General features: G+C 49.2%; 2 protein-coding genes and 1 pseudogene across 7 annotated transcripts in view; all 3 read right to left on the reverse strand.

The window, feature by feature from the left end:
- Nucleotides 1-5,870: 5,870 nt before the first annotated feature.
- LOC311578451 (galectin-9-like) lies at nt 5,871-33,296 on the reverse strand. Of its 5 annotated transcripts, none has more exons than XM_084748291.1 (12): nt 33,133-33,294; nt 24,089-24,177; nt 18,811-19,012; nt 17,059-17,169; nt 14,831-14,926; nt 12,961-12,996; nt 12,353-12,403; nt 11,721-11,762; nt 9,259-9,347; nt 8,944-9,106; nt 6,304-6,450; nt 5,871-5,994 (listed from the first exon to the last, which is right to left on the reverse strand). In XM_084748291.1, the coding sequence occupies exons 1-11, from the start codon at nt 33,169-33,171 to the stop codon at nt 6,304-6,306; spliced, it is 1,065 nt and encodes a 354-aa protein (XP_084604417.1). In that variant the 5' UTR covers nt 33,172-33,294; the 3' UTR covers nt 5,871-5,994. The 5 variants fall into 5 exon arrangements, with proteins under 5 accessions (XP_084604417.1, XP_084604416.1, XP_084604418.1 ...); XM_084748290.1 differs by having other exon boundaries at nt 6,299-6,450; nt 33,133-33,290; XM_084748292.1 differs by lacking the exon at nt 11,721-11,762 and having other exon boundaries at nt 6,299-6,450; nt 33,133-33,296.
- A 13,407-nt stretch (nt 33,297-46,703) lies between these two features.
- LOC311578381 (phosphatidylethanolamine-binding protein 1-like) lies at nt 46,704-49,809 on the reverse strand (annotated as a pseudogene). Its single transcript has 5 exons — nt 49,763-49,809; nt 47,612-47,689; nt 47,290-47,456; nt 46,836-47,114; nt 46,704-46,728 (listed from the first exon to the last, which is right to left on the reverse strand). The product of its transcript is annotated as a phosphatidylethanolamine-binding protein 1-like (transcript).
- Nucleotides 49,810-58,540: 8,731 nt separating this feature from the next.
- The window catches only part of KSR1 (kinase suppressor of ras 1), a 141,477-nt gene continuing 129,862 nt past the window's right edge, over nt 58,541-70,155 (reverse strand). The window contains exons 16-22 of the mRNA XM_084748212.1: nt 69,955-70,051; nt 66,615-66,748; nt 65,853-65,984; nt 65,530-65,665; nt 64,857-64,990; nt 63,443-63,523; nt 58,541-61,476 (exon numbers count right to left, since the gene is read on the reverse strand). Of these exons, the coding sequence (XP_084604338.1) occupies nt 61,398-61,476; nt 63,443-63,523; nt 64,857-64,990; nt 65,530-65,665; nt 65,853-65,984; nt 66,615-66,748; nt 69,955-70,051 (793 nt within the window). The 3' untranslated portion in view covers nt 58,541-61,397. The remainder of the gene's footprint in view (nt 61,477-63,442; nt 63,524-64,856; nt 64,991-65,529; nt 65,666-65,852; nt 65,985-66,614; nt 66,749-69,954; nt 70,052-70,155) is intronic.

A 70,155-nucleotide genomic window follows, 5' to 3' on the forward strand; every position in this document is an offset into this window, starting at 1 on the left:
CCACCCTGCTCTGTGGGCCAGGGCTTTTATTAAGCCTGGAATTTCTCAACATTTGGAGGCTGGACCACAAATGCTATCTCTAGCTTGTTTAACCATTTTACCAATTTTATTTGGGCCCCTACATAGGGGAAGGGGATGGAGAGAAACGGGAAGCCAGAGACACTGTAAAAAAAAAAAATTACAGGAACAGGAGAGCAGGAAAACAAAAGGGTCTCTGGAGAAAAATGTTCCTGTAGAGGAACACCCTAGAGTCCCACAATCACCATCGGCTTTTCCAGTTACTGTGAGATATGTGCCAGCTCAGAATGGAGCTGAGAGTTATGATGAAATGGCATGGAGTCCAATAGATATGTTAGATTTTAAACATTTAAAGAATCTATTATTAGGTATGAACTACATTCCACTTTCGTCAAAGAAATATTGAGCAACTGGGGCCACGCAGCATAGACTTGTTCCCCAAGATGGGAAAAGTTTGGTTTCAGCGGTATTAGAAACAGCACAAAAGCTGCAGTGGTTTTCATAGTGGTGATGGGAGGCAGGGAGAATAGAACAAGAAAATAGGAGAAGGGAGATAAATATCAGTAAGGAGCAATTACTTGGGGAAGGGCGGTATGCTGACTTAAGACAACAAGTCAAATACGATGAGACGGTGATCGAACAATGCCGTGCTGAAGCCTTAAGAGCTTGGGGCATGGTGGAGGATCCTGGTAAGATAACTGTTCCCTTTACTAAGATATTTCAAGGGCCTGGGGAAGCCATCACAGAATTTTTACAGAGATTGGGATCAGTGCTAGACAGCAATACCAGATGCTGACATCAAACAGGCATTGAAACTCATTATGGCATATGAGAACACTAACACAGACTGTAAGAGGGCAATTAGACCCTTAAAGGAAAGAGGAGCTCCATTAGATGAATAAGAGAAACAGTTAATATTAGCTTTCCAGAACATCAAAACAATACAGTAGGCCAAGCTATGGCCAGAGGTCCCAGATATCACAACACCGGGTGCTTTAAGTGTGGAAGACTTGGTCATGTACAAAGAAACTGTAAGGTTAAAGGTTTCAGACCTCAAAATAACAGGTGCACTCAATCTGGAGTAAATGATACTCCTAGGGCAGAACAAGGAGCATCTGGCCATGATGATTATGAAGTGCCAAGACTTCCAGGGTATTGTAGCCGATGTGGGAAAGGGTAACACTGGGCTTGTGATTGGCAGTCAAAGAGAGACGTGCAAGGTAATATCTTACTGGCAGGAAACATCAGGAGGGGCCCATCGGCTCAGGGCCGCACCAACAACAGTACAAGCATTTGTCCTGAGTCCAGCATTGTCACACAGACTCCACTGGAGGGGTCATGGCACTCCTGATTCCAATTGGTCTAGCATTTCGGACTATCTCACACAGGGCTTTTATTAAGCCTGGAATTTCTCAACATTTGGAGGCTGGACCACAAATGCTATCTCTAGCTTGTTTAACCATTTTACCAATTTTATTTGGGCCCCTACATAGGTGTTATTTGTCCCAAATCAGCTGGAAGAAGCCTTAAAAAGAGAATAACGCCCCATTTCCCATAAGGGGGGTTGGGTGGGGTTTTGGTTCTTTTCTTGGGCTGTGGATGTTTATTTTCATTGGGAGTTGGTTATGTTATTATTGGTCTTATTCAGAGAGAAAAACAAGATTGGACGCAGGGATTTTTCTCTTGCCCTTTTTCTTTCTTACGTATGGAGGTAGGGGTTTAAAAGAAAGAAGGGGAAATACAGAAATATACAGAGATGATAGGACAAAAATTAGGTTATTGAATCTACTCTTCATCTTAAGGCCTTAAATGTTACTCACAAGGTTAATTTTAATATTGATACATTGGTATAGAATTCAAACTTAAGATTATTCTTTACACAATATATATATACCCTAATATGAGGTATTATACCCATACAACTCAATTATGATACAGGGTGTATTTCCAATATTTTGAAAATGCTGTTGTAGGCTGTTTAGGAAAATTAGTAACACAAGTTAAATTTTAGTTGATCAACTCATGCTCATGTCAATTACTACTCTAATTTTATCACAAGAATATACATCCTGGGTTTTATAGATAGATATGATTCAATAGATAGATAAGGTAAAATATTTAGATAAGGTCTTCAAAACCCTCAGAAACCTACAGAATGACATTTAAAGATATTTTTATTGTTTTGAGGATTCTTTGAAAAATAAGTGGCTCTCCATCAGGAAATCGAACCCCAGTCTCCCACATAACAGGCAAGGGTCCCCACTACTCCTGGAAATACCCAGCCTGCCTCAAAGAAGATGATGAGCATCGAAGAACCTCCTTATGGAGATAGCTTCAGATGTGGCAAACCAGCCACTGAGCAAAATGTCCTTGTTTTCTGCCACAGATAGAATTCTGCCTGAAATGGGCAAGCTTGGATGCAGGTCGAGTTGACAGTCGAACTCTTCCAAGACAGGGTAGGCAAGTCCTCAATAGTCCCTGCTTCACAAATATGTCTGTCAAATATACTGGACCAGAAGGCTGAAGATGATGATCCAATATGTTAGAAGGTTTTAAGTGACTGTTCAGGCAACAAAGTGTCTCTGTCATTTTTTCTCATTATGGAAGCTGATAACCTGCACTTCCTGTTTACTCAGGTAATTAATTTTACTCCTTCTCAAGTCTCTGATGGGGTTGAAGACAACAAGACACTATGAGTGTAATATCAATATAGTTTCTGATTTGTTTGTGGTTCTTGCTGTATATAGTTTATTGTATTTATACATGCGAGTGCATGTTGATGTTGTTATGCCCATATTTTGAGAGGCTCCCTGAACAGACCACACAAGAGCCGAGTACAAATACAATTGTAAGGAAGTCTTTATTGAAGGTTCGAACCCAGGCCACACCTCCAATGCACTGACACAGAAGATGCAAGAAAGTGGCCCCAAGTCTCAATTGAGAGAGGTTTTTTTTTTTAATAGGTTTTAGACCAAAAAACAACAGGTGTAGGGGCAAGTTGACCTATAGAAAAGATTGGTTAAAGCAGTCATGGGGGCATTAGGAACTTTGGCCTGGCTTCTCCTAATTGGCTGTTACTATGTGCCAGACCACCTGCTGCTCAGCTTGACCAGCAGAGAGTATATTTGGACTTTCCCAAGGTGAGCTGATTGTGTTGCTAGGGAATATTTTACTGTTTAGACTAGTTTGTGGATTTCCTGGAATCGGGGTTCAGCTCTTGGCTAGGTTTAACACAAAATGGAATTTCTTTTTCAAAGTGGAGTTTGTCTGTTCCTGACAGTGTAATATAAACGTATAGGCGAAGGAGGGGGGGGGCTCTTTATTAGACTAAAAGGGGGAATTGTGGAGGAATGCCTTAAGCGGATATAGCGGCTGTCAGTAAGGCACAGGGTAGCCGATCAGCTGGGCAGCAGGAAGTGGAAGGCGGGGCCTCCACAGGGGGTTGGAAGAGCCAGGAGCAAGGCAGTTGAGAGATTGTGGAGAGGAGCCGCCTGAGGAGGATCAGATTGGCAAGTGATTGGGATATGTGTAGGTCATGAGGACGTAGGATTGGAATAGTTTATTTCAGTTTACGAGTAGATTAGTTTAGATTCTGCCCAGCATGGTGCTTGCAGATTTAAAGTACACTGCAGTCTCATTGTATCAGTTATTGGCTTGCTAGGCCATTCAGATAACTGCACCAACGGTGATGGTGGGATCCAGAGAGCATACAGCAAGGCTGGATCCTTCACCAAAGAACTCGAGTGTGGGGAGACGGCGTGCCCAGGCAGGGAGGACAAAGCTGTGCCCAGGGCTTGGGAATCAGTGTCCCCCTCCATCCATGACAGTGCCACCCTAACAGGGGCCCAGCTCCCCACGTGCTTCTGCTCGGGGCGTCTGGAGACCGGGGTCTTTCTCCTTTTGTCTGCTGCAGTGTTGATGGCTTCCAGCTCCCTGAGGACCCATCCCGGCCTTGCATCCTTGTTGGGCCAGGCACAGGCATTGCTCCCTTCCGAAGGTTCTGGCAGCAGAGGCTCCATGACTCCCAGCACAGAGGTACAGCTCTCAATAGGAAGGAGGTATGCCAGGCACCATGATCTGACCATGGTTGTGCCCCCTGACACATTTAATGAGTTTAGCCAGCCATGACCTGGTACCCAGGCAACACAGGTTTAGTTCTCTCCACATGACACCTTGGTGTGAAGGGCACCACCATCCTCACCTGCAGGGAGGCCATGAGCTCCTGCCTGCACCAATCAGCACAGCTCCTTACCCCCACAGCATCATTTCTGTTCCCTGCCCTACACCAGCTGGAGCTAAGATGGAGTTCCTATCAGCTTCCCTGGTCCCCTTCCACAGGAGCATCAGATGGAGCAGAAGAGGCAGGAGGGAGGGGCCCCCCAGTCTCTTGTTGCCCAGGGAAAGCCCTGCCTCTGGCAGCTATGCACAGCATGGCCTGGACTCTAATCGCTCTGATGATGGTTTCCCATGTTTTCACGTGCCCTGAGTCACCTGGGGAATCTTTTTGTTGTTGTTGTTGTTGTTTGAGACAAGGTCTCTCTGTGTTAGCCTTGGCTGTCCTGGAGTCACTTTGTAGACCAGGCTGGCCTCGAACTCTTGATAAAATGTGGAGTGGAGACTGGGGGCTTGGACACTCTCAGTTGGTAAAGTGTTTGTTATGTGTTTGCACCCCCAGCACTCATAAACTAAGCTAGCTGTGGTGGTGTGTACCCATCATCTCCACATGCTGGGAAGGTACAGGCAAGCAGACCCCTGGAGCTCAGTGGCCATGGGCCTAGTCTATAGTGAGCTTAGGGGGTCAATGAGAGACCTTGTTTCAAAAGATAACGTGGGCGGATATTAAGGAAGACACCTAGGCTGGGTGGTGGTGACACATCCCTTTCATCTTAGCATTCAGAAGGCAGAGGCAGGCAGATCTCTGAGTTCAAGGCCAGCCTGGTCTACAACTGAGTCCCTGTCTCAAACAAACAAATGAAAAAGACACTCTTAATTGCCTCTGGCTTCCCCACACTCTCACACACATTATCACGCACTTGCATGAATAGAAACATGTACATACATACCACACACACACACATATATCACACACATATACATCACACACATACCACAGATATACATACATACACCACAAATACCACACACACACCACACACAAACCACACCACAGACACACACATATATATATATACCCCCACATACACACACACACACACACACACACACACACACACACACACACACACGACTCTAGCTTAGTAACTAGGAAGCACGCAATGCTGTTTTTTCTTTCACTTGTCTTTTTGTGAGACAAGGTCACACTATGTACCCAAGTTGGTCTTGAACTTGCCATCCTCCTGCCTCAGCATCCCAGGTGAGCTGCTATTATGACCAGCTCCAGGTGTTGCTGGTGCTGGTGATCTGAGGTCTCTGCCTTATGCCCCACCCAACCTGGTCCTGAGGGATGGGAGCCTGGATGAATTAGAGGGTTTGGGGTCCATGTATGGCCGGTCCCCACCCCAGCCCTCTCAGCTGGAGAGCCCACAGTGGATCAGCACTTCCTGACACCATGGCTTCCCCTCTCACACAGCACAAGCTGCCAAGGCTCCCACAGCCTCTGCCCAGCACCTCCCCACCTCGGGAGCATAAGGTTGTTCCCTGGTTTACACAGAGGCCAGCTTTCCTGTCAGAGACCCTGGGCCCCAGCTCCTGCCCACTTACTCCAGCACCTTTTGGGGGTCTGCGAGGCAGGACCCCTGTAAGCAGGTGTGGGCCCAGACTTGTCTCCTCCTACTCCCTTTGGTTGTAGAGTGTGCCCAGACCCATTCAATAACCCAGCCATCTCCCAAGTGTGTGCAGAGAAGCATTATTTATTTCTTTATTTTATGGCCACTAGGCAAGGATGGGGAAGAATGAAAGAGGACATTCTGGTCAGTTTCAGTTGGAGGCCAGCAGGATGACATCAGGGTGGGCTTCCTAGAGGGGCAAAGAAAAGGGACAAAGAAAGGTTAAGGATCAGAGAGAGGGGCAAACCCAAGCAGCCCACTTCCCCAGGGTACAGCTAGCTCAGAGCAATGGCTGGGACTGTGGGCTGACAGCCATGTGGCACATAGCCCAGGGCATGCACTGGGTGGAGGGGAGTAAATTGGGAACTTCATCTTCCTAGAACTTCTGTCAGTGAGGATCTCCTCTGATGGTGGGATTTGGGGGGACAGGACTGAGATAAGAAAGAAGTAACTAGACAGGCAGGGTGCCCCAGCGTCTTCCCCAGCCCAGAGACCTTGCCTATGGCTGCACGTGGGTGAGCTGGATATCACCGGCCACTTCTAAATTGTTGATAGCAGGCAAGTTCTTCAGACGGTGAGCATAGTCACACAGGTGCTGACCATCCACGGCCACCTTGAAGCAGTGACTTTCACATAAGATCCACATCTGGAGAGAGACACCACAGCAGGGCACCTGAGAACCCAGCTTGTGTCTCCACCCACAGCTCTCTCCTTCCTCAGCAGAAACATCTGGCCTCTGGCCAACCGGAATGGCCTGCCTTTTACTACAGTGTTCTCTTTGCCTAGTACATTAGCATGAGCTGGTCCCAGGCCTAGAATGCTGCTCCCCTCTTGCACACTTCCACACATGGAAAAGTGCTGGTCCATCCCCTACAGTGACCTCCCATGCCCCTCCCACCTCCTGACCCCCACCCATTTCCCCCAACTCTCTAGTCAGACACTGTCCCTCACCCCAACTCTCACTCTCCAGCTGAACCCTGGTGACAGGAGTTAGCACAGGCTACTGTGTCTCTAGTGTTCCATGCCTGGCCTGCACTAAGTCATTTTCAATAAGACAATTGACACACATGTTGAGTCATGGTGACCCATGGACTCACCAATACCCACATCACATTGTACAAGGACCAGGCTAACACTCAGGTCCCGCTGTGTGTGGGCACTATCCAAAGTATGCTGCAGACCTCACCATGTCACATCCTTTCTGTTCTGTGGGATTCAGTTTTATCAGGTCTGAGTTCTCACTAAATTAAAATACAAGCTCAGGGAAGCTGGAGAGATGGCTCAGCAGCTAAGAGCACTGGCTGCTCTTGCAGAGGACCTTGGTTCACTTCCCAGCACCCACTTGGCAGCTCACAACTGTCTGTAATGCCGGTGCCAAGGCATCTGATGCCTTCTTCTGACTTCTGAGGGCCTCAGACATGCATGCATATGGTGCACATCCATGCAGAAAACCACTCAGACATTTGGAAAAAAAAAATTCTCAGCGGGGCGTGGCAGCTCATGCCTATAATCCTAGTCAAGAAGCTGCATTTTCCTGGTCAGGTTAGGCTTTTTTAAAAGCCGAGCATGTTTCACGTCTGTAATTACTTCCAGCACTTGAGAGGCAGGAGGATCAGGAGTTCAAGGCCAGCCTTGAATATATAGCAAGTGCTGGCCAACCTGGGCTACAACTCTCAACAGCAATAACAAAATGCAAGCTCCTCTTAGGACCCACGTTTTCTGACACTCTCAGCCTTCTGCCTGGAATGCTGCCTTTACACTTTCAATAATGGCTGCGCATTACCGCAGGGGTGGAGCCCAGCCACTGATTTTTCTGTTTAAGCTTGTTGGCTAATCTGATGTCATAATGAGGTGGAAAAGGCCTGTTCAGGGTATCAGGCTTCCAGCTGCTGCTCTAGTTCAGCTGTCAGCCACATCCTCCTCCTCCTCCCCTTCCTCCCCCTCATCATGCTCTCATAAGCAAAGGAATGAATAACAATTCACTCTTGGCTTTGACTGGCACAAACTGGCTGTATGACCTCATGCATGTGACTGATCCTTGTGGGTTTATCTGCCCTTTTATAGGAAGCCGGAAGAGCCAGGCCCTGTAGTGCAGCACTGTTCTCTAACCTGCTCAGGAGGCTAAGGCAAGAGAGTGGGTTCAAAACCAACCTTTCAAGGTCCTGTCTCAGAAGGAAAGAGAGGGAAGGAATGAAAAAAGAAAAGAAAGAAAAAAAGCTTGGCGTGGTGGTGCATACATTTATTCCCAGTATTCACGAGGCAGGAAGAGCTGAAGTTGATTCATCACCTGAGCTCTAGGCAATAAACCTGGGCTAAAGAGAGTCCCTGCCAGCCTGGCATGGTGACCCATGCCTTTAATCCCAGCATTGAGGTAGGCAGAGGCAGGTGGATCGCTGTGAGTTTGAGTCCATCCTGGTCTACAAAGCGAGTCCAGGACAGCCAAGGCTACACAGAGAAACCTTGTTTTGTTTTTTGTTTTGTTTTGTTGGTTTTTAGAGACAGGGTTTCTCTGTGTAGCCTTGGCTGTCCTGGACTCACTTTGTAGACCAGGCTGGCTTCAAACTCACAGTGATCCTCCTGCCTCTGCCTCCAAAAGTGCTGGGATTAAAGGTGTGCGCCACCATGCCCGGTGAAACCCTGTATTGGGAAGACAAACAACAGGCTGGTCTACTGTTAGCCTGTGTGAGAGCATGTGTTAACAAGGATGAGGAGGAGGAGGAAGGGGGAGGAGGAAGAGGATGTCTGACAGCTGTACTAGAGCAGCAGCTGGAAGCCTGGTACCCTGAAGTGAGTCCAGGACAGCCAAGGATACACAGAGAGACCCTGTTTTGAAAAACCAAAAAAGAAAAAAAGTATAAAAAAAAAAAAAAAGGAAAGCCAAACAAACAGAAAAGGCGATCTGGAGAGCTGAGTGCTACTGTGGTGGCCTAGCATGCAGAAGGCTGCACACCAGTCCCCAGAACAGGGGAAGTGGGTATAAGCAGATACCAACGCTTACTTCAGCACGGACAGTACTCACAAAATCAGACCAGTGTGCACACCATTCTCTCTTCCTTAGGGTGCAGCCCTCACATCCCAGGCATCTGCTCCTATCCCATCACAGACCCGTGCACCCTCTTCTTGAACCCCAGCATCTTACTGTGAAGCTCTGGCCACGACTGAAGGGCATTCTCCTGGGGAGACTCCGCTCCTCAGGCCCCCAGGTGTTGTTGATCTGAGTGTTTCGAACCACAACGTTCTCGTTGAAACGGGGGTTAAAGTGGAAAGCAATGTCATTCCCGCAGCGAAGGTTGACATGGAACCTGCAATGGGCAGTTCACAGTTCACACAGACCCTGTTTGACCACTGAGCTCTGGGCTCATCCCCTACTCATGCCCCAGGTGGCTCTGAGCCAGTGGCTGGCCAGAATGACACTGGAGCCTCTGTCCTCCTAAGAGCCCGGGGTCTGTCTTACCTCGTAGCATTTGGCAGGACCATGCCTGATATGATGAGGGACTTGGATGGGTAAAGCCCACTTGGGATGAGTGTGATGAAAGGAGCAAGCTGTTGGGAGGAGGAAGACAGGTCAGCAGCAGCCCAGCAGGGGACGCAGCACAAGTGGCTATGGACTCTAATGTCACCTCCGTGAGTCCTGCACCTTCTGGAAGGAACCCAGGTTCCATGACTTGGTTCATTAAATGTCAAAAGAAAACAAATGGCTGGCTGGAGAGATGGCTCAGAGGTTAAGAGCACTGGCTGCTCTTCCAAAGGTCCTGAGTTCAACTCCCAGCAACCACATGGTGGCTCATATCCATCTATAATGAGATCTGGTGCCCTCTTCTGGCCTGTGGATGTACATGCAGGCAGAACACTGTATACATAATAAATAAATACATTTTAAAAAAGAAGGAAAACAAATGGGAGCCAGGCATGGTAGCTCACGCTATGATTCCTGCTGTACTATCATCTAAGCATATGCGGGCCCTGCCTGTTGGCTGCTGGAGTCAGAAAGGGTCCTAGTTTCTAACAGTCACTAGGGGTGTCTAATACCACACAACTGCAGGGTCCAGGGCCTCTTAGCAGCCATATGTAAGAGGAGGCAGAGGCAGGTGGATCTCTGTGAGTTCAATGCCAGCCTGGTCTACAAGCGAGTCCAGGACAGCCACTACTACACAGGACACCCTGTCTCAGAAGATAAAATTAAAAAGAAAGAAAGAAAAGAGAGAGAGAGAGAGAGAGAGAGAGAGAGAGAGAGAGAGAGAGAGAGAGAGAAAAGAAAACAAATGAGGGCTGGAGAGATGGCTCAGGGATTAAGAGCACTGTCTGCTCTTCCAAATATACTAAGTTCAATTCCCAGCCGCCACATGGTGGCTCACAACCATCTATAATAAGGTCTGGTTCCCAATTCTGGCCTGCAGGCAGCACACTGTAAATAAAATAAATTTTAAAAAGGAAAGAAAACAAATGCATATTTGGTCCCCTGAGCCTGATATGGAGGCACATGCCTTTAATCCCAGCACTCTGGAGGCAGAGGCAGGAGGATCGCTGTGAGTTCCAGGACAGCCTGGTCAACAAAATGAGTCCAGGACAGCGAGGGCTGCACAGAGAAAGCCTGTTTTAAAAAAAAAAAAAAAAAAAAAAAAAAAAAAAAAAAAAAAAAGGTCTCCTCTTGAAGGAGCTATTTGGGAAGGATTGGGAGGTGTGGTCTTGTTGGAGAAAATGTGTCACTGGGGATAAGCTTTGAAGTTTCAGATGATCTAAACCACTCACAGTCTCTCCCTCTCTCCCTCTTTAGCCTCCTTATAAAATGTGTTCCTCACCTACTGCTCCAGGGCTGTGCCTGCCTGTCTGCTGCCATGCTCCCTGCCATGATGGTCATGGAGTCTTCAGCCCAATTTAACCTCTTCCTTCCATAAGTTGCCCTGGTCATGGTGTTTATCACATCAATAGAGAAGTAATTAATGCAGGTGTACAATCTGCTCATGCTGAATGGGACCATTTTAATGCTGAAAGTTCTTTTCTTTCTTTCTTTCTTTCTTTCTTTCTTTCTTTCTTGTTGTTCTTGTTCTTGTTGGTGCTGATGCTGGTGCTGGTGGTAGGTTTTTGAGGTGGGGTTTCTCTCTGTAGCCTTGGCTGACCTGGACTCTCTTTTGTAGAACAGGCTGGCCTCAAATTCACAACATCTACTGACCTCTCCCTCTCAAGTGTTGTTTTAAATTTATCAATATGGCCTAATAACATTTATTATCAGCCTACAATTATTATTACTACAACAGTATGACCCGCTAGCAATCAATCCAGACACAGACACTTGTTATATTTTAAAATATCCTTAGTTAACCTGGGGCAGGGCAGACATTAATCCTCTAAACTACTGCCCATAGTGGGGTAGGTATCCCATACCTGCCCCAATCCCATGCCATCTGCTTTTAATAATTTTTATCACGCTACCTCCCATCCATAATCCCTAATACTTGTTAATGTTCTTCATCTGGGCTGAATCTTCCATCCATGCCGGCCACATGTTTTTCTTCCACCTACACCATGATGGCCTCTTTCTCTTCCTCTCTCTCCTCAGGTCTCCTTTCTTCTTCCCAGAATCCTCTCTGTCTTTCAAGCCTGGGAACCTTAGCCATGCCTATCTCTTTTGCCCTGCCCAGCTATGTGGTCTTTATTGGTCAAAAGGTGGGTCACAGGGACAGCAAGCAGTAATTAGCATCAGAATACATTAGTCCACCCTCCAACACGAAGGGCTGGGTTTACAGGCATGTCCCACCAGGCCCTGCAGGTGAAAGGTCTTTTCAACTGTTTACTAATTTGCATGGCTATTTTAACTGTTCACCTGGATGCAGGAGCCTTCATTGATCATGCACATTAGAGAATTATCCCCAAAGCTGCCCTTCACCTCTCACCCTGCCTCCAGAGGAATTCACTCACTTGGGATAAGGCAGGGTATCTTACAGGCTGGATACCAGGAGTCTGTGGAAGAGAATAGGATTCCATATAGGAGCATGGAGTATCCAAGTGACACATACCTCAGGGGACCTCCAGTATCTAGCCCTGGAGGCCTCCCAGGCCCCTTCTCTGTCACATCGGCATTCCTGGAATTTTTTGCTGTTTTCCTGGAGCCCATTATGGTCCCCTGATTTTTAGCCTCTTCCCATGCAGCCCCACCAACTTGGGGTCCCCGACCTGCACTGTGCTGGGGGACAGAGAGTTAGACTGGCTGTCTGTAGTCACTTGGGTTTGACCTTAGTAAGCAAACGAGGGCCTGGGGCTGCCACACTCCAGCCTGGGAAACTGGAGAACCAGTGTGTCTGCCAGTCCTACTCCTTTGAAGACTGTTTCTAAGTCTCTGCTGCCCCAAGGAGAGCTAGAACCACCCCCCCACCCCCTCCCACCCCTTCCCCTCCCCCTTCCCCCCCCCAACCCCTACCCCCTTCCTAGCAGAGGCCCCATCCCCACCTTTTTCCATCATCTTTGATTCCAACTTTGTGACTCTAGGGAATTCTGGGTTTGACTAAAGGAAAGTAGTAAGGCCGTGAGATAAACAAAAATTTTAGACTTACAGAAAACACCTGTCCAGGGGCACTGTGAACTGTATTGATGACAGTTTGAACCTGATGAAAAGAAATGCTTTCTCAACATTGTAAAGACTGAGACCTGCCAGCCAGCCTTAAGCCTGAACCTTGAACTGTAACCAGGAGGGCCATTCCCCACAGCCCAGCCCAGTCACACTAGGAGTCGGGAGAGGCCCTTCTCTGCTGGAGAGGAAGAAGGATTAGGACTAGATTCCCATCCCACCAGGCTCGCTTTGCCAGAGGAAGGGCTGACTGTGGCGCCCTGTGGGGCAACAAGCCCATTCAGATGGTCAGACCTGCTGCTTTCAGTTCCCCAGTGCTGTACAGCTGTGCACTAGAGGGTTCTGGGGTCCTTGTGTACACTACGCAAGCACTCCCCCAATAGTAATCATCCCCAGCCCTGTTCTCTATCTGATCAGAGCCAACCAAGACCTCTGCAGCCCATCACAAACTGCATCCCTGAGGCCCGGTGAGTGGGGAATGGGTCTAGCCTTGTCTGCCCTTATGGGGAGGCTGAGCCTGCCTCCTCCCTCAAACCCACAGCTAGAGACATTGAGAAGAGGCTCCAAGCAATAAGAAGAGAACAAGGGACTTACCATAGGTGCCTGGTGGGCAGACCACATGCCTTGAGACTGAAAAGAAAGAAGGGGGAGGGGCAGTGTGAGCTCTGGGGTCCCCTGGGATGAGAGGTGACTTCAACCTCCAGCTGATGGATCTTGTGGTCATCTGTACCTTCCCATACACTCACCCCCTTCCTCAGCCTGCTGCACCCCAAAATTGCCACCCTCACGTGCACAGGGACTGTGAGGATTAAGGGAGGGAGGCCATCTCCTGGCTTTCCAAGAGAGGAATGAGCCTGAATGACCCCATTGCTTCTCTGGGCACCACGATGTGAGAGCTCCACTCCCAGCTCCCTGTGTCACCAGCATTTAGCTTTGTTATGTGCTCAGCCCAGATCACCACGGATTTCCAAGGAGCGGAGCATCCTTGCCTCCCATCCCTCAGGTGAGGCCCGAGGCTCAGAAAGCACAAGCAACTTGCCCAGGCTGGCCCAGGTACCGAGTGAGAAGATCCCAAATGGAACACAGCTTGCTCGTATTGTACCTGCTACATCCTACATCCTCTCCAGGCCAGTGCCAACCCTGCAAAGGGCTCCCATGTACTCTATGAGTCTTAAAGTTAGGATGGCAGTGGGCAGGTCCCTGCCTGGGCCATTGTGAACCACAACTGCCTGAGGGACCATATGGCTGCTGGCCTTTCCTCCCTACCCACCCACTCCCTCCCCAGCAGAGCCCTCCTTCGCTTGCTTCCTATTCCTGACTGTTTGAAATATCCATTTCCAAAAAAAAGAAAAAGAAAAAGAAAAAAAGAAAAAGAAAAAGGCCAGGAGAGGTGGCACACACCTTAATCCCAGCCCTTGGGAGGCAGAGGCAGAGGCAGGTGGATCACTGTGAATTCCAGGCCAGCCTGCTCTACAGAGCTAGTCCACAACAGCCAAGATAACACCAAGAAACCCTGTCTCAAAAAAAAAAAAACTAAAAGAAAAGAAGAAGAAGAAGAAGAAGAAGAAGGAACATCCATATACTGAGTAAATTTACTATTGCATGCAGGCACCATGTGAGAGACTGGAAGCACACAAGTGAACATACAAGCCATGATGCCTGTGGGCATGCAGAAGGCGGGTCTTATGACAGAGGAACACATACAAAGGGTGTTGTGACCCAGGCAGCACAGGCAAGTACACAGTTCACCATGATGTGAGGGGAGTCACAGGAAACCCTTGAGTTCCATTTAAACAAAGAATTATAGTGTCATTGTTAGTATGCCAGGGGCAGGTTGGACGGAAGGGACAGCCTGTGCAAAAGAGAGGTAGCCTGAGAGGGCTTTGGTTGATCTGTGGAGGCAGCATGGCTGAGCAGAGGGAGGAAGTGCATTGAGCCCAGACTAGGGAGAGTTACGTCTTGTGAGGGGATTGGAGCTTGTATTGATTTATGATTTTTGGTTTTGGTTTTTTGACACAGGCTGAGGGTGTTCTTGAACTTCTGACCCCTACAGACTCTGCCCCCAAATTACTAGGATTCTGGGTATCCACCAGTCCTTAAGCTCTGTTTAGAAAGACTTTGGGCTCTAGCTCCCAAGATTTTTAATGAAAGAGAGTGAGATGGAATGTGCTGGGTGAGGTCACTGTGCAGTGGTGGGTGGCAGTGGGTGAAAGGAACCAAGCCCCAGTTGACACATGTGAGGAGTGACCATAGGCTAGACCCAAGGAGTGGCTTTGTGGAGGGAGAGGGGATGGTGCGTGGGAGAACCACATAGGGGGGACGGACACACTTGTGGGCAGCTGAATGCAGAGGACCCTGTGTCGATGTGATGGGGTCCGAAGGTCCCTGGAGAGCTTGTTGGTTGGACCTGCTCCGAGGTCTATCCTTTGCTAACGAGAGACCTCGGGGGCCACACTTAACTCACTTGTGGTTTGTGCCCCTTGGGCTTCCGGTGACACTGGAAGGGCTGGGAGTATTGCACTGTGGAGAAGACAGACTGGACAAGGGCTGCTGGGGAGTTCTGTTAAAAACAAAAGCATGTCATGGTGACAGGAAGCCGGAAGCATGGCCAAAGCAAGGACAGGCGCAGAGCAAGGGCTGGCTCCAACCAGCAGGAATGAGGCCAGAGATGGGGTAAGTGGCTCTTTACAGCCTCCCTCCTGCTCCTGCTCCTGCTCCTGCTCCTGCAGGGAATCAGGACACAGCAGCTGTGAGCAGAAGGCCAGAGGGAAAGGGGCCAGCACACTCCAGACTCCCAGGTTTTCACACAGCATTTCCAGATACTTGTTCATTTACCGTATTTGGTATCTTGTGACTGAATCTCCTGAAGCCCAGGCTAGTCTTATACTCACTATGTAGGAGGAGGATGACCTTGAACTCCTAACCATCCTACTGTTGGAATTACAGGCCTCAGACACTGTACCCAGCTCCACTTTCAGATGTCAGCAACACATTAAAAATCTCAAAACAAAGCTGAGCCGTGGTGCCACCGCCTTTAGTCCCCGCACTCAGGAGGCAGAGGCAGATTGATGTCTGTGAGTTCAAGGCCAACCTGGTCTACAGAGTGAGTACCAGGACAGCCATGGCTACACAGAGAAACTCTGTCTCAAAAACAAACAAACAAATAAAAACAAAATAATAAACAAAGTATTTTTTAAACAAGCGAGGTAGTAGTGACACTCAGAAAGCAGAAGCAGGCAGATCCCTGTGAATTCAAGGCCAGCCAAGTCTGCAGAGCAAGCCCCTAAACAGCCCAGACTACAAAGAGAGACCCTGTCTCAATTGATTTTCTGAAACACTGCCCTATGTTGTCTGGCATGCCTGTAATCCCAAGCACTGAAGAGGCTGGGGCAGGAAGATCACAAGATAGAGCCCTTCTGGGTTACATAGAATTTAAGGCCAGCCTGTACAGTTTTTTCAAAAATCTGTATTTAAAAAATATTGATTTATCAGGAGGCAGAGGCAGGTGGATCGCTGTGAGTTCGAGGCCAACTTGGTCTACAAAGCTACACAGAGAAACCCTATCTCAAAAAAAAAAAGAAAGAAAGAAAGAAAGAAAAATAATGATTTAGAGGGCTAGTGAGATGGCTCATCTCTAATGTGATCTGATGCCCTCTTCTGGCCTGCAGCTGGATATGCAGATATAGTATTCAAACACACAAACTAAATAAATCTTTTAAAAATGTTTAATAAAAGAAATAGATTTAGTCATGGGGTAGTGGCACAGATCGTAATTCTAGAACTCAGGAGGCAGAGGCAGGCAGAGCTCTGAGTTTCAGGCCAGCCTGTTCTAGAGAGTGAGTTCCAGGACAGCCACAGCTGTAATCACAGCACTGGGGAGACTGAGGCAAGAGGACTGACATACGTTCATGAGACACTATCTCAAACTAAGTAAAATAATTGGCTTTCAGAGCTGAGCCTGGGACCATTTATCTGTAATCTCAGCATCAAGAGGCTGAAACAGAGGATCATAAGATAGGGGCCAGCCTGGGCTACAAACTGACACCCTGCCACAAAACAACAAGAAAACCATATACATGCATGAAAGGTTTTTTTGGTGTTTGTTTTGTTTTTGTTCGTTTGGTTGGCTTGTTTGGTTGGTTTTTTGCTTGTTTGTTTGTTTTTGCTTTGTCTTGTTTTTTGGTTTTTTCAAGACAGGGTTTCTCTGTGTAGCCTTGGCAGTCCTGCACTAGGTTTATAGACCAGGCTGGCCTCGAACTAACAGAATTCCACTTGCCTCTGCCTCCCAAGTGCTAGGCCTAAAGGTGTGCACCACCACACCTGGCTTGTTTGTTTTTAATACAAGGGACAAACAAGCCCATGCTGGGCTGCAGGAGCCACCCTGTGTCCTGTGCTTTGAATTTCATTTGGTTCCCTAAGCACAGTCCTTTCAGAACTCCCTGGTCTTGCAGTGAATGGCTGCAGAGAAGGAGTAGCTTTGGCATTGTGGGGAGCAAGGCACATTGCTCATCACAGAGAAAGCAACCCTAAGAGAGACCAAGGGACAGGCAATGGCAGACAGACACCGGATCAGGGGAACCAGTGAAGCCCCAGAGCTACCATGGGAAGATACTTGCGGGTACCCTGTTGAGTGGGCAAGAGCCCAACTGGTCACTGTCCTCCCACCCTGGGACAATGCCAGCCTTTCCTGACCTGGAAGGTGATGGAGGACAGCTGCAAGGAGCCAGAGACAGCAATGGTGTCCACGAGGTGGTAGGGTACGCGGTGTGAGTACTGCACAAAGAAGCTCTTGTTCACCATCACCTGATGGAAGAGAGTCACTGTGGGAGGAGTGCCAGGCCAGGTGACACCTGAGCATCAGCTGACCTTTACTTTCAGAAATAAGGATTTCTTAAAAAAAAAAAAAAAAGATTTATTTATTCATAAAAGTGCTCTATCTGCATGTACATCTGCAAGCCAGAAAAGGGCATCAGATCATCAGATCATATTAAAGATGGTTGTGAGCCACCATGTAGTTGCCAGAAATTGAACTCAGGACCTCCGGAAAAGCAGTCGATGCTCTTCACTGCTGAGCCATCTCTCCAGCCCAAGGATCTGCTTCTTACATCGAGGCAGGGGCAATCATCTTCAGTGCAGAGGCAAGGACAGGTATGAGTCCCTACGCTCAGACCCATTCACTTATTACTCCACATTTGTCATTGATTTTTAGAAGACCCTTTAGAGTTATTTTATTTTTATGTGTATACGTATTTTTCTGAGTGTATGTGTGTGTGCCACATGCATGCCAAGAGAGGGTGTCGAATCCCCTAGAACTAGGGTTACAGATGCTCATGAGCTGCCATGTAGGTGCAGGGAACTGAATTCTGGACATCTGCAAGAGCAGCAAGTGCTCTTAACTCCTGAGCCATCTCTCCAGCCTGTAGGTGTATCTTTCCAAACTTGGTTCATGTCAGGTAACTTTTTTGGTGATATGGTTGAAACAGGGTCTCATGTAGCCTAGGCTTGGCCTCAAACTTGCTGTGTCACTAAGGAGGACATTGACCTCCTTGGTCCTCCATCACCCAAAGGCTGGTTTCCAGAGGAAAGGCAACCTCATGTTGTGTTTGGAGTCCAGGAGAACCCTAGTATCACACAGACATGCTCACCCCACCCCAGCCCAGGGACAGCGCTAGGCCTGTAAGGACCCTTTGCCTTTAGCAGAACCCAAAGGAAGGGTAGAGCAATGCGTATCAGCAGATACACGTTAAGGCTCGGGGTGTAGCTCAATGGCAGAGCAGGATGCAGGAGGCTGATCCCCCACGCCATAAAACTTATCTGTCACTAGGGAGCAGCCGTGGATGGATGGAGTTGACTTGGACTTTGAGACAAGTGAGGCTCTATGCACATGAGGCCCCAACAGGAGCCTTTGACAGTTGATAGCTGGGGGAGGGGGTGTCATATCTTTCAGCCTGTAGCTACAGCTAATCCTGGAAACAACCCCACCCCATGCATACAAAAGCAACTCTAGTAAAACTCAGGGAGTTATTGAAGAAGGGAAATAAAAAGACATAAAAGTAGGAGGGTGGTTGGGAAGACAGGGGATGCAGAGGGAGTGGCAGTAGGAGGGGGTGGGAGGAAGTATGTGTGCTCAAAATACATTCCATGGGTATATCAAGTTATCAAAGAATAAATACAGAAGTATGGGGGGGGGGTTGGGGTTTTTTGGGTTGGTTTTTTAAGACACTCGGAGCCTAAAAGGAATAAGGTGACAGATTGAAGTCTTATTTTCTAAGGAATAAAATCAAGAGGTGCATTTGTTGATACAGGCTGGAGTGTGTAAGGCAAAGGGCAAAGGGCAAAGTTCACATCTGTGTCGTGGCTTAGCTGAGACCTGATCTCAATGACTGCGGCCTTTTCAATGTGGTTCCCTCAAGGAGTGGGTTGGGGGAGGGATGCCCCACTCACCTTGAAGTCTGACCTCTCTACCAGGAAGCCCAGCTCAAAGGGCATCCCCTTCTGGAAGGGCATCTGCATCTTCCTCTCTTCAGGACCCCAGTGTCCTTGCTGCTTTGTGTTGCAAACCACATATCCACCTTCTTCAAACCGGGGATTGAAATGGAAGGCGATGTCATTTCCAGAAAAGCCCTTCTGGAAGTTCACAGCAAGCCTAAAGCAGAGAAATGGGGCTCTTGGAGCATGGGTACCAGCAGGGTCAGACAGAAGCACCTCTAACTGCCTGGTGTGTCAGCGTGTTTTGGGCCCATCTAACTTAGACCTAATGTATTTTGTGCAGTTATCACATTTTGTCTTTCCTGTGTTCTTAAAAAGTAAACAAGTAGTAATGAAAAATGAGCTGGGTGTGGTGGCACATGTCTTTAAGCCCAGCACTAGGGAGGCAGAGGTAGGCAGATTGCTGTGAGTTCGAGGCCAGCCTGGTCTACAAAGTGAGTTCTGGTCAGCCAAGGCTACACAGAGAAACCCTATCTTGAAAAAAAAAAAAAAAGGAAAGAAAGAAAAATGATGACAACCAAAACCACACAAGTTTTCTGTCACAGGCCCCAGTCAGAGGATACAGAGAAATCAGGCTGGAACTGGGCTACACCTTGGGACATGGCACACGGTGAGTGGGCACATGGTGAGTGGAAGGTGCTCAGCAGGATTGTGACACAGAATTGTCACCAAGCATCCTACTCAGCCATGCAACACTATTGTCATCATTGGTTTTAGTTGTCACACATCTGGGAAGTGGGAAGCTCAGCTGGTGAACGGCCTCCAAGGGTTGACCCAGGAGCTTGTCTGTGGGGTGGTTTCTTGGTTGCTGGCTGATGAAGGAGGGCCCAGCCCACTGTGCAGGGTGCAAGCTAGGGTAAGCAAGGCAGCAAGCAGCATCCCCCTGTGGTCTCTGCTTCACTTCCTGCCTGAGCTCCTTTCAGGGATAGACTGAACTCAACACAAGAAATCAACCTTTCTCTGCCCAAGTTGCTTTTATTCAGAGTGCTTTATCACAGCAAGAGAGAGGCAAACGAATACAACTACACCATCAGGCCAGATGTAAACAGTGACAAGTCTGTTATGGTGGTACTGAGTACTTTCTGATGAGATCTGAGGCCCATCCCATCAGATGGGAATTCACATGTTACATTGTAAACCTGCACAAACGCCTGTAGCTGGAAGGTCTTGGCTCTAGCGGGCAAGCTATGTGCACATAAAAATTGTTCTATATGCCCATGTTTATGTCTATTTATACTTTTATTAACTATTTATTTATTTTTATGAATACAATTGCTTTATCTGCATGTACACCAGCATGCCAGAAGAGGACATTAGGTCACAATACAGACGGCTGTGAGCCACCATGTGGTTGTTGGGAATTCAACTCAGGACCTCTGGAAGAGCAGACAATCTTCTTGGTGCATCATTGCCTGGACATTTTGTTTTGTTTTTCGAGACAAGGTTTCTCTCTGTAACCTTGGCTGTCCTGAATTCATTTTGTAGACCAGGCTGGCCTCAAACTGACCTTGATCCCCCTGCCTCTGCCTCCCAAGTGCTGAGATTAAAGGTGTGCACACCACACCAAGATAATTAAATATATTTAGTGTATTAGTAATGCTGCTGTTAGCTTTGGTCAACGTGCCTTTTTGCAATGAGCACTGTTAACTATAGAAAAAGTGACAGCTTTAAATGGGCATAAATGGTAACAGAAAATAATGAAAACCATAAACTTGAATGGGTCATCTGTATCATCCCCTCCAAGGTTCAGAGACCACTTTGTAAGAGAGAACAGAAAGACTGAAGGAGTGATGTCCCATGAAGGGAGGAGCTCTGTGGACCACCATCTTGCAGGCATTATGCTGCCATTGCACTTGTGACCTCAGGGCAGCTGTGACTACAGACAAGCCCTGCTCAAGACTGGGTCAGACACATTTCCATCTGCAGAGAGGAAGGGCTCTTGACACCTTCCCTTCCCTGGGGATTTTCAGGTAGTACATGTTGGAAGAGGGTAGGGGAGAGACAAGAAGTATTTCCCTTCAGTGGAGCAACCACATTAGCTCAAGCAGGGCTGGTGGTGCACACCTGTAATCCCAAGCACATAGGGAGGCAGAGGCAGGGAGATCGCTGTGAGTCCAAGGCCAGCCTGGTCTACAAAGTGAGTCCAGGACAGTCTAGGATACCCAGAGAAGCCCTGTCTCAAAAAAACAAAATGGAAAGGAAGGAAGGAAGGAAGGAAGAAAAGAAGGAAGGAAGAACACTTTAGCTCATGCTCATGGAAGCAACCTTTACAAAACCCTGTGGGTCACACGCGCACGCGCGCACACACACACACACACACACACACACACACACACTCACTCACATGGGATGGGGGAAGGGCTAGTTGGGAAGGGGTTAGGCAGGAGTAGGAGGGAACAAGAGAAGGTAATGGTGATGATTATGATCAAAACACAGTATACACATGCAGGAAAATGTCACAAGTAATATGCTAATAAAGACATTTCAACAATTAAAACAGAGAGAAAAATGATGTTTAGAAATTAATTACAGCTGATATCAAAGATGAACATTAAGAATTTGCCCAGGGCTGGAGAGATGGAGCAGTGGTTAAGAGCACTGGTTGTTCTTCCAGAGGACCTGGGTTTGATTTCCAGCAACCTCATGGGGGCTCACAACCACCTGTAGTGGAATCTGATTCCCTCTTCTGGTGTGTGTGAAAACAGAGCACTCATATACATAAAAGAAAGAAAGAAATCTTCAAAAAGAAGAAGGAGGGGAGGTAAGGCAGAGGAGGAGGAAGAAGGAGGAGGAGGGAGAAAAGAAGAAGAGGAAGAAAAAGGAGGAGGAGGAGGAAGAGGAGGAGGAGAATTTTGCCCATTGGGGGCTGGCGAGGCTCAGAGGCTAAGAGCATTTGTTGCTCTTGCTGAAGACCTTGGTTTGCTTCCCGGAACCCACGTGATGGCTCACAGCACCTGTTACTCCAGTCCCAGGGGTCTAATGGCTTCTTTGGACCTTCACGGGCAGCACACATACACGTAACCTACAGACATACATGAAGGCAAAGCACTCATAGGCATAAAATAAAAATTTTTAAGTATTATTAAAGAAAAATGTTTCCCGGGAAAGTCCTTTGTCCAGGTGGACAGTGTTTGGGAGCAGGCACTGCTGGAAGCTAGCCCATAGCCTGCTCAGTCGGGAAAGGAAGAACAAATTCAGAACAGGGGAGATGGCTCAGTGCTGATTTAATGTTAATCCCAGAACAGTAAGACTCCAGGAGCCAGGTGCTGTGGTGAAAAACCTGCTAGCTCAGAGAGGCAGAGAAAGCACCCAGCTGACCTTCCTATTCAGCTTACATCCCAGTGGTAAAGGCCCAAAAGTCTCACTAGCTCAGCTGATAGCCCAGGAGGAATAGGCCAAAAAACCCAAGGCCAAAGGCTTGCTAGCTCAAGGCCCAAAAAGCCAAAAAGGCCAAGAAGCTGAGGAGCTCAGGAGCTAGAGAGCTAAAAGCCAAAGAGCTAAAAGCTAAAGCAAAAGCCCAAGAGCTAAAAGCACCAAAGGCCTCCTTCTGTTTCTACATGGTGTCTTAAATACCCCTCAACTCAAAGTCCCTCCTACTCTTTAATTTCTGTCAGCTGGTTCCTTGCTCCACCTCTTGACGTAGGGTTAACTTTATTAAATCCTGTGTACAGAGAGCTCTTGGATTAAAGGTGTATAGAATCACCTCTTTACAATAAACAGTGTTCTCTTTTTTTGTCAAGACAGGGTTTCTGTGTGTAACAGCCCTGGCTGTCCTGGACTTGCTTTGTAGGCCGGGTTGGTCTTGAACTCATAGAGATTCATCTGCCTCTGCCTCACTGAGGGCTTGGATTACAGGCATGCACGACTGTGCCTAGCTCCTGGCTCTCTTTTTATTTTTTATTTTGAAATAGAGTTTTAATAGCCTAGGTTGTCCTCGAACTCATATCATGTCCTCAGTATCATAGGAAGGGCCTTAAACTTGAGATCCTCCTGCCTCAACTATCCCAGGAGCTGAGTTAATAGACCCACCAAGGGCTTACTTTTTTTTATTTTAAATATAGTATATTATAGATATCAAACTCGCTTCAAACTCTTCATATAGATGAGGTTGACTTTGAACTTTTTTTTTTTTTTTTTTGTCTTCAAGATAGGGTCTCCCACTGGTCAGTGATGGTGCACGCCTTTAACCCCAGCATTCGGGAGGTAGAGGAAGGTGGACCTCTGGGAGTTCGAGGCCAGCCTGGTCTACAAAGAGAGTTTCAGTACAGCCAATGTTACACAGAAAAACCCTATCTCAGGGGGGAGAAAAAGATAGTGTCTCTCCATGTAGTTCTGGCTTCCCTGGAACTTACTAGGTAGACCAACCTGGACTTGAATTCAGAGATTCACCTACCTCTGTGACTTTGAACCTCTGATCCTCCCGTACCAACCACTCTCATGCTTGGATTATAGGCATGCACCACCATACTGAGCTTATGTAGTTTTGGGGAGGGGGGGGTCTAACCCAAGGCTTTGTGTGTGCTGGGCAAGCACTCCAAACTTGAGCTACATCTCCATCCTGGGGTTACTCTTCTTTGTGGTTAAGATTTGTTTCTCTATTGTATATGCAATGCTCTGTCTGCATGTACACTTGAACACCAGAAGGGGGCATCAGATCGCATTATAGATGTTTGAGAGCCACCACTGCGAATTGGACTCTGGACCTCTGGAGGAGCGGTCGGTGCTCTTAACCTCTGAGCCATGGGGTTACTCCTGACAAGTTTCCTAGAACTCAAAAATTGATGCCAAGAACTAAATAGATAGAGCTCAGGGGCTCAGAACACTTCCTGCTCTTCCAGAGGACCCTAGCTCAGTTTTCTGCAACCAGGCAGCTCATAACTGCCTGGAACTCCAGCTCCACAGGGATCTGACACTTTCTTCCTACCTCCTCTGGTACCAACACACACACACACACAAAATCTAAAAAGAAGAAGCTGCTGTGGGAACTAAAGGAACTTCTCTTCCTGTAACACCACAGCAGTGTCAAAGAGCACATCCTGTGACCAGCTGCTCTGGCCATGTCACACCCTCCTCACAGGTTGAGCTCCCAGGGGACAGGGTGTTCAGGGCCCAAGGATCTGTGAGGTCTGTCAATGGTGCCTGGAGGGCAGGAGGTGTGGGCAGGGCCATCCCTCCATCCCCTGCAGCTCCATGGTTCTGAAGCTGGAGACTGGCATCAATGGCATCCACATACTTATCTGCAGAGGAGTAGATGATCCCTTGGAGTGTGATCTGAAGTCCCTCCTTCAGCCCTCCTTCGATAAGACCAGTAAAGGGGATGGCCTGCAAAGGGGAAGTGAGAAATCAGTTGGCTGGCACTTGCCTGGTGTGACAGAACCCAATAAATGCTGGGGGGAGGGTGGCATGGCCATCAAGGAGCTGGAATTCCAGCCACAGAGATGTTAGGGCCCCTCAGAGAAGCAGGCCCAATCCAGTTAGTTACACAGCCATACTGAGGCCTGCTCTGCTGTGGGTGTGTGGAGGCAGCCTTGCCCCTGAAACTCTCAGCCTCTGTCTCTTTCCTAGAGCTACCCCAGGAGCTTGTGAGCCCCAGTGTTCCCTCCATCTCAGGCCCCACCAGCCGTCCCTCCATCAGGGTTCTCCCTACTCTGCCAAGTGTCCTGACTAAGCACTGGGTCCCAGTGAGGGTTACACTGTTTTAGAGTCAGGATTCCAGGTTTGAACCCTAGTCACTGATCAATATCTGCACGGCCTTTGAAAACTTAGTCTCTTTGCTTGGGCTTCTTCATTTGTAAGTGGGGATAAACTACCTCCTCAGCTTCTTCACAAGGAGACCAGCCTTGCCTTGTCCTCTCAGAACCAAATTCCCAAACTGATGACTTACCCTTCCTTTTGTACCAAGTGTGGCTCTGCCATCTGCAGGGTCTGTCCCCTGTGTGGTTCACGTATCACTCCAGGGTGTTTTGGGTGTTTGTTGTTGTTGTCATTGTTTTTGTTTTTGGGTTTTGGTTTTTCGAGACAGGGTTTCTCTGTGTAGCCGTGGCTGTCCTGGACTCACTTTGTAGACCAGGCTGGCCTCGAACTCACAGCGATCTGCCTGCCTCTGCCTCCCGAGTGCTGGGATTAAAGGGGTGAGCCACCACGCCCGGCTGCCACTCCAAGGTGTTTAATGGCTTTTCTAACACCTCCTTTTCATAAAGATCCTCTGTAAATTAAATGCTCTAGGAGCCAGGAAGGTGATGGGGTTGAGTGAAGTGCACAGGTGGGCATTGGGACGGAGCCTGCCTCACACTGTTTCTCTAGCAGGACACTGTCCAATCAAGTCTAATGAGTGGTCATCACCCAGGCCCAGTGCTGGGCAGATGAGGCTGGCTAACAGAAGAGACAGCTTAGAACCCTGGCAAAGTATTTGGTTTATGACTATGCCACCAAATCTGTTTAAGTAATTCACTTGGCAGCCTCACTCCTTCAAACAGACTATGTGCACACACCGCTCTCCAAACAATGCAGCTAGAACCCTGGAACTCACTCTCGCACCGGGCTATGCCACGCCCACCGGGCTATGCCATGCCCACAGCTGAACAGTCACCGGCTACGCCACGCTCACAGCTGAACAAGTTTTCCTGCCCCCAGGTGACAACCAAATCTAGACAGCTCCTAGGCAAATGGATCTCTAACGTGTTCAGGTGGGAAGGAGAGAAGGGTTTATCCAGTCTGGACTGGTTTGGGATGGGTGTGTTAGTAAGGCAAAGTAGTGAAAGGAAGAACCTCCCATTTACCGTCCTGCGCCTCTGCATGGGGGAAGGATGTCCACAGTAGGACAAATGAATGTAGGAACCAAACCATCAAGATGGAGAACAGCTTATACCACAAGCCCTAGTAGCCAGATCCTTCTCTTGAACCCCAAAAAGGAAGCCCTGAGCCTCAGCTGGACCCTCCAAGTACTTGGTGGCACCTGCCCCTCCTGTCAATTTTCAGAGTCTCCCACTCCAACGTGAAGCTTTTCTTCAGAGACAGCTGTGTGGCTTGCATTGTAAACTGCTGTGAGCCCTGGAATTAAGCTCTTTGGATAAGATTTCAAGACCTGGAAACACCTACCAAGGGTAGGGGAGCTGCCCCAGGTTCATAGGATCAAGGATATCTGGGCAATGAGGAGGATTTTATGTTCTGATTCTGGGGTGCTGGGGACTCCTTAAAGTTTATAAGAATTCCTGTGAAGAGCCAGGCATGGTGGCGCATACCTATAATCCCAGCACTCGGGAGGCAGAGGCAGGTGGATCTCTGTGAGTTCGAGGCCAGCCTGGTCTACAAAGTGACTCCAGGACAGCCAAGGCTACACAGAGAAACCCTGTCTCGAAAAAAAAAAAATCCTGTGAAGTCTGGTTCCGCACACCTGTGACTTCTGCATTTGGAAAGCAGATGTAGGAAGATTTGGGTCCAAATTTATTTAGTTAATTAACAGTACACTCTCTATTGTCAGGATAGAATGTGAGCGGATATTTTCAGTGAGATGTGGCAGGCATTGCTTTGAAGTAGCCTAAGATTGGCAAGGAAGGTGAAGGCACAAGAGAGCAAGCAAGATAGGTCCTCAGAGGGCTGGCCACTTAGGACATTTCTCTGCATCCTCAAATTGTCACCCTGAATCTCTACAGGGAACGCCCGCCCACCAAATTCAACACACTGGCTGCTAGATCACCAGTAGGAGGGATCTGCCACACCTTACATCCTTCCTAGATCTTCCCTAAGATGCAAAATTGAGGCCAGGCATGGTGGCACATGCCTTTAATCTCAGCACTCGGAACACAGAGGCAGGTGGGTCTCTGTGAGTTCGAGGCCAGTGAGGTCTACAAAGTGAGTCCAGAACAGCCAAGGCTCCACAGAGAGACCCTGTCTCAAAAAAAAAAAAAAAAAAAAAAAAAAAAAGGAAAGAAAAGAAAAGAAAAAAGAAAAAAGTAGCTTGTGTCAGTTCTCAAGGCAGATGGATGGGACTCAGGGCACAGCGGCTACAGCACACGCTCCCTAGTCTCTGCTTTATGGCTGTCACCTCCTTCCCGAATCCTCCCTCCTAAGCAAAGAGACCCCTCAGCAATAAGCTCAAGGACCTCTTCCATCTAAACTTAGACCCCTCCCTCTAAGCCCTAAGCTCCCCCTCCCCTCTAGAGGCCATAGATTCCAAGACCCTCCTCTGTCCAGCCACTTGCTGGTCTTCGTGCTGTGCTGCTGTTGGGTCTCCACCCTGTTCCTTCAGCTCCTCCTGCTGCTAATGGCTGCCGGCATTAAGGCATCTGATTGCCAGACACTTCTCAGCTCCTGGTGCTCACTAACCAACACCCATGCAGCTCTCTCTCCTTATCTGACTGTGATGCCTTCTGGCCTGGAGTTGTGTGGCCACACAGAACCTACGGAAGCCTGGAATGGTCCCCTGGATGCTCCAATCCCATTTGTACCATCCCACTGTCATCATGTCAGGGAAGTGGCTTCCCATATCTCATGTTGGCCCTGTCTCTGAGTGTTTCAGTAACCTCAAACATATCACAGCTTGCCCGTGTGTGAGTTCCTCTGTTCACACCCTCATCCCCACGGGCAAACACACCTGTGGTATGTGGAGAACAGCCAGCCTGAGGGAACTGTGGATGGGCATGGCAGGAAATGTGTTGTTGTTGTTGTTGTTGTTTTGTTTGTGTGATGCTAGGGATTGAACCAAGGGTCTCAAACTTGCTAGACAAGTACACTTCCTGTGTCTCTAGGATTTTGGAAACTCCTCTTGGGGTCTGGAGGAGTAAGAGCATAGCCTGGTGATCCAGAGGACCCAAGATCCCAGAACCCCCACCAGACAGCTCTCTACAGGTAACTCCAGCAGGAGGATCTGACGCCCTCTACTGGCCTGGCTGAAACAGAGTATTTTAACGTGAGTGAACCTTATAAGCACAACACAAGAACAGCAAGAGATGGGAAAGGACCTAAAAGTGCACTAACAGGAAAAGCCGATCTATACTATTGAAGGAAATGGTCTTGCTGCTGTTGTTTTGTTTCTGTGCTGCTAGGGATGATCCCAGGGTCTCAAAGTTGCTAGGCAAGCACACTGCCTTGTATCCCTACAGACCCACCCTGTGGGCTCCAGGGGTCAAACTCAGGCCACCAGGCTCAGTGGCAGGAGCCCTCACCTACTGGGCACACTAGAATAAAGTAATTTGTGTAGAAAGTGGGAAGGGCTATTTGTACTGGGTTACTAATTTGTAGATAGATTATCTCTGGAGAAATTCTCCAGGACTGCGTGGCAGGAGAGACTACTGAGGAGGTCTGAGTGGCTCGCCTCCCCACCCACCATACCCTCAGAACAACCTGGGACTATATTGACTTAAGTGACAGAAAGGGACTCTGCAGACGTGCTAAAGTCTCTTGACTTGGGGAGGCTGCTGAATTACACTCTAGCCAGCCTTACATAATCACCGGTGTCCTTATAAGAGAGAGGTGAGGGTGGGGGACAGGCTCTGAAATAGAATAAAGAGAATTGATCTAGTGAGATGGATCGATGATAAAGGCACTAGGCACCAAGCCTGAGGACCCGTTAGACTCTCTCTCTCTCTCTCTTTTTTTTTCTTTCTTTCTTTCTTTCTTTCTTTCTTTCTTTTTCCTTTTTTTCTCTTTTTGGTTTTGAGACAGGGTTTCTCTGTGTAGCCTTGCCTGTCCTTGACTCACTTTGTAGATGGGCTAGCTTCGAACTCACAGTGATCCACCTGCCTCCAAGTTGGACTCGCAGGACCCAGTCTCATTTGTTACATGAAAAACACAGACCCTCAAAGTTGTTCTCTCACCTCTATCACATACACACACAACAATTATTTTGTGGGTTGGTTTTTTTTTCCAAGACATGTTTTTTTTTGTTTTTTGTTTTTTGTTTTTATGTAGCCCTGGCTCTCCTGGACTCCTTTTGTAGACTGGGCTGGCCTCCAACTCACAGAGATCTTCGTGCCTCTGCCTCCGGGGTACTGGGATTAAAGGCATGCACTACCATGCATGGCTACAAATATTTTTCAAAGGAAGCGTGAGCTGCTGCTGTTGATGCTGCTGCAGCCAAGGGAAGGTGGCAGGGGTCAGAGGGCATCTGTTGCTGCAGCCAGGGGAAGGTGGCAGGGGTCAGGGGGCATCTGTTGCTGCAGCCAGGGGAAGGTGGCAGGGGTCAGAGGACATCTGTTGCTGCAGCCAGGGGAAGGTGGCAGGGGTCAGGGGGCATCTGTTGCTGCAGCCAGGGGAGGGTGGTAGGGGTCAGGGGGCATTTGTTGCTGGGCATGAAACGAAGGGCCTCGCACATGCTGATTTGGAAACACTAAATCACAACTTTCGGTTTTGAGACTCCTGCCCCTCCTGAAGAGTGACAGACCAAGGTGTTGAGTTCAACCTGGAGACCCCATGGAACTCAGATCTCTAGTGAGTCAGTAAAGGATCTCAGCAAAAAATAATGGGACCTGCATTTGATCCATGGCACTCCTTGGAATGGCTGGGTGTTGGTGTTGTCTTTTCCTCAGGAATTATGATCCCATAGGTCTTGTTCCCATCTCCTTTTGGGAGTCCTGACCCTGGACGAGTCACTCACACATCTATGTATGCCCTGGTACCTGCAGGGACTTAGTGGGGCAGCAGTGGCAGCCACAAGCATTCCTGGGAAGATGTGACAAGCTGAGACAGGATGCCAGTGGGTCGTCCCTCGTACAGAGGGGCCCTGATTGTGCAACTGTTCATGCTAAGAAGAATGCACCCTCCTCCCCAGCTAGACTTATCTTCTACTCGGAGGTTAGGGCCTTTTCCTCCACTTTGCTCTTGGGATGTGCACAAGGCAGAGCTTAGGTGGCTCTCCCTCATTCCTGGGGTGTTGGCCACCGTTCCTCAGGAACAAGGGAACAGGAGTGACAAACTGGGGATCAGAAGGCCAGCAAGTAAGACAGAATCACTTCCGGGAACCACTTCAGTGAGATAGCTCAACTTTATTTGGGGTCCTTGGGGGAGTGGGGATGGGAACTCCCAGGATAGGAGTGCATGATCGGTTAAGGCTAGGGACTCCAGGGATGGTTTTGTTTGCATTTGCAGCACTGTCCTATCACATGAACGCGAACACAGTACCTAATTATCCTATAGGCGCAGGGAGGGGAGAGCAAGCAGGGAACTGTGCCAAAGGTCATATACCACATATGGTTAGAGGCATCTAAGTCTAAAGACACTCTCCAGATAAGGTCAGGCAGAGAGTAGGAGGCCCTGCTGGGGAGAGGGAGTCCTCTATCTACTGCCTAGCTCAGAAAGGCTATCCGGACTGGGAGGACTGCAACCTCAAGCAGCAGGGTCCCTCCAACAAGCTACAGCCAGGGTGTGGTCAGCCAGATGGCCCACAGGAGCCACAGGCCAGGCATTGGCAGTTAGGATACCTATCTGGCATGCTTTCAAGCTTAAACACTCAGCTGTTCCAGAAGTCCAAAGGCTCTGCCAGTACCTCACCGGCCACTATTACTTCCCTAAGCAAGCTAACAGCTTTGGTTTTAGTGTCTTTGTGAATGAGGAAATGGAAGTGCAAAACTAAAGTCACTTGCCCAGAGCTACATGGCTCCTTAAGGACAAGCCCAGGATTTGAACACTAGAATTCATGCTCGCAGCCACAGGTGACACAGACTTCCTTTCATTAGGAAGCAATACATGTCCTTGGTCCCTGGCTCACCAGGGTCACACAACTGGGTCATCCTGACCAGCCCCACCTTCCTCTGAGACCTTGCAGAGTCTCCTTATTCATGACAGTCAGCAGTGCATCCTGGCCCGGAGGCCATGACAGTGCTGTCCCTCAGTGGGACAGAAGCCACGTGACTTTCATACACAGGCAGCATTTCAGTGGATGAGAGGCCCCAGTTGCAGAAGACAGTGGGTCACTGAGTGAGGAGGAAGGAAGTGTGGTCCCCGTGCTGTGGGGCTGCCCATGGCCTTCACGGCCCCCACCAGGACCCCCTTGATCTCTTCTTCCCTGTGGGAAGATTCCCCTTCATATTGAAAATGCTGCTTCCTTCTTCCTCTTCCCTGTTTGTTTGACTGTGGTTTTTTTTGTTTGGTTGGTTGGTTTTTTTTGTTTTTTCTTCAAGACAGGATTTCTCTGTGTCGCCTTGGGTATCCTGGGCTCACTTTGTAGACCAGGCTGGCTTCGAACTCACAGTGACCCGCCTGCTTCTACACCCCCTGAGTCTTGGCTTTGTTTGATTGTTTAAATGTAGAGTTTAATCCTATAGCCCAACCTAACCTTGGACTCATTATGCAATCCAGCCAGGCCTAAAGTGCATGGAGACCATCTTGCCAGCCTCCCGAGTGCTGAGGAATCTGCCTTCTAAATCCTAATTAAGCACAGATGCCTGATTTGAAAGTGTCGGCCCTGTCTTTTGGGAAACCAGAATGGTATCAGCCCTGTGTGACGGGAACCACAGTGGGAATATCACGCTCCTTACAGCACAGTCAGCCCCTGGCGGCCCCCAGAGACTCTGGACAGCCCCTTCCAGCCTTTTCCCATCAGTTTACAAGCAGGTCTCAAGTCAGAATATAGCTTGTGACAATGACAACTTCCAGGAGCACCAGGCAGAATCTAGAACCTATACTGAGCCCTGGCAGGAAAGTCACCCCCAGCACACTGCTGTCTCCCACCCTGCACACAGTAGGCACGCTACAGAAGGCTCCTGGGAAGCACTCACTTCTGCCTTCTTCACTGCCATCTCCCTATGGGCACTGCGCCCCCTCCACCCCCCCCCTTTCCCCCCACCCCCACTCCCGCCCCGCCTTTCTGAGAATAAATCAAAGCACTCTCCTTCACTGTCACTTACGATCTGAGAACATGTGGCCAGACTTCAACCCTTTTGTTGTTGTTAATTTTTTTTGTTTTTGTTTTGTTTTGGTTTTCTTTCTTTCTTTCTTTCTTTCTTTCTTTCTTTCTTTTTTGTTGTTTTGTTTTCGTTTTTCGAAACAGGGTTTCTCTGTGTAGTCCTGACTGTCCTAGACTCACTTTGTAGACCAGGCTGGCCTCGAACTCACATCGATCCACCTGGCTGTGCCTCGCAAGGGCTGGGATTAAAGGCGTGCACCACCACGCCCGACTTGTTTTGTTTTTCGAGACAGGGTTTCTCTGTATAGTCTTGGCTGTCCTGTACTTAATTTTGTAGACCAGGCTGGCCTCCAACTCACAGTGATCCACCTACCTCTGCCTATTGAGTGCTGGGATCAAAAGTGTGTACCACCATCACCACCACCATGTCTGGCCAGACCTCAGCCTGTTAAAGCCTCAGTTTCCACCCCCCCCACACACACAGTGTAGCTAAATTTCCTAGTGTGTAAACAAGGCCACCTGCAGACACAAAAGAAGCAGCAGAAGGCAGGCAGTGGTGGTGCATGCCTGTAATCCCAGCACTCGGGAGGCAGAGGTAGGTAGATTGGTGTGAGTTCGAGGCCAGCCTGGTCTACAAAGTGAGTCCAGGACAGCCAAGGCTACACAGAGAAACCCTGTCTCAAAAAACCAAAGGAGGGAAAAAAAAGAGAAGAAGCAGCAGAAGGCAGCACCTTTCACAACGCACTAAAGGACTGTCCCTGCCTCTTTGCCCTTCTGCACACATTCTGAAGATGTTTTTTAAGTGAATTCTGACCTGGCCCTTGTGGGACACACACGTCTTTGGGTTATTATCCCTGCTGCCCCCAGGCTACTCCAGAAATATCTCCAGGTTCCAGGTGCTGTTTAAACACCCATGTGTTCTATCTGCTTTCTCCTTACCCCAGCCTTAGAAGACAGACTCAAGTACTATCCCATTTTACACCAGTATCTGAGGCCCAGAGAGAAGAGAGTACCATGGGTGAGGTCTCCTAGTGTGTAAATGGCAGAATGAAGGTTCTCTCTAAAGCAAGTACTGCACGTGTCCTGTGGTTGCCTGGCACCCACATCCCCCACCCAAGCCCACCCACATCTGCACATAAACCATCTCCTTTCTAGATGCTACTAACATGGAACAGCCACACATTAGCCATTCTCATCAACCATGGTGACTGGAACCCTCGGCTCCACAGAGGCACAGTGAGCCTAGCATGGAACAAGAGCTGCACCAGGGTGACCCTGCCTGTATGTCTGTCCTCCTAGTGTTGTCTGCTGGACACCGGCCTCCCACCACTTTCCATGTCACTCAGTTGTTTCTCCAGCGACCCAGAGCAACTTCCCCCTGGATGTGGCATTAGCTCTTTTTCTGAATCATCCCACAACCGCACCCCAAAACTCACCGGGTTCACATATGGAGCTTGGGAGCCGAAGAAAGCCATCTCCTCTCTCTCAGGGGAACCGCAACTCAACTCTCTCTCTTACTCCTCCTCGACAGACTTCTGCACAGGGCGGGGTCTGGGGAGGAAACAGAAACCAAAGCCACTTCCCACTGACTAAACCGGGAGGAGCCAGGAATCAGTGCCTGAAGGAAGTGTCTGCAGAAAGTAAAGTGCAGGGCGGGAGGTGGGACTCTGTGCTCCCTGGTCAGACTCCCTGCCTCCCCAGGTCTGGGCAGAACCAATCCCATTTGGTCTCTGAAGCTTCAAAGTGACATAGGAGTTTCGCAACAGTGCTGGCCCTTGGACGGATGTGACTGTGCTTCTGAGCATGTTTCATCACCTTTTCCTGCAGAGCGCAGGCTTCCCTTTCCCTCTGTGGGGGCAGCTGTAGGAAAGACCTGCTTCAGTCCATCCTGTGTACAGGGCAAGGGATGCTCAGGAAGCCCAAGGGGCAAGAGCAAGATGCACAGCTCTTTACGAGCACTCCAAAGTCTCTGAAGATTGAGGCTTCCCAAGAGGTCTTTCTCCCTTGCATAAAAGCTTCACAACATAGAAAGAACTGTCCTGCAAGAAAGCCAGGACCACTGTGATTGTTGATGTGGAATATGAGGGTGCCCTGGGAGCTTCATTTCTGTCTGTCATCTGCCTGTGAATTGTGAATTTACCTGTTTGATTTTTGTTTTTGTTTTTCTCTTCTTGTCTCTCTCCTCCTTCCCTCCTTTTTTGGGGTAAGAAGAGGAAAAGTAACTGATAGAGTAGAATATCCCAAGTGACAAGGGAATATTTGGAATAGTTTTGAAGCTAGGCATGGTGGCACATCGTGTATTCCCAGCATGCCTCGTCTAATACACACATACCTCCTCCCCTCCCCTCTCCTCCCCCCCCTCCTCCTTCCCCCTCCCTCCCCTTCCTCCTCTCCTCCTTCTTCATGCAGGCCAGGCTGGCTTTGAGCTCAGTATGTATGACCTTGAACTTCTGATGCTTCTGCCTCTCCCTCCAAAGTGATTGCATTACGGGTGTGGGTCACCTGCAACTGCGGGTGCTGGGGCTAAGACCTAGGGCTTTCTACTTGCTAGGCAACCACTCCAGCAAATAGTTACATCACCAGCCTTCCCCTGCTTAAAAGCAAAAGCCAGCTATTATAGTTGAGGTTGTGTGTTAAGGGAAATAATCGGATGAAGTAAAGAATTGTAGAACAGGCTTATGGCGTGGGGGGGGGGGGAGCCGCAGAAACAGACTTTCCTGGAGTCATTCAGGTCTCTGTCCCTACACTTCTGCTAACTAGGAGGTTGCCTAGGAGCACTTGCAGGGAGCAGCTGTGTCGTTATTCCCAGAGAACCAAACTTATTCCCACAGTATCAGTGTTGAGAAGGGCGCCCCCAACCATAGGAGCTGAAGCGTCCTTTTACATGGGTTGGTGTGACTTAGCAAAACAAAACAAAAAATCTGTGGCTGCAGATTTGATCTCTTGCCTATATTTCAGCCTTCTGCCTTCAACCACGGGCGATAGAGTTGGAAGGCCCTGGTCAGCTAGAATCTTGGTTTGTGCTTCCCAGCGTCCAGCATAGCATAGTGAGACAGAAGCATGCCTTCTTCAACCTACAACATTCTGCTATAGTGTCACAAAATGGCCCTTCAGGTGCCGGGCCAGGCACTTGTCTGTGACACTCTTTCTTCTTATGCTCAACTGAGACACACCAAAATTTGGTTGTTTTTTGTTTTTTTCTTTCTTTCTGTTTTTGTTTTTGTTTGTTTGTTTGTCTGTTTTTTGAGACAGGGTTTCTCTGTGTAGCCTTGACTGTCCTGGACTCACTTTGTACACCAGGCTGGCCTCGAACTCACAGTGATCCGCCTGCCTCTGCCTCCCAAGTGCTGGGATTAAAGGCATGCACCACCACCACCACCCGGCCCAACACACCAAAATTTGTTAAGACTAATTCTTGGATATGCTTTCTTAGAGGCCAGCTGTCTCCTTTTACTTCCATCCTAGTTACATATACCTCTCTCAACAGGAACTGACTGGATTTAAAGAGCACGCAAGCCAGGCACAGTGGTGTACCCCTGTGATCCCAGCACCCGGGAAGCAGAGGCAGGTGGATCTATGTGACTTTGAGGCCAGCCTGATCTACAGAGCGAATCCAGGACAATCAGAGCTGTTATGCAGAGAAACCCTGTGTCAAAACAAAACAAAACAAAACAACCCCATCCTCAAAAAACAAACAAATAAACAAAGCAGACAATCCCGTTGGATTAAAATGGAAGGAAAATTCTTCAGTTCTCTGGGTATCATGGACACCAAAGACAATTTTGTCAAGATAGGTGACTACCAACAGGTTGGGATTTGGGGCAACCGGAAGCCCCATTCCCTGCAAGTTGGGGTGTAAAAGAACCCAGCGCAGGACTAGTGCTTCAGCCATGGTACATCAGACATCTGCTCCCCCTATGCCCCAGCCATTCCATGGCTAAGCGTTTTCCCTGGGATATTTCTGCACTTGAAGAGCCCTCAGCCCCATAGGAGTGAGGAGTACATGAAAGAGCCTGACACAGCGGAGCCTGTGTGGTGACAATCCCATGCACATCAGCAGCAGGTTAGCGTCGGGCTTGCTGCCTGGGAGGGGTGCAGACTTCTGAAGGCATTAAACGCTGGGTCAGGTCCCTACCTGGTGCAGGGCATGGCTGGCATACCCTGTCCTCTGCCCCACCTTTCCAGCCCAGGGGCAGAGCTTCCTTTCTCCCAGAGGCCCTCATATATAATCCAGACATTTTTCTTCCCCTTTCTCTCCTCTCTCCACCCTCTCTGCCTGTGGCCTCTTTCTCTCTCCCTCCGTCCCTCTCCCCCACTACTCCCGATAAACTTGCATTTATATATAACCTTGTTTTGTTTTGTTTTGTTTGTTTGTTTCCAGACAGAGTTTTTCTTGTAGTCCTGGCTGTCCTGGACTTGCTTTGTAGACCAGGCTGGCCTCAAACTCACAGAGAACCACCTGCCTCTGTCCCATGCCCCCAGTACGAGTGCTGGGATTAAAGGCCTGTGCCACCAGGCCCAGCTATGCATAGCTTTGTCTCACCGTTAGCTCATTCTGTTATACCTATCAGAAACATCTGTATATTTCCTTCTAAGTAGTAATACCTCAATAGATCACAGGTTTAAAATTTTTTTTTCCTAGAGCCAAGATATGAGCCCAGGTGAGTTCAGGGGAAAACAAAACAAAACAGAACAAACAAACAAACAAAAACCTCTTAGGGGTGACCTTTGATCTGGAGGTGTCACAGTCAGCTGTATCACTAATGTGTCAATCATTCCCCCACATTCCCCAGAGGAGGGATCCAGGGCCCTCTGCTCTGTAAGAAGGGTCCACTTGTAATTCCACAGGCTAATGTATTTTTAGAGTAATCATTGCAGCAGGGAAATACATTCAAGGAACTGTGCCAGTCTGCAGAGAATCCTGGCTTTATATTTTATAGCGTACAAAAAGCTACCTCTGTGGCCTGGTGAGATGGCTAAGGGCAGCTAAGGCACTTGCTGCCCTTTCAGAGGATGAGGAGAGTTCAGTGCCCAGCACCCATGTAGGGTGGCTGACAACTCCAGGGAGTCCAACATCCTCAGGGACCAGGTGCTCGTATGCATACCCTGTTGCCTCCACATGTACACACATGCATAATAAAGGAAATCTCATTTTGTTTTGTGTTTATTTGTTTTTAACCAGAAAAGTAGCCACTTTATGCTTCTTTTTTTGTTGTTTTTTGTTTTTTGTTTTTTGTTTTTTGTTTTTTGTTTTTTGTTTTTTGTTTTTTCAAGACAGGGTTTCTCTGTGTAGTCTTGGCTGTCCTAGACTCGCTTTGTAGTCCAGGCTGGCCTCGAACGCACAGCGATCCGCCTGCCTCTGCCTCCCGAGTGCTGGGATTAAAGGCGTGCGCCACCACACCCGGCCACTTTATGCTTCTTTATTTTTTTTTTTTAAGATTTTATTTACTATAATGTATATAGTGTTCTGTCTGCATGAACATTTGCAAGCCAGAAGAGGGCATCAGGCCTCAGTATAGATGGTTGTGAGCCACCATGTGGTTGCTGGGAATTGAACTCAGGACCTCTGGAAGAGCTGGTGGTGCTCTTAATCACTGAGCCATCTCTCCAGCTCCACTTTATGCTTCTTATACTCAGTCATAAGAACCTGAGTTCAGGTCCGGGCATCCACACAAAAAGTCAGCATACATCTGTAAACCCAACACTGAGGAGGACCTAGGATTTTTTATTTCCAAGACAGAGTTTCTCTGTGTAGCCTTGGCTGTGTCCTGGTCTTACTTTTGTAAGCCTCGAACTCACAGAGATCCGCCTGCCTCTGCCTCCCAAGTACTGGGATTAAAGGCGTGCTCCACCGAGCCCAGCCGGCCTTGAACTCTTAAATACTAAGAATAACCTTGAACTCCTGATCCTCCTGCCTCCACCACTGTACTGAGAGGTTTGTGTGTTTCAGGAAATCAAAACCCAGGGCTTCCCGCACCTAAGCAAACACTCAACCAACCGAATAATAGATACTCAGCGTCTGGCCATAGGCCCATATTTGCTTTGAAGAACACCTAGGAATAGAACTTCTAGGTCATAAGGAAGGTTTATGAATGAGAAACTTCTGAGACAGCTTCCTAGTGGGTGAGCATCCCTCAGTCCCTGTCTGTTACAGGGCATGGCTGGCATACCCCACCCCCTACCCTGAAACATAATCTAGACATTTTGGTCCCCTCTCTCTTCCTGCATCTTCTGTCTGCCTGGATGCATACACTCTTTCTCCCTTTCTCTTCCCCTTCCTCTGGGTCTCCCTCTGCATCACAACTTCCCTGGCCTCGTTCCCTGGGACCAGTGAACCTGCCCAAGAGTGGTACCCAATAAACCTGTTCTTGTGCTTCAACCTGACCTATTAATCTTCACAGTGATGGATGAAAATATCAGCTGTTACTTGGTCTTGCTCATACTAAGTGTGGCCAGTCTCTGCTTTTAGCTGTTTTAGCAAGCTAAAATTACTGGGTTTTGTTTTGTTGGTTTTTCAAAACAGGGTTTCTCTGTAGCCTTGGCTGTCCTGGACTCCACTTGTAGACCAGGCTGGTCTCAAACTGACAGCGATCTGCCTGCCTCTACCTCCTGAGAGCTGAGATTAGAGGTGTGCGCCACATGGTGCCGGAAAATACTGGGTTTTGTTTTGTTTTTTCAAGACAGGGTTTCTCTGAGTGGCCCTGGCTGTCCTGGACTCACTTCACACGCCAGGCTGGCCTCAAACTCACAGTGATCTGCCTGCCAATGCCTCCCAAGTGCTGTGATTAATGGAGTGCGCCACCATGCCTGGTGAAAATACTGCTTTTAACTTGCTATGTGCTTCAGATAATACCAGCAGCCTCTTAGATGCTTGGTACGCTATGTTCGTGTTCCAAAGCTTCCAATTTTGATGATGTCTGTTTTATTCAAAAGGTTGGTATCTTGGGATGCTAAGAAAGGATATGCCTAACTGTGGGGGCCACGGACCCTCCTATTGTCCTATTCTAAAAGCTTTAGCGTTTTAGTTTATATAGGGGGTTCTAAAAACCTATTTCTGTGTTTTTGTTTTGTTTTTGATATGTGGCACGAACTCTACATTTTTTCTCCCCCCCCCCAATACTGCTGTTTTTTAGGAAGAATGTTCTTGCTAGGTATGATGGTTCATGTCTGTAACCTGGGCTCTCTGGAAGCTGAAGGAAGACAATCACACATTAGAGGCCAGCCTGGGCTACATTAGAGGCCAGCCTGGGCTACGTAGTGAGTTAAAGCCAGCCTAAGCAACTATAATTTTTTTCCCTTTCCACACTGCTGCCTCACTGGGCATCAACTGTATTCCGTTCCATTGGTGTGTTTCTTTATCCTGCTGTCCTGGTTTTGCCAGCATCATAGCAAGTCAGGACACCATCATGGCATGAAGAATACACATTCGTCCTTTTTCAAGAAAATGTAAACCGGGCTGTGGTGGCGCACGCCTTTAATCTCAGCACTCGGGAGGCAGAGGCAGGCGGATCTCTGTGAGTTCGAGGCCAGCCTGGTCTACAAAGCGAGTCCAGGGACAGCCAGGGCTACACAGAGAAACCCTGTCTTGAAAAACCAAACCATCCAAACAAACAAACAGAAACCCCAAACCAAACAAATGAACTCGAGATCATTTGAACTCATCCAGATAGTGTGTCCTGTGTGGTGGGGGAGGGGCACTGGGAACAAACTCAAGGCTGTCTGCCAAGCGCTGTAACAGTGAGCCGCCCAGGCCTATTAGTCTTTTCATGTAAAAATTAGAATCAGCTGATTTATTGTTTCCAGAACGGCAGAAGCACGTTTCTATTGGAAGTGTTTATTTATCTTCGAGACAGGGTCTGAGGTTTGCCATTGGCTGGACTAGAGCTCGCCCATGCAATACTTTCTCATGGAAAAGTCCCAGTGCCTCAGCTGAAACACATCTTTTTTTTTTCTTTTGTTTTGGGGACAGGGTTTCTCAGTGCAGCTCTGGCTGTCCTGGAACTCACTATGTAGACCAGGCTGGCCTTAAACTCAGAGATCCGACTAACTCTGCCTCGGGAGTGGAGGGAATTAAAGGTGGGCACCACCACATCTGACTCACTTTTTTTTTCCTACTCAATAAAAGTTGTAGGGGCTGGAGAGATGGCTCAAGCATTTGCTCCCCTCCCCGCCCCCAGTGCCCAACTCTCTCTCTCTCTCTCTCTCTCTCTCTCTCTCTCTCTCTCTCTCTCTCTCTCTCTCTCTCTCTTTGGTTCTTTGAGACAGGGTTTCTCTGTAGTCTTGGCTTTCCTGGACTTGCTTTGTAGACCTGGCTGACTCTGCCTCCCAAGTGCTGGGATTAAAGGTGGGCGCCACCATCACCCGCCCTTGCGTTTACTTCCCTTGCAAAAGACCCAGGTTCAACTCTTATCGTCCACATGACAGCTCACAACCTTCAGAAACGATACCTGCAGGGGCACCAGGCAAGCTTGTGGTGCACATACATTTGTTCAAACAAACACCCACACACATACAATAACAAATAAAAGCTGGGCATGGTGGCGCAGGCCTTTAATTAAAGGCCCAACCCAAATAAAACTTTTAAATGGACATATTCAGTGCAATTATTTATAATAAAGATTGAGATTTTGGAGCCTGGTAGTGGTGGTGCATGCCTCTAATCCCAGTCCTTGGGAGGCAGGGGCAGGCAGATCTCTGTAAGTTCAAGGCCTGGTCTCCAAAGTGAGTCCAGGACAGCCAAGCCTACACAGAGAAACCCTGCCTCAAAAAACAAACAAACAAAAAATGAATAAATAAATCTAATAAAAAATATCATGTATGGCTGGGCATGGTGGCTCACGCCTTTAATCCCAGCACTTGGGAGGCAGAGGCAGGCGGATTGCTGTGAGTTCGAGGCCAGCCTGGTCTCCAAAGTGAGTCCAGGACAGCCAAGGCTAACACAGAGAGACCCTGTCTTGGAAAAACAAACAAACAAACAAACAAAAAATATCATGTATGTAAAATTACAAGTTCATGGTAATCAAAAGATTATGTGAATATTCACATTGCTCCAGTTTATACTACAACAAATATATTATTTGAAAACCTTGACTTTCTTTTGGTTTTTCGAGAGAGGGTTTCTCTTTGAAACAGCTCTAGCTGTCCTGAACTTGCTTTGTAAACCAGCTTATCCTCAAACTCACAGAGATCCACCCTGCCTCTGCCTCCCAAGTGCTGGGATTTTTATTTGGTCAAGGGTGTGGTGACACAAGCCTTTAATCCCAGCACTCGGGAGGCAGAGGCAGGTGGATCGCTGTGAGTTCAAGGCCAGCCTGGTCTACAGATCAAGTCCAGGACAGCCAAGGCTACACAGAGAAACCCTGTCTTGAAAAACCAAAAAAAAAAAAAAAAAAAAAAAAAAAAAAAAAAGGCAACGCAAATATCGGAAATGTGCTCAGCCTGGACTATAGAGGGGTTTCTGGAGGTCAGATAAAACCCAGCCTTCCTCAGAAACTTGTGAAATTGGTTCCCACATGCCAAAAGGAGCCATTTCCCCCTTTTTTGGTAGAAGGGGCATAGGGCTCTCCCATTAACATATGACCGTGGTGCTTATCAGCATGTCACAGTCCATGTGGGTTCCCAGGCCCCTTCAGTATCACAAGTAACTACACATTCCAAAGGTCATGCTAGCATCCCAGCCTTCTTACCTTCTCACGTCTGTGTGTGTGCCCTCACGTCTGTGTGTGTGCCCCATGTCTGTGTGTGTGCGCCCCCATGTCTGTGTGTGTCCCCACGTCTGTGTAAGTGCCCCAAGTCTCTGTGTGTGCCCCCATGTTTGTGTGTGTGCCCCCACATCTGTGTGTGTGCCCCCATGTCTCTGTGTGTGCCCCCAAGTCTCTGTGTGTGCCCCCATGTCTGTGTATGCACCCCTACATCTGTGTGTGTGCCCCCATGTCTCTGTGTGTGCCCCCATGTCTGTGTGTGCCCCCATGTTTGTGTGTGTGCCCCCACATCTGTGTGTGTGCCCCCATGTCTCTGTGTGTGCCCCCATGTCTGTGTGTGCACCCCCACATCTGTGTGTGTGCCCCCAAGTCTCTGTGTGTGCCCCCATGTCTGTGTGTGTGCCCCCAAGTCTCTGTGTGTGCCCTCATGTCTCTGTGTGTGCCCCCATGTTTGTGTGTGTGCCCCCATGTTTGTGTGTGTGCCCCCATGTCTTTGTGTGTGCCCCCATGTCTTTGTGTGTGCCCCCATGTCTTTGTGTGTGCCCCCATGTCTTTGTGTGTGCCCCCATGTCTTTGTGTGTGCCCCCATGTCTTTGTGTGTGCCCCCATGTCTTTGTGTGTGCCCTCATGTCTCTGTGTGTGCCCCCATGTTTGTGTGTGTGCCCCCATGTCTTTGTGTGTGCCCCCACATCTGTGTGTGTGTCCTGCTCCTGCCTCTCTCACTATGTTTTCTCTGTTCTCTGTCCCCTACCACACTCTCCTCTCTCTCTCAGAGAGCCCTGGCCATGCCTAGTCTGCTGGCCATGGTCAGTCTACTTCTTTCTCTCTCTGCTCTATACTCTTCCAGATGCCTGTGCCTGTTCTCTCTCAGCTCTACAACGCAAGCCTTCCCGCTGACCGTACCTCGGAATGGTCATGTCGTCAGTTTCTACAGGTGTTTTCCTTCCACTGTGAGTTTCCACACTGAGCTTGTCAATCCCCAACTTTTTATGTTTTAGCAACTATAAAGGGACTAAAATTGGACTTTCTCGACATAGTATTTAAGAGCCTTCATCTTAGCCAGGTGCATTGGTGCACTCCTTTAATCCCAGCACTCAGGGAGGCAGAGGCAGGTGGGTGATTGTAAGTTCGACCCATCCGGGTCATCCAGGACAGCTAAGGCTACACAGAGAAACACTGTTTCGAAAAAAAACAAAACAAAACAAACAAACAAAAAGTTTGTCAGCTACTAGAACACAGTGTTTTGTATCAATGTAAAAATTTCAAGAGACTCTTATAGTTTGGATTCTTTAAAAACATTGTTACATTTGTTTATTTTGGGTGTCGTGGGGGAGGGGAATATGCAAGCCATAGCAGGCATGGGAGGTACAGGACAATTAGTGGGAGTCAGCAAGCAGGCATCTTTACCCACTGAGCCATCCTGCTGTCCCTGTGTTGTGGCTCTTCTGAGCCCTGCCATGAAAAAAAAAATATTGAGCACTAGTTACACCTGGGAAGAATGCAGGCTGACTGGGTAGTAGTGGCATAAAGGACCCTTCTGAGGTGATGATTCTCAATATGGAGAAAGGTGATAATATCACCAGGCAAGAACGAATTTTTTTTAAGCCGGGCATGATGGCGCATGCCTTTAATCCCAGCACTCAGGAGGCAGAGGCAGGCTGATCACTGTGAGTTTGAGGCCAGCCTGGTCTACAAGTCCAGGACAGCCAGGGCTACACAGAGTGTTGGGATCCGTGCAAGAGGAAAAGCAAAACAACTGTGGAGCTCATGGAATGCGGCCCACCTGTTAGCAAACCCACAATGGGTGTGTCTCGGCGAGGCATAACCCTGAGAACTGCGTGTCCTGGGGACTTTATGCTGTTATGGAGCACAGCTCTGCTTGTTACCTTTGCGGTCCTTATGGTCCCCTTAATATGTGAATTGTGTGAGCACTATATAAAGGGGGCCCCCAGCCCCTCACTGGGCAGTATCATTGGCACACGCAGTAACCATGCTTGATCTGTTTCAGGCATTGCTGCTGGAGCAGATTAATGATTCACCATCTCTGAAAAAAAAACCTACGGATGTAGATTGTTAACAATGATCACTATCCTTAGGAAAGATTTGGATTGTTCAACAAGGTTAGGTAAAGATGATTTTGCTAGTGGCTCTAATGTAGAAAACCTTAGGGGAAAATAGATTGTTTGGCAAAGTAAGGTAAAGATGTTTTTGCTGTTGGCCCTGATGCAGGAAATCTTAGGGGACAATTGAGGTTAGGAGAATGTACGTTCTTATCAGTAAAACTAGGGACCTTTTGAGGTTGGCAAAGCAAGAACAATGGTCCATAACAGCATTGGCTGACGTGACTCAAGCTGAGCTGGTGACTGAGATGACGATTGATTTCCTTATTCTATTTTTCTGCCTTCAGCTTCCTGATATGATTTAATAAAACATATTAATGAGTGGATGAGCACCTTTAGGACTTAAAGTAGAGATAGTTGGTGATTTTTATATGGGAGTTTAGATTTGTGATTCTTTTAAGATCTTCATAAGATTGCTTCTTAAGATAATTGATTCCTTCTTTGTAACCAAAAATTGCAGCCCGCCAGTAGAGAAAAGCTGGCTGAGAAATTCCCTCGCTTGCTTATACTCTGTTAATATGTAAGAAGTTGCTTATGTGCAAATGTATGTGGGTTCTAAAAAATAACTTGTTATTCATGTTTGTTCCTCACCCATAATACGTAAAACATTTGATCACGTGAAGGTATTGGCAAACATGATTTTCTCCTGTCTATCCATTGTAATCATTTATTTATAGAGAGATGGAATGTAAACACATTGTGATTTTTGTTCTGCTTGAAAGATTTTGTGTGGTGGGGTATATAGACTGTGAGAAGGATGAGAAAATGGATAAGAAAATGGATAAAAATAAGGAGATAATAATAAAAAGAAGCAGCTTGTTTAAACCTACTTGCTGGAGTCTGTCTTACTTCGTTGTCGTGTGTGTGTGTGTGTGTGTGTGTGTGTGTGTGTGTGTGTTTCTTTTCTCTCCTTCTTTCTCTTTTCTTTTTAGATGCTTACCACCATCAGCTCTAGCCCTGCTAGGAGCCATCAGTCCTAGCCCCAGCTTGCCACCATCTGTGGAAGCTACTGCCAGTAACTATCAGTTCTGGCTTGGAAGATTGCCCTCAGAGAAAGTCTACAGCGTCACCAGGCAGTCAAACACAGGATTCATGTCCCACCTCGGTTTTCCCCAGTTGATATGAAAGCTGGACTTCGATAACAGAGAAATCCTGTCTCAGGTAGAAGAAAGAAAAAAAAAAGACAATTTTTTAAGCCAAATTTGAAACAAGCTTTATTAAATACTGGCCAGGTCCATCCCAGAGCATGTCTACAAATTATGTTAGTTAGGTGCTTACAGAGGCAAAACTCACAAGGCTATATACTTTCCCCCTTCATCCAATTGGGGCCAAGCATATACCCCAACATACTTCCTGCCTAGGTGACTCCCACCTACACGCTGTCAAGCACATCCTGTGTAGTTAGGGCAACCAACCTTGTTTACAGAAGTTTGTTTTGTTTGTTTGTTTTTGGTTTTTCGAGACAGGGTCTCTTTGTGTAGTGTTGGCATGAGCCACCACCGCCCAGCTCCTAGTTTAAAGAAGTAAAAATACACGGCTTATTATCTTACAAGAACCACAGAATTCTAGAGCATTCTAGGAAGTTTTCTGACCTTGAACAAGTGGGGCCTATAAGGTAGAGGCTTTTATTGTATAAATCTCTTAAACACAGTAATTTACACATACACACACATACACACACACACACACACACACACACACACACACACACACACACGCAAATCCACCTTAAATGTGTTTTGGGGCTGATGGTGTGGCTCTATGGTAGAGCAGTTGGCCTAGCATGAAGTAGCCCTGGGCCCCACTGCAGTGCTATCAACATCAGCAAATTAACTCTATAGCTTGATTTCTGTGCTTTTCTTTATGTCTTGTCTTTGTCTTGTTTTTGACACAAGGTCTTATGTAGTCTAGGCTTTTTATCTCTAAGCTCACTATGTAGCCTTAAACTCCCAATCCTCCTGCCTCTGTCTTCCAAGCACTGTGATTTAGAGGCGTGGGTCACCACACCAGCTGAGCCTGTGTTTTTTATTCATTGGTTAAGGTGCAAAGCAACTTAAAAAAGAAAGAAAGAAAGAAAGAAAGAAAGAAAGAAAGAAAGAAAGAAAGAAAGAGGGCATTCAGCTCCTGCCATATTTTAAATTAAAAAAAATATTTATTTGTATTTATGTATATAAGTGTTTTGTCTGCATTTGTTTATTGCATCTGTTGTGCAATGCCCATGGGAATCAGAAGAGGGTGGTGTCGGATCTGGAGTTACTGGAACGGGAGTTACGGATCATTGTGAGCAACCACGTGGGTGCTGGCAATCAAGTGCAGGTCCTCTGCAAGAGCTGAGCCATCTCTCCAGCTTTTCTATATGTATCTTAAAGATCTTGCCCCACCCTCCATCTCGAAGGCTGTTGACACTGGTCCACAGAGCAAGTGGCGCAGGGGCAAAGGACTGTAGTCCGGAAGCGCCAAGAATATGGACGGAAACGACGACCCTTTGGCATCAGCTTCAGGGAGGCAGATCATTGGGGTGAATGAGGGTTAGGTAGAACTTTGGGGAGGGGGTAGGGATATCCAGGGTGGGTAAAAAAAAAAAATCATTGGCTGGAAAGCTAAGAAACTGAGACGCCTCATTTACACGGAGAGGCATTCAGGAATCCCAGGTGCTTGTTGAATTTTGTTTGTTTTGTGTCTGAATCCAATGTCTTTATTTTTTACTTGATGATGAGCAGGATTCACACACCTGGCAACTCCAGTGAAAAGCAATGAGCTTAGCAGGGTCTCTCTCCATGGCCATGCCCTGTTCTTTAGAGCCACAGGACATCACCACCTGTGCAGCCACCAGACCAGGCTGAACGGTCACGGCTTAGCTGAGATGGAAGCCTTGGGTTGCCCCTCAGTTGTAGGACAGGACCCTCAAGACACCTCAAAAGATGCCACTGCCTGGTGCTGGACTGAGTCTCCTTGTTAAACCATCAGCTAACACTAGCGCTGGCCCTCGTCCTGTGGACCTGGACCTGGTCCTGGTCCCGGCAGAAAGTCTTCTTTTTCAGAGTTGCTCGTCTTAAATCAACAATATAACGGCCCCATCAGAATACCAAACACCTCCCCCCACCCCAACACCGCCGTTGGAGCCTAACAAACTGGGATGTGTCTAGGATCATAAGGATGGGCAGCGTGAAAACTCTCCCTAAACCACTATCCCAGCACAGCTCGGGACTCCCTGTGAGGGCGTCGAAACTCATGGTTAGGCATGCTTTGCACGGCTTGACAATACTTTTGGGGGTGGGGGTAGAGGGAGGTCCCCAGGACTGCTGGCCTCTGCTGCACCCCTCCTTCCCAGACAGCTGCTCATACAGCTTGGGCACCTAGTCATCCCACTCTGCCTGGTAGCACGTGCCCGCCACCCAGGCTCCCAGGTGATAGATACTTCCGGCGGAAGGGCCACTGCCTTGAACTCGCCGCGGTGGTCTCCAGACCTGTTGCTGAGGACCGCTTCATCGCAGCACAGTGTCTTGTCCCCGCTCATACACCAGGAAGACTTGGTGGTGGAGGTGTGTGCCACTGGGAGGCCCAGAGCCCACGGAATCTGACAGGACCGTGCCACTGCTGATATCTTTTTTTTTTTTTTTTTTTTTTTTTTTTTTTGGTTTTTCAAGACAGGGTTTCTCTGTGTAGCCCTGGCTGTCCTGGACTCACTTTGTAGACCAGGCTGGCCTTGAATTTACAGCGATCCGCCTGCCTCTGCCTCCCGAGTGCTGGGATTAAAGGCGTGCGCCACCACCGCCCGGCTACACTGCTGATATCATCATTACTCTTCATGTTGACCATAGAAAATGATGCCACTCCCTGATTTTTTTTGGGTCCTTCCTGCTAGGAGCATCTGGGTCTATGAGTACTAGGGTGTAGACTTTCACTGGACCAAGGCCATCCCACGAAATGCTTCTGGGTCTATTCTTTTTTTTCTTTCTTTTCTTTTTTTTTGGTTTTCCCAGACAGGGTCTCTCTGTGTTGCCTTGGCTGTCCTGGACTCGCTTTGTAGACCAGGCTGGCCTCGAACTCACAGCAATCCTCCTGCCTCTGCCTCCGGAGTGCTGGGTCTGGGCCTATTCTTAACCTTGGTGTCGGTCAGCATTTTGCCCAGCTTGTCCTTCCCAGCAGAGGCTGGACTGCTCGTCCGCCTCCTGCAGGCTCAGCGGCCTGACTCACAGACATAGGGATGTAGCAACATCAGGAATGAGAGTTCAAAGAGTTCTTTGAAGTTGAACCTGTGATTTCCCTAAGGACTAAGTGACATTCCTCAGGTAGAGGGTGTGTGTGGGGGAGGGGGTTCCAGGATCCCCAGGCAGATAAGAAAAAGCCTCACTAACAAAGGTAGTCCTCCATTTTATCCAGAGCTTAGGGCCTTCCTGTCATGGCAGGCAGCAACCTTAACAGCAGGGTTTCCCGACATCTCTCCATGTAGGACTCGAGTCAGGGGAATATATTTCTAGAAGCACCCATATGACAGATGGAGACCGGATCGACGCAAAAGCAAGAGGTTTATTGTTCCAGGGCACTGGGGTCTACCCACACATCAGAGTGAGGCAACCCTGAACAGCAAATTCGTAGGGTTTTTATAGGTTTTAGACAAACACATGAGCTTTACAGTATGTGGTTGGTTGGCATTTGGGCAGAAAAGCTGCAAGCAAGGAGTTACAAGCCTTGGTGTTTCATGGGTGGGTAATGGGTGGAGGGGCAAGTTGACCTACGGAAAAGATTGGTTGAAGCAGTCACAGGGGGCATTTAGGAACTTCCGCCTGGCTTCCCCTAATTTGTTGTTGGTGTGTGCCAGATCATTTGCTGGTCAGCTTGACTAGGAGATATAGTATGTTTGGACTTTTTTGAGGTGAGCTGGCTGTGTTGTTAGTTTAAACAGTATATTTCTTTAACTCTTGTGACACTCTGCCCTGGCAGGTGGCTGGGGTCAGTTATCAGTTGTGGCTCCTCTTGGAGTTGTTTTACTGGCAGAGAAGGGAAGTGTTAAAGTAGTCTTCAGCAGAGGAGATTTACAGACTTTGGCCTTAATGGAGGTCCTTAAGGGAGGACTGAGTAGGCCAGCTTCTACATTCTCCCAGACTTTGGCCTTAATGGGGGTCCTTAAGGAGGTGGGGCTGGTTCCTTCAACCATGAAAAAACAAAACTCATGCCTCTCTGTGTCATCCTCCATCTCAAATGGGCCCTTTTAGTGTCTGTTGATTTTTCTTAACTCCATGGGACCACCAGGGAAGAGGGTAGCCATACCCCCGCAAAGCACCTTAGTGAGGAACTGGGGGCCAGATCCCTGGGTTGCTGACAGACAGCGGGTAACAGGCATCACTAGGACAGGACTCCTGTCTTCTCACTGCCCCACAGAAGCTCCTCTTCCAACTTTTGGTTTGTGGGGACAGGGTATCCTTGGATAACCCAGGATGGCCTCACACTCACAGCAATGCCTCAGCTTCCCAGCTGCTGCCTCTTCTGGTGTTTACATGTGTGCCTTGTTAATCACAGGGCACCGTTTCATGTGACCGATGACACTGAAGTCATGTGCAGGGAAACCAGAGGAGCAGCGAGGTTGGCTTTGGGGGATGGGGGAAGTCCAGGACACACACATCATGAACCACCGGCACCACAGACCCACACTTCCTGCTCTGGGCAGCTGCTTCTGGCCTAGGGGAATTGAAACTGAGCAGGTGGGAAGCACACACCAGAGAGGAGGGACCCAGGATCCCTTTGTGAGGTAGAGCAGGGACAAAGTCTCATTCCAGCCTGTCCTTTGGATCTTTCAGGGACAAACCCGCAGGGAGAGCCAGGCATCAACTGGTTTCCAGGAACAGAGTGTGGGGGGAGGGGACAGCTATCAGTGGCATAGAGCTCCAACAAGCCTTAAGCAAACACGCCAGCTGTGGTTAGGGAGGGACGGTTAGGGTAATGAAGCCCCAAAGAGAGTGAGCCAGCAGTTTCAACAGGGCTGTGTAATTGGAGGGTGTGACTGGAAATTAGCATTTCTCAAAACTATCGTCCCCTCAAGTTACACATTCAGGATGATGCTGTGAGGGCCAAAGTTATGTTTTACGTTTCAATTACCATGCTTAAAAGATCTATGAAACAAAAATGTCTCTCTACCTTGTAAGCCCACTTGCCCAAGGTTAGGTAACTTCCTGGAATGTTGGGGGGGGCTGCTCATGTAAGATAACAGGTCATGTATTTTCACTTCTGTAAACAAGGCTGGTTGCCTGTGAGAGAACTGGACACTACTAAAAAGGCTCATGGCCAGTGTCATGTCGTCATGTATAGCCTCCACAGGCACAGGCCAATCCCAGCTCGAGTCACACAGCCACAGACAGGATTTCCCTAGAAGCCTTTAAAAGAGCCTGTGAGCTCCCCCTTGGGGGTCACCGCCATTTTATATAAATCGTTGACCCCTGCATGCAGGCTGTTTCTCCAGAGTAAGTGCTCTTTGTTTTTACTTGCTATTTGACTCTGGGGTCTTCCTTTAGCAATTTTCGGACTCTTGCACCCCAACTGCACAGGGGCAGCTGTGCTTGAGCACATGTAGGTGGGAGGTACTTAAGCAGGAAGAACATCAGGATGTACACTTGCCCCCAACTGAGCAAAGGCAGGTAGTATGTAGTCTTGTGGGATTTGCCTTCACAAGCACCTGATTAGCATAATTTGTGGCCACTCCCTGGGAATCTTGGGTATAGACCTGGGCAGTGTCTATTGTCTTAGCCAGTTGGTTTTGTTTTTGTTTGTTGGAGAGACAGGGTTTCTCCATGTTATCTTGGCTGTCCAGGTCTTGCTTTGTAGACCAGGGTGGCCTGGAATTCACAGTGATCCGCCTATCTCTGCCTGCCAAGTGCTGGGATTAAAGGCGTGTGCCACCATGCCTGGCTTTGTTGTTGTTGTTCTGTTCTGTTTTGTTTTTTTGAGACAGAGTTTCTCCGTGGAGCCTTGGCTGTCCTTGACTCACTTAAGAGACCAGGCTGGCCTGGAACTCAAGCCTATCCACCTGCCTCCACCTCCCAAGTGCTGGGACAGCAATGCATCCTAAAGAATCTCTTACTTGCTCAGCACAGATGGCCACCAGGTGCCAGGTTTTCTCTCGTGGTCCAGTAAAGAAGAAGGTCGTCCCTGAGCCTCACAAACTCTTCAGGAGCCTATCTGGCCCCTGGGGAGTGTCTCCTGGAGGAAAGAGAGAGTCTTTCCAGAAGAAGCCAACAAGTCTTACAACATCTACTGAGCACCTGTGCACACCAGGAATCCCACTGTTCTCCTAACCTGGGATGAAGGGGACCTTTCCTTCCATAGGGTAATTAAAGGGTTGGTGGTTATGCAAATTATTACCTATAAACCTGCTGTGAAGGAAGTGGGTATGAGCAACTGGAATCAGGATTCAGGAGTGGATCTGTAAGCGGGCAGGTGGGTGGGTCCGTGATGGAAAGAGAGGATTCTAGTGGTTTTTATTGGGTAATCTGGTAAGGATCGCTGTTGGGAATGGTAGGCCATATGGCCAGTGTTCAGCCATCTTGTCAGAGCCTAGGTTCCTATTTCTCCAGCAGTCTGTCATTTACCAGAAACCAACTGACCCTGTCGTGGTTCGGCAGTTACAGGGGAGGGGAATAAGGGAAAAATGGGAGGGAGGGAAGAATGGGAGGATACAAGGGATGGGATAACCATTGAGATGTAACAAGAATAAATTAATAAAAAAATTAAAAAAAAAATAAAAAGATTTAGATGGAGCCACCCTGTTGTAGTTTAGCAGTTAGATTAGATAAAGATAGCAAAATATTCGGTGTGGCAGAATGTTGTGACCTGATTGGAATTCCTCGAGTCTTGAGATAGCCTGAAGCTGGGTTGCCATAGCAATATGCTTCTCTGCCCCCTGCCTTATAAAACCTTCTGCCTGAACAATAAAGTTTGAGAGCTTGATCAAAGATTTGCTCTTCTTCTTCTTCATGTCTTGTGTTCTGTCCCTATACAGGAGAATTCTCTCTTCCCGAGCATTTAGTGGAACCCCAGCAGGCCAGGTCAAGTGGCGCCCAATGACTGGAGGGCGAGGAACGGAGCACTCACCTGTCCATTGCCCTTCTGGACCGGCTGGTCACCCTGGATCACCACGGACTTCGTGCCCTTGAGACAGATCGACTTGGATCACCACGACTCCCCCAATCGTGAGACAGATCGACCAAGGTAAGCGATGGTGACACACACATGGGACAGTCACTCAGAAACATGAATTATTTATTAAGGGACTCAAAACCTCCCTCAAGACATGAGGAATACAGGTAAAGAAAAAGGACTTAGTAAAAATTTTTCCTCTTTATCGATGATATTTGACCTCGCTTTCCCCAAGAAGGCACTGTGGATGAAAAACTCTGGCAACGAGTGGGGGATTGCCTTTGTGATTATTATAGGTCTTTTGGGCCTGAAAAGGTCCCAGTGTCTGCCATATTTTACTGGAATCTCATTAATGATCTTATTCAGGTTCATTTTTTCCAGCCTGACGTTAATAAGGTTGTTCAGGCTTCAGAGGAATATCTTAGATCTAATAGTGAAAGACAGACTCCTATCCCTCCCCCATACTTCTAATTGTCCTTCAGTTTCTATTCCAATGCCTGATGATGTTTTTAAAAGGGGGTGGACCTTAACCCTCCACCCTCTGCCCCTCCAAAGTCAATTTATCCTGTCTTAAGGGGTTTCCAACAGCCCTCTCCTGATGCTACACCTCTCTCTCCTGAAGAGGAGGCTGATCCTGAGGAACAGGCATGGCTGCAAACACGTGGCCGGTTGGAGAAGTACGGTCTAAGGAATAGAGTTTCTTGCTTAGTTTTTTGCTTGTAAGTGACTAACAGTTTTCCAAACTGTCCTAGGAAATGGAATTAATTACAAGCTCCTTAGCCACAAGGTATTTATAATTTTCTTGTTTCTTTGCTTAATGTTTACTTGAGATATTTCTAAAATTTTTAGATTCTCAAAAAAGAGAGATAAACTAGTTTTGTCCTTGGAAACAAACATTTACAGCTGGGAGTTTCCAGCTTAGATGCAACTAGCTAAACTTTCCTCGGCCCAGATAATTTTACAGACACTGCTCCTAGTGATCTGTGTGCTTGACTCCTACAGAACAGAGATGGCTACAGACACGTGGCTATTTGGAGAGGCAGAACTAGGAGGCTGATAGATTTCTAAACTAGACTAGGGAATGTAGTTAACTACCAGATCTTAAATTTTTCTTGTTTCCTTGATTAATTTTTGTTTAAGATGTTTAAAGATTTTTTTTTTAACTAAAATTGGAATGAAATAATTAAACAAAGCACAGTGGCACATGGCTTTAATCCCAGCACTCAGAAGGCAGAGACAGGCAGATCTCTGTGACAGGGCATGGTGGTACACATCTATAATCCTGGCACTTGGGGATTAACACAGGCGGAACTCTTGAGTTCCAAGCTGATCTCCAGCAGAAGGGCCTCCCCGATGTTGGGCAGCAAATGTTAAAAGTGGGTGATGGAGGTTAGAGGTGAGTGGTGGAGCTGTACAGAGGGACGGAATCACACCACGCAACAGATCCACTTAAGAGGCTTAAATAAGGAGATACAGGAACCGTCTCTGGAGACACACATGGAGAGAGGGAGGGAGAGGGGGAGAGGGGGAGAGGGAGGGAGGGAGGGAGAGGGGGAGAGGGAGAGAGGGAGGGAGAGAGAGAGCAGGCACCAGGTGGAGAGTGTCTTTTATACAGCCCAGGGCAGGGCCACGCCCCCGTGGCGGTAAGCAGTGACATCACAGGTAGGCAGACTGAAGCAGAATCCTAACACACACTGGTCTCAAACTCAATGAACTTCTGAACTTTCTGCCTCCACCTCCTGAGTGCTGGGATTACAGGGCACAGCACCGCTTGTGCCTGTGTATTTAGCACTAGGAATGGAACCCAGCACTTCATGCATGCTAGGCAGGCACTCTACCAACTGAGCCCACGCCCCCAGCTGTAAAGCACCTGCAAACCGTAAGCAATCCTGTCAACAGGGCAGCATGCTTCCCCTGTGAAGCTCTCTTTGTTTTTCTTCAAAGATTTATTTCTTTATTGTTATGTATACAGTATTCGGCCTGGCCAGAAGAAGGCACCAGATCTCATCATAGATGGCTGTGAGCCACCATGTGGTTGCCTGGGAATTTGAACTCAGGACCTCTGGAAGAGCAGCCAGTGCTCTTGACCTCTGAGCCATCTCTCCAGCCCCCACGTGAAGCTCTTATCTCTGCTGGGAGGAACAATGACAAATGACGGATGCTACGGTGTTTTACAGAGGTCACGCCTGCCTACGCTGCTAATATTTTCCTGTTTGTCCTTTTACCCAGCTTCAGGGGACACAGTCCCCCTGTGTGCCCTGTAACTGCCCCCGAGAAAAGAAGCCAGTGTTGCTCCGATGCCGGGTTGCATTCTGAGCAGCGCTGGGCACAGGAGATTTTTCCACTTGAAAATTTCACATTTCAAGTGACGCTCCCGGGAGCCCTGTAGAGTTTGACAATGGACAAATCTAAGAATCAGAGAACCCCGAGGCAGAATCAGGAGACAAATGGGGCAGTCTGATGCCTCAGTCTGTGGGTGCCCTGGCCATCACCACCGCCTATTAGCTACAGAGATGGCTAGAGGCAGTTGCCTGAGCAACCAACCACTCTCTTCCCGTCCAGCTGTTGTTCCATTTGAGCTTGTTGCATTTTGCTGACAGCAGGAATCTGACTTGCATATTTACAATCTGGGCAGCCCCTGGGTCTCTGGTCTGCTCACCACCTGAATGGAGCACCAGTTCAGAGGAGGGTGAATGCTTCCTTGCTTCCACGTGCTGTGGGCTGAGAACTCAACCTCTGGGGTTGGCAGGCCCCATGTCCCGAAAGGGATCTCAGCTCACAAAACAAAACGGATGTCCCATAAGAAAGGACACTTGAGCTTGACTTCTGCATGCTCAAGCATGTGTACCTGTACACCCATGAAAATGCACATACACTCACACATACACAGAGAGACAGGAAAAAAAAATCAGGGGCTGTAACCAGGCACAGTGGCACATACATGTAATCTCAGGATCAGCTTCCTATATCAAACCATCCTTGCATTCCCGGAACAAATTCCATTTGGGATTGGCAAACTGGCAAATAATCTTTTTATTTTATTTATTTATTTATTTATTGTATTGTTGTTGTTGTTGTTCGAGACAGGGTCTCTCTGTGTAGCCTTGGCTGTCCTGGATTCCCTTTGTAGACCAGGCTGGCCTCAAACTCACAGTGATCCGTCTGCCTCTGCCTCCTGAGTGGTGGGATTAAAGGTGTGCGCCACCACGCCCGGCGGCAAGTCATCTTTTAATATGCTATGCTTAGTTGGCATCTTGTTGACGATTTTCCTCCTCCTCCTCCTCCATCATCATATTGCAGGGGGCTGTGCACGTGGAGGCCAGGGGAAAACTCTGTGGAGTTGGTTCTCTGCTTCTGCTTTTACTGAGTTCTGACAACCAAACTCAGGTTACCAGGATTGCACAGTGAATGCATTTCCCTGCTAAGCCATCTCAGCTGTCCTGATTTTGAGGATTTCCCACCCCCCCACCCCCCGAGACAGGGTTTCTCTGTGTAACAGCTCTAGCTGTCCTGGAACTCTCTCTGTAAACCAGGCTGGCCTCAAACTCATAGAGATCCTCCTGCCTCTGCCTCCCAAGCGTTGGGATTAAAGGCGTGTACCACCACTGCCCGATGTTTTTTTAATACAGGTTTGTATTGGTGTGTTGCTGGCTTTGCAAATTAGTAAGTGCTCTCCACTTTAGGAAATACTGGCATTGGATCTTTATATTTATGTAGAATTCACATGCTAAGCTAGTAGGTCCAGGGTTTTGCCTAGAGTATAGGTGATCGGTTTAATTTCATTGCTAGTCTGCCATTGCTAGTCTGTAGATGTGACTGCAAATATATTTCTTTGATTAAGTCCTGGTGGGCTTTGTGTCTGGCGCATCCAGTTAACCTCACTTGTTGATATACCTTGTTGATATATATATAGGTAGTAATGTCGCCATATTCATTCCTGATTTTGACAATTTCAGTCTTCTGTCCTCTTAGTCCACTTAAAGGATTATCAGTCTTACTAAATCCTGTCAAAGAACCAACTTTGGACTTTAGTGATCTTTAGCAGTTTCTCATCCCCTATTCATGCATCTCTACTCTTATCTTTTTTATTTTTTTAATTTTTATTTATTTATTTATTTGGTTTTTCGAGACAGGGTTTCTCTGTGTAGCCTTGGCTGTCATAGACTCGCTTTGTAGACCAGGCTGGCCTTGAACTCACAGCAATCTGCCTGCCTCTGCCTCCCGAGTGCTGGGATTAAAGGCGTGCACCACCACTACCCGGCTTCTAATCTTGTTCTCTCACGAACACTTACAGCAACAAATTCTCTCACAAGCATTTACAGCAACAAATCTCTCATTAGGCAGCTTTGCTTTTGCTTTTGTTTTTGACAGCAGCTCAACAGTTTTGCAGGTTGTTTTTTGTTATTGTTTATTTGGTTTTATTGTTGTCTCACAAGGCAGAGTTGGGGGACTCAGAGATTGAATGAACTGCTCAGTAGAAGGGGACTCAGAGCATGCAGGGTGGCTTCTGGAAGAGGAGTGGGTGAGCTGCGGCTTTGTTTATAAGCATTCTTCTTACCCACGGTTAGGAGGGTGCTGTTGGGCTGGCACGATGAGCCAGTTCCCTCTCTGGAACCCATGGTGGAAGGACCAACTCCTGAGAGCTGTCTTCTTGTAGGGCACGGGCTATATAGCCAATGTTCAGCCATCTTGTCAGAGCCTATGTTCCTATTTCTCCAGCGGTCTGCCATTCACCAGACACCAGCTGACCCTGTCATGGTTCAGCAGTTAGACTAAAGATTTAGATGGAGCCAATCTCTGGATCCTCAGGATTGCACAGTTGCAGTTTAACAGTTAGATTAGATAAAGATAGCAAAATATTCTGTGTGGCAGGATGTTGTGACCTGCTTGGAATTCCGCGCATCTTGAGATAGCCTGCAGCTGGGTTGCCATAGCAATATGCTTCCCTGCCCCCTGTCTTATAAAAACTCTGTGAAATTTCTCAATAAAAGGGGTTTGATCAGAATGCAGACTTGCCCCCTTCTTCGTGTCGTGTGCTCTGTCTCTATACAGGAAAATTCTCCTCCGGAGTGTTAGTCAAACCCCGGCGGGCCAGGACATCTTCTGACCTCCATACACGCACTGTGGCATATGTGGACCCATACTCACATCACACAACTTAATTAAAAAAAAAAAAAGATTTATTTAATTATTTATTTATTATGAATACAGTGCTCTGCCTGCTTGTACCCCTGCAGGCCAGAAGAGGGCATTAGATCTCATTATAGATGGTTGTGAGCCACCATGTGGTTGCTGGGAATTGAACTCAGGACCTTCAGAAGAGCAGTCAGTGCTCTTAACCACTGCGTCATCTCTCCAGCCCGACTTAATTTTTTTTTAAAAGCGTGTATTGTTTACTTTTCACAATTTGTGAATTTTTTCAGGATGAGGCAGGGTTTCACTTGGCTTATGCTAACCTTGAACTCCTCCTGACTGTAGCTCTCAAGTGCTGGGATAACAAGAGTATACACTTGGTTCAGCACTGCCTTATCCAGTATTTTTTAGTTAACTGCTTAAGCAAAAAAATTTTTTTTTCTTTTTAAAGGTTTATGTGTATGGGTGTTTTGTATGTACGTGCACCATGTGCATGCCAGGAGCCTGCAGAGGCCAGAAGAGGGTGTTGGATCCCCTGGAACCGGAGTCACAGACAGTTGTGAGCTATCACGTGGGCGTCAGGAGAGCCAGGTATCTCCTTCCATCACTCTGCACCTACACCTTTGAGCCAGAGTCTCTCAAACCCGAGGCATGTTTTCTCGGCTGGGCTGGAAGCTAGCAAGCTACAGGCACCCTCCTCCTACCTTTCCTCGGAGCTGAGGCTGTAGGCATTTGTGTAACTTCCGGCTTGTGACATGGGTAGTGGAATCCAATCTCTGGGTCCTCAGGATTGCACAGTGAGCGCTCTTAGCCGCTGGGCCACCTCCCCGCCCTCCCCACTACGCTTTGAACACAGCAGGAGCTCCACAACTGAACAGGAGGATCTCTGGCTTCTGATGAGGGGCCAGGATCAGAGCATCACCTGGGTACCACAGCTGTGCTCTCCGGCCAATTCCTCGACTTCTTTACCTGCCTTCCCAGTTGAAGGTCACGACTCCGGCTTCACAGCAGCGCTGCTTAGGAGGGTTAGGTTAAGGAGAGATAGATGCTTAGAGTAGCGGCCCCACAAATGGTTCCTTACCTCCTATCTGCTCTGCTTCTGCCAGTCTCCAAAACAGCTCTCTGCACCTTGAATTGGCAATGGAGAGGCTTCCAGAGATCAGAGATGAATTCTGCTCCTTCCCTGCCCCTTCGCCCCCCACCCAGATGAAAGGCACCTTAGTTAATAGGCACCCACTGGGTCTGCATCACATCTAACTGCTGAGGATGCCACTCTTTCTGTGGGCCCCAGCCCCATCACCTCCTCCTGCCCCCTTCTGTTTAAAAGATACTTTAAAATGAATTGTGTGTAGGTGCCTGTAGAGGCCTGCGTTACATCCCAGGGAGCGGGTGCTACTGACATGGGCACTGAGAACAGAGCTCTGGTCCTCTGCAAGAACAGACTGTGCTCTTAACCCCTGAGCCATCTCTCCAGCCCTGAGACGCCTGTCCTGAGGTCTAGACTCTGTCTCTCTGTCCCTGCCTCTGTCAGTTAGGGTCCCATGTAGCCTCAGCTGGCCTGGTACTTGCTAACTAGCTGAGGGTGCACTTGAACCCATGATCCTCCAGCCCTGGCTCCATAATACCTTTTTTAGGGAGGTGCTCCTTAACTCCTGGCAGAGGTTTAGACCCCCGACCCTCCATTCCTGTCCTCCTGGGCCACCCACCCACATGGTCCCCAACAGTCATCAGGACTGATCAAAATAAACACAAGCCCCAGGACACCTTGGTAAAACTTTATTCACAAACTCCAGAGCCCTAGGCCTGGCTCAGCCAGAGGGTACATTCTTAGCAGTGGCCAAAACCCCAAATAGAACGCGTTTGTCAAGACTAACCATTTTAATTTAAATTAAAGCATTTCTGGAAGACAAATGCAATTGATAGAAAATATAAAAAAAAAACCTTTACTGTACAAATTTTACATCACATTCAAAATAAGCGAATAAACACCACAGAAGATGTTAGGTGTATGCACACCCAGATGCTATCCTGGCTAGCGCTGCAGCATAGCACGGCTGTTCCACCCGACTCTGTCGCTACAGGGCAACAAGGGCTTGCCACTCCCTCTGGACCACGAGACAACGGCCGAGGGCTCTGATGTGGTGCATCAGAGCAGCCAGACCAGCACTAGCTAGGATTCCGTACTGGCCACTCTGATGGGAAAAGGCCTCCTCAGGGGTGAGGCTGGGAACCGAGGGAATAGGCCGGCCCTCTGAGCCAGAGCCTTTCTCGTTGCCTTCACAGTGGCTATGGGGCTGAATTCACAGTATGTCATCCTTCTTGTGCCTCCTGGGAGACAGGGAGAGCACATGGGAGGCAAGCCTTCCTAACCTCAATTCACAGTCACTTAAGTAGAAAGGGAAGCAAGGGACCATGATAGGGAACGCTCTTAAGTGAAGGGCGGTACAGAGGCACGCCTTGGAGAGGGCAGGGGAGGGTCCCAGGACTACGGCTCCGAGTTTGGCAGAGGCTGGGCCTCCAGGAGATGGTCAGCTCCTCATGACAGGGACCACGACTATTCCTATCTGGTCCCCAGCACATGCATAGGACCACATTCACCACAGGGTTTAAAGCTTTCCGAACTGCGATGTTCACAGTACAGAGTGAGACCCAGGCTCGCTGTCAGTGGGCTCTGTGTGTGTGTGACGCCTTCTGTGGGTTGGTGTCAAGGGGATGAAACAGTTGACTCGGCTGTTAGTCTGATGGCTCGTGTGAGGGGAGGCCAACACCACAACATTCACATAGTGAAAGAACGGCCAGAGGCTAGGCACTGTGTGTGTGGCCTTTGGGAAGGTGCCGGAAGCACAGAGGCAGTAGGGAGTATGAGTAAGAAGGAGCAGGGAGGTCACGTGAAGGGATGGGGGAAAGGATGGACAGTCCCGTTTCAGAGGACACATGGCCCATGTGGTGCTGAACACAGGTTGACAGCTCTTCCTCCTTCCTCCCCACACTGAGGCAGAAGGGTCAAGATGTTACTGTCCCAGATCTCCTGTACATGAACAACTGTGCTGGCAGGTGGTGGGCAAGAGTCCCACAACTTCTCAGAATGGCCTGTTTTAAGAGACACCTGGGCCGGGCGGTGGTGGCGCACGCCTTTAAACCCAGCACTCGGGAGACAGAGGCTGGCGGATCTCCGTGAGTTCGAGGCCAGCCTGGTCTACAAAGCAAGTCCAGGACAGCCAAGGCTAACATAGAGAAACCCTGTCTCGAAAAAAAAAAACAAAAACAAAAAAAGAGACACCTGGACCAGATTCAGATGCAAGGGAGAGCTCTGAGGACTGAGGTTTACTCAGTCTTAACTGAGGGAGCGACACAGCCACTCCACGGGGGGCCACTCCCATTTCTTTTGTGGAGTCTGATGCTGCCTACCCTCTTTTCAAGGGCCACTCTGCTCTGTAGGTGACAGCTTTCCGAGCATGTCTGAGTTACCTCAATCCAGCCCCTTCTGCTTGTTGGAATGAACACAAACGGAAGTCTGAGGCTCAAAGATAGGAGTTTATCTAGCTGAGGTGTTTGGACGGTCTCATGCCCTCAGCTGAGCTCAGAAGTGCACACAGGGATCAGAGCTGGGGAAGGGGAAGTGGTAGCAGGTCTAGAACCTTCTGGCATGACAAACAATGGGTTTGAAGGTGCCAGGGCCGTTGCAGGTTGCGTCTGCCACCTCCTCTCTTCTCCTCAGCCAAGAACTCACTGTCCACATAGCTAGCTGATGGGCTGGCTCTCAGCTCTGGGGGGTGAATATGAGGCACTGGGGGGTGGGGCGGGGTGGGGCGGGGTGGGGCGGGGTGGGGCCGGGTGGGGCGGCTTATGACGATAGAGGCTGAGTTGCACAACCTTCTTGCCCATCTGGAGTCCTTAGAAGTAGCATATGTCTCCCCAGATGTGTGGCTGTTTCCTCCCCCTGTGGTAGAAGCTGGGCTAAGAGCCATCAGATCCATTTAGAGGCCACTCGGATTCTGTATGTACCTCAGCCCGAGCCTGGAACAGAGCCGGAACTGAATCCAAGCTCTCCAGGAACTCCTGACGCCTATAATCCAGATGGGTTCCTAGCCAGAGCTCCCTCTGTCACCTAAGGAAGGGCTGGCGTTCCTTTATGGGACAAACAGAGGGGACCGGTGGGGGTCAAGGCCCAAGCACTGGCCAGGGCAAACCTCCTGCCATGCCCTCTTCCCCTATTAATAGCCACAGCCATTCTGTTTGTTTGGTGTTTTTTTGTTTGTTTGTTTGTTTTTTCCCTTCTGGCACAACTCTGGGCCCCTCACTGTCACAGGGTCTCCCCAGAAGGGCGGGGGAGCATTTCTGCTGTTCCACAGTGCCAGCACCTGTCTGCAGAATTATTACTGCCTCCTTGCTTACTGGAGAGAAACCTCTGTGTGAACACTGCTGTCGTGGTGTCACCTGCAGTGGCATGCATGGCTCGGGGCCCGAGCCCCCACACACCTCTGTGAGGCACGTTCTGCAGGGACGCGTCATTCTCTTAGTCTGCAGCTTGGGGTGCGAGGCTTCTCCGACTCCTCGTGGTGATGGTTTGCATGGTTCAGAAGGGAGGACACGCTCTGCATGAACGTGCGCGGCTGGCTACATCTTTGGATTACTGGATTCCAGGGCCCCCAGGCCAAACCTTTCAAAGCGGGGCATGACTTTGCTGCTGTTCATGCTGCGAAGAGGAGCAGAGACGCGGGTTACGGCCCCGCCGGTCTCGCCTAGAGTTAAGGTGTCACGAGCTCAGCTTAGCTGAGGATCTGAGTGGTGACAACTGCTCAGTCCACAGCCCTTGGCAGAGCTGCTCCTGGCCACCCTAAGTTGTGGTGCCTATCTGGCAAGGGGAATGGGAGAACAGTGGCATGGCTTGTTCACCTGACTCCCCAGCACCCAGCATGGCAGTAGCCGTCGTGGGCTCACAGAGGCTGTTTCCTCACTGGCTGCTCCACTTAGAGAGACCTGAGGACCAGGGGTGTTACACACTCCTTTTGGAAACAAGGCTCGTGTGGAGTCCACTGGGGCCACTATGGAAAAGAATTCGGAGCCCAACTGCAGAATCTGGTGTGACAGCAGCTCTGCCTCCATTGCCAACAGTGGCAGGTATCACTTTAAGACGGTTTTTGAGTGTGGCTCCTGAGGACCCAGTTCCATCTGAACTGATGCCTTTCACAGCAGCACTGTGTGTGTGTGTGTGTGTCTGTCTGTCTACTATCCTTTGTCTTCAAGGGAGAGAGAGACAGAACTCCAGACAGGGCCCACAACCTCAGTGCTGGCTCCGGTTAGCTCTGAACTACGACACCCCTTGCAGGACAATGTCTCAAGAGTCACCAAGCTCCTCCTCCCCATCCTCTGAGCATGCTCGGCAGGGGTCCATGAAGGTGTTAGTAGGGGCTAGGGACCAGAGGAACACAAGCAAGAGCCACTCTTGGGAGAACAAGAGAGAAAAGACCGTCTCATCCGCGAAGGCAGCTGATGGCTGTTCTTCCATCTTGAGGGGTCACCCTGTTAGTGCCATCCTCCCTTGGCAGTGACACACGTCAGGCACCCACAAGCCACGTGGATGGGAGAGGCCATTGTTAAAAAAAAAAAAAACAGCGCAAGGAGGAGACTGGAGCGGCAGAGGTGGCGTCCCCTGGGTTAGTGCCCGCTGGCGTTTTGAGTCTTAGCAGAAATCACGGAGTTGAGCTGGCGATTAGGAGGAAGGAAGCCCCAGGGCATGCAAAACAGCCAGGCCTACAACCTACAGACAGAGGAGAGAGTAGGATCAGAACCTGAGCCTAAAGGAGCCATGGCACGGGGGCTTGGCCAGAGCAGCTGCCCAGGGACCCACCTGCCCGTAGGGAATAGGGTCCCAAACTCCACCCTTCAGAACGACAGCGGGGCAAGTCTGACAGGTGGCATGGGCACAGGGAAGCTTTCTCAAGCTCCCACAGTTCCTTGTGATGATCAAACTGGCTCTCGAGGGATTATTACTCCTGCTCTTTCCTCCCTCTACATTTATCATTATTATTGCTGTTATTAATATTTGTAGTGCTGGGGCCCAAACCCCCAAACTCATATACACTAAGCAAGAGCTCTACCACTGAGTCACATCCCCAGCTATTCAGGGTCTCTCTTGGCACTTGCTTTGTAGACCAGGCTGGCCTCAAACTCACAGAGGGCCACTTGCCTCTGCCTCCTGAGTGCTGGGATTAAAGGTGTGTGCCACCACACCCAGCTGCCATTGCTTTGACTTCTGAGATTTCACTATGTATCCCAGGCTGGACCCACACATAAAATCACCCTCCCTCAGCTTCCTGGATTCTGGGATGACAGACATACGCTACCACACTGGCTCACTGAATTCTCTTCTTTGGAGCTCTTGCCAGAGGTAGGATTTGTGTGACTTGGTTCAATGAGCCCCCCTTTCCCCCCTTTCCCCACATGCTAGCTCATGTGGTGTAAAGGGGGCGGGGACTGCCTGCCACACACTGTGGGTTTCTCTCACCCTCTGTGAGAAACACAAGCCTAGCGGCCCTTGCTGGTGGCTGTTTCAGCTGCAGGAGGTCACAGGAGCCGGCATGCAGAGACAGAATGGGAAAGGCAGCTATGCAGTGGGACAGCCACGCACAGGCAGGAAACAAGAGAAGTGACAAACACACTATTGCTCCAGAACTGGACAGGAGCTCTTAAAGTCAGGGTGACCATAGCGTCCTTTCCCGTAGTAGCGGCTCCTCCAGCGGCTGGGGGGGTGCCCGAGACCATTTCACCAGCAGTTGAAGAGAGCCATCCAATTCGGTCCAGCCCGGCGGGGTTGATGGCAGCCAGCAGACAGATGGAGGAGTTAGGATGGTGGGAGAGGGTTGGATGACAAGACAGGCCACCGCCCCACCCCACCCCGAAAAACGAAACGTGACAAAGCCAATGGGAAAGAAAGGAGAGAAACAAAAGTTAGAGGCGTCATGTCTAAAGATGTGTGGGCCAGGGGCACAAAGCTCAGCCTGTAATGTCATCCTGGCTGTCAGAGGAAGCCTGGGAGCTGGTGGCTGTGGCCTGGTGTGGGTCCCTACTGGGTTTCCCATCTGTGATGAGAAGGTGGGGCCGATTGGGTTCCGGGAACAGGAGCCCTCAGGCTGGTGCCTGCCCGGTGCAGGCACGGTTTGGTAGAGGAGGAAACCAGTGCGTAAGAGGGCCCAAGGTCTACACCAGCTCCAGGCTCAGCCTCTGAGCCTCGCCACCCCCCCCCCCCCACTGCCAACGCCAGCACCTTACCTGCTTACAAGCTTGTGGGGGCATTACCGCCTGACTTTTTTTATTTTTATTTTTTATTTTTTGGTTTTTCGAGACAGGGTTTCTCTGTGTAGCCATGGCTGTCCTGGACTCACTTTGCAGACCAGGCTGGCCTTGAACTCACAGAGATCCTCCTGCCTATGCCTCCTGAGTGCTGGGATTAAAGCCGCACCCCCCACCCCCCAGGCTGTGGGAACTGAGACAAGTGACAAGGCCCCAGGTCCTGATGAAGGGTTGTGGCTGGAGAGGAGTCTTTGGGAGAAGAAGCCAGAGAGCCAAACAGGACAGAATATGGGACGATGACAGCGGACCCTGCTCTGTGCCTCAAGGCACAAAGGACGATAGGAAAAGGTTTCTGACACAAGCGCCACATAGCTCAGTGGCATGACCCACTGAGGGGCAGCAAGCTTCCAGTGCTCCACAGGTTCAGCGTCTAAGTGGGTGTCAGCCTAAGCAAGACTGATGCTGCCTCTTGGGGGCTATTTTGGTACCCACATGGTCCTGACCTCTGAGCCCTTCTCTCAGGAACTACTGTCACCCTGGTCTACCCTGGGCTTGGTGCCAGTGATGGTTTAATACACTGGTGAGTAGGTTTACAAAGGTGGAAACCGGAGGTGCTTGCCTGTTACTGGGCACTTCTAGCACCAACTGGGCAGATGAGGCTTCCTTCAGCTCCTCTGCCCTGTGGGAGCCTCAGATTGCAGTCTGATGCATACCCACCAGAGGGCGCCCTCACACACTCCAGACAAGGCCCTCCAGGGTGTGGCTCATGGAGCGAGCACTTACTCAGCTGATTTCCAAAAGTGCCCAGGGTGAGAGAGCCGCCGGTTCAGCTTGGGCAGCTTCTCCAGCATGTCCATCAGCAAGCTGAAGCTGGGTCTCTCCTGTAAGTCGAAAGCCCAGCAGGCAGACAGGATCTCCTGCAAAGAGCACTGAGGTTGGTGGTGTGTGGGCAGGCGGGGAGTGAGGTGCACTTCATAAGGGTCTCCACGGAAGCTCCTGAGAGCCAGACACACATGTGGACTTTGCAGAACCCTGGGGAAGTGTTTCAGGTGAGCTGCCGACCTTTTAAGTCAAAATGCAAGGTTCTCGGGATGTACATAGAATGGGGCCGCCACAAGGGGGCGCCTCAGTATTAGCAGAGCGGAGACTGGACAGACCAAATACGGAAGCAGCAGCTGACCACCACACCCCCCCCCCCACCTCCCCAACCCCCACCCCCTGCCTCTGAACAGCTTGCCACCACAGCAAAAGGAAGGCTTTCTTCCCAGGGTCCACTCAGCCCGGAGAGTACCCTCTGCAGCCTTGACACCCAGGAGGGTGGCCTGCACATGTGGCCAACACAAGGCATCGTTAGGAAAGCCAGAGACCCTGTCTGTGGTCCTTTTCAGATGCGTGCATGGAGGGCAGTCACGCCGCGTGTCCAGCCCACGCTTGGACCCTGCCTTCCTCTACTCACTCCGACTTCCTTCCCCAGGCTGACTGACGTCAGGACGCGCCTCACTCCTTCCCCACTTCCGACCTGCCAGATCAAGGCCTCTACGGGCTGGTGTTTGAAGGGCCAGTCTCTTGCCTGTAGTTCGTACCACACAGTCCTGCGGAGACACACCACAGCGTGAGCTATTAGAGCGTCACAGAACCCCACAGGCCCTCCTGTGGCTCGCGCACGCACGTTGGGAGCCAGAGACAGAAGGGGTCACAGAAGACACAGTCACTCTGCCGGCAAGCCACACAGCCACGGCTCTCTCCGAGGCACACCTCCCAGGCCTGTGGCCTCCTCACCCAAACGCATAGACGTCAGCAGCTTTGGAGAAGGGCAGCTGGTCCTCATCCCTCCCGGGTATCATTTCGCGTACGATCTCGGGGGCCAGGTAGCACAGCCAGTCATGGGACAGCTTCAGCTGGTTCTCACGCCTGGACAAGGACAAGGACACAGGCCCCTCAGTGGGGAGCAGGTGGCCTGACTGTATACACCTGCACTCACTCACACGTAGTACACAGAGAGCCTAGAGAGGGGCACAGGGGTCTCGCCTCTGAACAGGCTCGTCGTATGAATCTAGGAGGGGCTGGTCTGTCTAGGTCTAGTACCTCAGGCCTGTCTACAGATGTCAAACCTGCATGCTAATTCTCTGGCCTGTAACTTTTCCTTGAGCACCCCCCCAGCCCCCCACTCTTAGGGAGGAGCATTTCTTGCCACCCCAAACCCTTTATAATCACCTAAAGTAAAACCCAATGCTCTTTCTCCTTAAGGAGCTATAAGCCCAGTCCCGCACCCATCACTGAGTGGCCGAGCTGAATGGGGAGGGGGACGGGACTCAGCCTCCACAGGGACCCGCTTGGAAATCAAGCACCAGGAGAGACCTAAACGTCACCCAGACCCAACTCTGGACTGAACCCCGTGTGGGCAGAACCAGGACCCGAGTCAACCTAGCCTGTGCAGGGAAGGCTCTCCCCAGCGACGCAGGCAGGGGTACTCCACATAGTGCCCCAAGCCCCTCCCCCCACCCCACTCCTGACTCCCGCAGACACCCACGGCCAACTCACCGCTCCTCTCGGACCACACCAGAGATGCCAAACAGTCCGAAGTCTGTGATGACCACTTTGCCATTGTCATAAAAGACATTCTTGGACGTGAGGTCTTTGTGCACGATGCCCTTGGCATGAAGGTACCCCATGCCCTGGAAGACAGCCAGCCTTGCGTCAGGGGGTGGGGAACGTGAAGAGATGGAGGCTGAACTTTATTTGGGATGAGACATATTATCCACCCCTCCCCCCCCCCACCCAATCCTCATACAGACAGCAGGCAGAATACTGCCCTCAGCTTACAGTACATGAAGCAACCGAGGCTCAGAGAGGGAAAGTGACTCGCCCCAGGCCACACAGCAGTTAAGACATGGAGCTCAGATCTGACCTCAAGGCAGTTCATGCTCTCTCCATGCCACTCTGTAGCCAACTAGCCTCCTTAGCCTCGGGTGAAGTGTAAAGTGTGGACAGAGCAACTGGCAGAGTCAAGGAGTGTGAAGACCAGCGACAACGGCTGGAGACGTAGCTTAGCAGTAAAGTGTGTGCTGAGCAGGCATGTGGGCCTGTGTCCAGTACTCAGCACTGCAGGTTTTAAAATAACTGGTCAGGGCTGGGGAGATGGCTCAGTGGTTAGGAGCACTTCCTTGTCTTGCAGAGGGTCAGAGTTCGGTTTCTACTACCCATAGTCACACACACACACACACACACACACACACACACACACACACACACACAGAGGGGGGGGTGGGGGGGGGTAGGAATCGTGGTAGCCGAAGCCCCAGATGAAGTCTTTCCCTCACAGGCTAGCACTGTGCTGGCCCCTCTGAGCTTCCTCATCCGTCAGGTAAAACGTGGTGGTGGATGACTCCCACCAGCGTGGGCTCTGGCTTGACCATTCAAGGCTCCTTTCCACAGAGCCCATGACCCGACAACGTGATCTCATTAAGGCCACAGCTGCTCAACTCCAATCCCCAAATTCTCAGGGCTCCTGGAGGTCCCTGACACCTCTGGGGCAAGACACTGTCACTCACAATAGAAATAGGCCTGTCTGAGCTAGGCCTGGTGGCACACACCTTGAATCCCAGCACTCCAGGAGACAGAGACAGGCAAATCTCTGTGAGTTCAAGGCTAGCCTGGACTCACTTCGTAGTCTGAGTCCAGGACAGCCAAGGCTACAAAAAAAAAAAAGAAAAGAAAAGAAAAGAAAAGAAATGGCCTGTCTGCTGTCTGCAGATGGAGCACACCTCCATGAGGGCACTCAGTGCTTCCCCGGAAGTGTCCCTGGCTATAAAAAAGTTTGGGTCACATGCTTAAGAACATAAAAGTCACTTTTAGGAAATCTTATCATCCACGAGACAGGAAGCTGTTGCGGGGCGTCTCGGAGGAGAGCTTAACCCCAAGTGGATTCTGCTCTGAGACACAAGAAGGTGTGAGCCGAGGCCCTCCCCTCAGGCCTGTCTTCCCATGAAGGGCAGGCCCCTTGCCTTTTCCCAGACTATGACTGGAATATAAACCACATATATTTATAATATGTATTTATATATGTGTGTGTGTGTGTACATGTATACGTATGTGTATAACCCCCTACCACTTCCTAAACCAGGGCACAAGTCTTTTCCAGGTGCCACAGTGACAGATTCCACAGAGGCCTGGCAAGGACAAGCAGCTGCCCCTCTCCTGAGGCTTACTCACACCGTGGGCACTGAGTGGGACTTGGTGGGCTACAGTTGTGATCCCACCAGTACCTAAGAGGTTAAGGCAGGAGTTTAAGGTCATCCTCAGCTACACAGGCAATCTGAGGATAGCCTAGGCTGCATGAATCCCTGTCACAAAACGACAACCATCCAAATAAACAAAAACCAGGTGTGATGGCTGCAAAGGGACAGGTGGAAGAGACAGGCCATAGAGCAGAGTCTGGACCACCATGGTTTCCTGGGGTCTCCATGGCAACCCCCAAAGTTGCAAACCCTCTCACTGAGGGTCAAGTCCCTCTGCTCTACTTCTGACTCTCAAAGCACCTCAGATGGCTCCAAAAAGGAAGTGGGGGGAGGCGGGGGAAAGAGGAGGGGTTTCGGCAGGGAGGGAACAGCAGGAGGGAGAGGCGGCCCCACAGCCCTGAGTCACTTTCCTCCTGGGTCCTGGAAGTGGCCACCCTGGCCACCTTGGCTCCTGTGACTCAAAGGACAGCTCCCAGTTCTGAGGGAGGGGGGGGAGCGGCAAGGAGTAGGATTCAGGGGTGGGCGGGAGGAGATGGAACACAGTCCTTGTTGAAAGTCCACAGACCACACTGGAGGCAGAGGTGACACCTTGGGGGTTTTGGTCTTGGAGGTTTAATTGAGACGAGCGTGTCCATGGGAAAGGGGCAGACACAAATCCTGGTTTGTCCCCAAATGCCACTGTGACTATCTTTTCCTTTCTTTCTTTTTTCTTTTCTTTTTCTTTTTTTTGCTTTTGTTTTTTGGTTTTCCTAGACAGGGTTTCTCTGTGTATCCCTACCTGTCCTAGACTCACTTTGTAGACCAGGCTAGCCTCAAAGTCACAGGGATCCGCCTGCCTCTGCCTCCCAAGTGCTGGGATTAAAGGCGTGCGCCACAACACCCGGCTTATCTTTTCCTTTCTAAAGATATACAAAATGGCCCAGAGAAAGGGGGAGGGAGGAGCAGGCGGGAGGGGGAGGGCTCAGAAGGGAAGGGAGGCCAGAGGAGAGTGGGTGCTGGGTGCTGGGAATTAAACTCAGGTCCTCTGCAAGAGCAGCAAGTACTTCTAAACCACCTCTCCAGTCCTCTTAACAGTTTGTATAAGCAATGAGTGAGGGGCTCACTTTAATTATTCTTTTAAATGAGAGTGGAGAAGAGCTGCCTGCACTGAACGAAAGGGCCTGCTCTCAGGACGCCTGGACTTGGATAATCACAAATTTGCAAAAAGTGTGCGTTTTTTTTTTTGTTTTTGTTTTTGTTTTTTGTCCTGAGTTGCAACACTCTGCTCCCCACCTCAGATACCAAGAAAACGTCACCAAGCAGCTCCATGCCAACTGTTTGCTGTATGATGACCCTATTCTGTCTCGGCTCTGACCTAATCGAGGAGGTTGTGTTGGTATTTACAGGGGAAGAAGCGGAGGCTCAGAGACACGAAACAACTTTTCTGAGGTCACACAGCTTGAGTGACACTGTTTTTAGAGCACGCATCGCCTCTTCCCAGCTAATTCCGTTCTATTAACACCAACTGAGTGGAAAGCTCTGGATTTGACTGGATAAGACAGAGACCCAGGCAGGGGTGCCACACACCACCTGACACAGGCAGATGGCCCCCGGGGAAGGACCAAGAGCTCTTGAGGCAGCTGGAACCCCAACCCCGCCTTTACCTTGATGATTTCCTGGGCAATCTGCCTCGTCTTGTTGATGTCCAGAGACGTCTTGGGGTCCCTCACGAATGAGTGCAATGTCCGCCCCTTGCAGAAGCTGTGGAAGGTGGTGGCCATTGGTAAGAGGCCTGGAGCTGGTACAGGCTAGCTCCACACCATGCAACCCTTGAGAGGAGCTGCGCCCACCTGCTTCTGGAAGGT

This window comes from Acomys minous, assembly GCF_964271855.1.
Source record: "Acomys minous genome assembly, chromosome: 12".
Classification (NCBI taxonomy): Eukaryota; Metazoa; Chordata; class Mammalia; order Rodentia; family Muridae; genus Acomys; species Acomys minous.

What these genes read in the sequence shown, in the direction of transcription:
- LOC311578451 (XM_084748291.1), bottom strand. Translation starts at nt 33,171, where the DNA reads ATGGCTTTCTTCGGCTCCCAAGCTCCATATGTGAACCCG. An exon ending in AAGCTCCATATGTGAACCCG is followed by an intron (nt 24,178 to 33,132) that starts GTGAGTTTTGGG and finishes TCCCCTTTGCAG; the next exon opens with GCCATCCCCTTTACTGGTCT. An exon ending in TAGAGAGGTCAGACTTCAAG is followed by an intron (nt 17,170 to 18,810) that starts GTGAGTGGGGCA and finishes CTCTTCCATCAG; the next exon opens with GTGATGGTGAACAAGAGCTT.